The following is a 72,089-nucleotide window of genomic DNA, read 5'->3' on the forward strand; positions in this document are numbered from 1 at the left end:
TTATAGATTTATTTACCTGGCAATTCAGGTATATAAAGTTTATGAAGCAACAACTTTAGGAAGTGCCCTTATTTTACCTTAAGATGTTTGTTATAAAATTCTCTATTATATAGTATATGTGTTTTCACTTCTATAGGATAATCTCTGCAGCTTTACAGTGATACCAAACAGCTTTTGAATTGATCAGTTCAGCTACTAAGGTAAATCAGTTGAACAAAACCCATAAAATTTTAGATAGGGGTTTAATCTTTAGACTGCAGATGTGAATCTAGTCCTCATATATATTTTGGGATCACTGTCAGCAAAAGTAAAGATAGTTTCATTCATTTAAGAAATAATTATTTTAAGTAAAACATTATTTTAAAATATGTGAATTAATTATAAGCTATCACCGTGGTATAATAACTTTAGAGCATATTCATGAAAATGTTATAAGAAAATATTGCATTTAAAATATGAAAATAGTATCAGTCTTGCCTGAAAAATATGCATCAAAATATAAGATAGGATTCTACCAACTTATGATTCTATGTGGAACACTGAAGAAGTAAATGAGCATGACTCTTGACCTTTGAGAAATTCATATATAGTATAAAGCAATAAAAACTAAAGTGAATATTTAGTTGATATGTCAGATGCATAGTCTTTTTAACTAAAATACGCATCCTAATTGTATTTTTAATTTTTGTGTGTTAAGTGGTGTTGTCAAATAGATAATGAGAATCATTTTAATGAGTAAAAGAAGAAAACCACAGATTATTCTTATGATCAGGAGAAAAAAAAAAGAGAAAGATTAATATAATAGTAATTACCTGAGCAGATGGATTCCTAATCCTAGAAATAAACATGCTAATTAAGCTATACTACAGAATGACAAGATATTAAGGTCCTCTGAATCTGGAGACATTCTTTTTTATTTTTATTTTTTTTGCGGTACGCGGGCCTCTCACTGCTGTGGCCTCTCCCGTTGCGGAGCACAGGCTCCGGACGCGCAGCCTCAGCGGCCATGGCTCATGGGCCCAGCCGCTCCGTGGCATGTGGGATCCTCCCGGACCGGGGCACGAACCTGTGTCCCCTGCATCGGCAGGCGGACTCTCAACCACTGCACCACCAGGGAAGCCCTGGAGACATTCTTATTCTAATTTACTAGTGTAACTTAATTCTCATTATATTAAAAAGTGCTTAATCAACCAAATCTTTTTTAATTATCAAATTTACTTAGGCAGTTTTAATGTTTCTGTAAATTTCTTCCAAGTGTGAGCTAATATGGGGCAGTCTTTTTCATCAGTGTATTTGTGGTTTGTTCGATACTTGCATTTTTCACAGAGCAAGATTCAGTTTTTTGTATCACTAACAAGACACTCTTCTTTGCGCTTGTCGATGGTGTTTTAATTGGGGAATGAAATATCATAATGCTGACCATTTCCTAGCTACCCTATCCTGCCTTCCTTTAAAGACGAAAAAAAATCGTTACTGGTAATTGAGATTTACGGTCCCTTGGCTGATTTAAATGTTACAGATTTTGATACTTCTATAACCAAACATTTTGAAGGAAATTTACAGGAAGAATGGGAATAATGGATGGAAAACAAATGTCTGTGTGAATAAGTAAATGTGAGGCAGAAGCAAGGGAGACAGCACCATTATTTTCATACTTACATGTGCACGAGAAGCTTAAATTATCTAACCAGTAACTGATCAACACAAAGTAGATTTTAAAAGGTTACCTGGGGGCTTCCCTGGTGGCGCAGTGGTTGGGAGTCCGCCTGCCGATGCAGGGGACACGGGTTCGTGCCCCGGTCCGGGAGGATCCCACATGCCGCGGAGCAGCTGGGCCCGTGAGCCATGGCCGCTGAGCCTGCGCGTCCGGAGCCTGGATACAATGTATGTAATAACATAGACAGAATCAGCTATTCTGTTAAAAATCATCCAGATCTGGATAGATAAGATTATCTTTGAACAAACAGTATGCTAAAATCTGGTCTCCACATTATCATTGAAATTAAGCCAAATCCTGCAAGTAATGAAAGGGAAGTTTTGGTTAACTACTAATAATGAATAATTCATTGGTGAGATTATGAATAAGAACAATCGTCATGACTAAAATAATGTTCCTGAAACTGACATAGCATTTGAAATAGAGGAGTTTATAGATTCAGCTAAAGTAGAGTAGGTATATATTCTGTGCTGGTAAATTATTGAAATTCAAAGCTTCCTTCGGGAATAGGTGCATGGTTCTCTCAAATTAATAGTAAGGAGCTCTTAAAACTCAGAAATTCAAAGGCAGGGAGTCAAAGCACAGGCCAAGGAATTTACAATTTTCAATTCTTTTAGCTCCTGAGACCTGCCATTTGTTTGTGTTGTTATTTTAAAATACTCTTTATAAGGTATTTTCCCCCTCTAATTATAAAAGGAAAACATGCTTACTTATGTGGAAAATATTTTTGAGTATCGAAAAGATTTTGAAAACAAGAATTCCACCTACCTGAGCTATTTGGTTTTATAAAAATGCCTTTAGCTCTGATTTCATTGGCCCAGTGATTCTTGTTTGTTTTAAAATATTAGTCAGGCCTTACAGGGCTTCCATAAATCTGTTGCTCCTTGCATGGTAGTAACTGTATAACTCCCATGAAAGATAAAAGTCCCTGAAGTAAGAGCCCTTAGTGAATCAGGCCTGACAGGACCACTTCCTCATACAAAGACGCACATCCAATGTGAGACCACAAGATAGAATTTCCAAGATGTTTAGCCACTATTCTCTTATTTTTAAATTGTTAACTCAAAAAAACATCAAAGGCGGCTACCTCAGATATCATTTGGCAACTGTCGCCTGAGGAATCCAAACTTGATTATTGAAACTGAAATTGTTACCCAACTATTTTAGCAAATTCTATTAGCTATTTCATTATGCCAAAGTTGACTCGCCTTGTCATCAGGGTTGCATTTGATATGTGACTTAGTTGGCTAGGCCTCAATAAATTTTGTGGTATTGTAAATAAAACCCAAAAGAGAGAAGTTCTTGTTTTCATAGAGAAAAGATGATTTCCACTTGGGTTCATAAAGCATCTCTTTAGTATCATTTTTCTGATTTATTAAAAATCAACATCTTGGGAAGCCTTATGCAAAATAAAACATCTACGTTCACAAGTGTTTTCTGTACACACTAAACAATATTGGAGAATTATGGATATGCAAGGTAAGTGGAGAATTAAACTCGAGTGAAGGCTGCTAGTAAGTAATATAAATAATACTGGTACTAAAAACAGATAACTCAACTTTAGGAAAAGAATGCGGTAAAGTGCTGCATTTCCATTACTAAGCATGACAATAATTAGATAAAACCTACTGCCAAGTTTACTGAAAAGAGGAAATCTAAAAATATTTTGTGGTCAGTGTCTGCCTTAATCTAAAGAAAAAGCTTTAGAAAAGCCTACTTTCACTTGTTTAATTTTCTTACTACATATGTGATTGATGAATTCAGTTGTTCAACTGGTGGACAGAAAAGAATTAATGAGATAAAATAGTTTCCCTTCTTCTTGTACTACTATAAAGACAGTAATACTATTCATGTAGAAAGAGAACCAAAAGAATATGTCGCAAATATATATCCAGTGTTTTATTCCCTACAATTTTAGAATGATAAAACCCTTGAGTAGTCTTCTGGCCCAATTATCTGACCCACATAAAAATATTTTTATGCCCCCAGTTTATATATAAATATATATTTATATTATATATATATAATATATATATAATATATTATATATAAATATATATTTATATTATATATATAATAAATATATAATATATTATATATAAATATATATTTATATTATATATATAATAAATATATAATATATTATATATAAATATATATTTATATTATATAAGTATCATATATATATATATATATAACACATGGATCTCATATATATATATATATATAATATATATACACCTAAAGCAGCCCATCAATGTGATGTCAAAGGGGATTCCAACATAACTGCAACAGAAAAAAAAAAAAGGTCTTGTTCATTTTCAAAATATATATTATTGTTTTACTCACAAAGAAATACTTAAGTTTGGTCAAATCATATCTCCATAACAAAGAGAAATCTTACCCATATTCGTGAAATCAAGTAGCTCCAAAGTTGTACCTAAGTCATTGTCTAGAAAGGTCATTTGTTAAGTCAGGTATTTGAAACTCCTCTCCTAGGAATGAGGTCATGAATTGTCAGGTTCTCAGATCAGCTCACAAAGTCGACTTGAAGTAATATGCAGCAGGAATAATCCTAACACCGCCCTGAATCCTCAGTGCCTGGCTCTCTTTGGAGCTCTCAGCGACTTCACTCTGATATCAGATCTATTGAGCAATATTTGTTAAGCGTTTTCTATGTGCCAGGTGTTAGACAATCAACTTGTAACTTTTCTGGATCCAGAAAACCTACTGCCTATCTTGACTTTGAAGACTGAGCCATAGTAGGCTCCCAAACTGTTTTGCAAATATCCCATGGCTGTCTTCCAGGAATACTTAAGCCCCAAAGTAAAACAGAGAATTTGAGATGGGGTTAAATGGTTCTCCAAGCTACTAAAAGTGTTTGCATCTGAGGAAATTGATGCTAGGAGATTGATACACCAGCATTTTCTAATAGCATTGATGTTGAGACGTGGCAATTCATTTGAAAACCGTGTGTTCTTAAGTTGGAGACTCATTATACCCATCAATAGATCAAGGCACTGAAAATATGAGTGATATTTAAGTAGTTAATAAGTAATAACTTTGAATTATAACTTGTGCTTGATTACCACCTATAGTTTGACTAGTATTTTTTTTAATAATGGAATTCAGTAAGAGGGAAAAAGTTACAATAGAAGGGTAAATTTTGAATAAATGGATGAAGGAATGGATGAAACTACCTGTTAGTCAGTAATTTTTACAGGCTAGACACCGTGTCAGACACTTTCTCACTCTCACTGAAACTTCACTAGGTATGCCTCAGTTTGTAGAGGAGGTAACTAATGGAAGGGATGCTGTGCCTTGCCTTAGACTACACACCTGATAAAAAGTTAGGACTGCAATTTGAATCCATCTTATTCTGACTTCAAAGATCACAAGTAGAAACAAAAACGCTTTAGTCTTAGAACCTGATATTCTTGTTAAAATAGTTGTTGGGAAGTTTGCAAGCCTGTAAATACACGTTTCCTCAGGTCCCACGTCCCAGCCTTTGGCCAATTTCTGCTCAAGAAAGGATCTGGAGGGAAAGTATTCTAAAAGAGGCAAACCCTGTACAACTGATGATGAGTTGAATGAGAAAGGAGAATAGTAAACTGCTACATTTCAGTACACTTTTGAGTTGGAAGATGTAGCTAATTAAAACCTCTCTGAGGAAATGGTAGAAGAACTTGGTGGGGGAGAAGGAGTGAGGGGAGTAGGTGAAGAACTTTCATCTTTCGTTTTTATTATTTAGCCATCAGAGGACACTATGCATACAACAAACTTCTACTCTTATGAATCGATTTAGGTACAACATCCAGATTGAGTACATTTTGTTTCCTTTATTTTATTTTGCTTACCAGTTGAAGTGATGGCAACATGAAGAATAGTTACTGAAATACCATAATCCCAAACCCATTCTTCTACCACCAGAACAAAAAGCAATCCGCAAAGTAGGTGACCTCTGATGAGATTAAAAGAAGTGCAACAAAAGGAGAATAGAATTATTTGGGATTAGAGCAACTAATAATTCTGAATACAATTAATAACAGAACCACTACAACCTATTCTGCGAAAATATTTTCGTAAGAAATTTTTAATGTTCCATCTCTTAACACTCCTCATATTTGAATAAGAACTTTTAAAATATTCCATCTCTGAATAATTGTTGAACTTATAGAAAAATAACAGTACATAATTTCTGTTTTATATTCTTTATACTTAGCATTTTAGAAGGTAAAAGTTACAACGTAATCAATGCACACCGATCTGTAACTAGATTGCAAATCTCATTTGAAGATATATTAAAAACTAATGAAAAATTCAGCTCTGGGTTTTCAGAAAAAAATGTTAAAGAGTTTATTGAACAATAACGTTTCTTTGGTACCAGTTATTGCCTAACTTGGAAATGAGTTCCTTTGTGTCTTTGTAATAAAGTAGTATGTTCAGATAGTCATCTGGGAAACACAACGGATAACCATGGATGAAAGAACGTCTCATAAATGACTCATGTGAATGGAGGTACCCTTCTAAATCTACCAGTTGTTTCAGAGTGCTGTCCCTGAACATGTATAAAGAGTTAGTTATTTACAGGTCAGTGCCACAGATCTCTAAGAGCCTTGAACACGTGAAGAGTCATGTACTTTGATATGGATCTCTAAGACTATGGTGGTTCCAAAGATGAGATCCATCAAACTTTAAAATGACAAATATATGCGATATCCCACCAAGGTCCCTTTACAATGATATCACTTTCCATAAAAATTACCTTTCTTTCCTTTTAAAACACAGCAAATGATTGGTATGTTCATATAATTTAGGAATTGATCAGTCTAGGCAGGCAAACTCCATATTTTTCAAAGCAAAAAGTAAAACAGTCACATTATGTTTTATTGTGCATAAGTAATTTATTAATGGCATGCCAGCAATTGCCTAGTGGGTGAGTAAGACATGAAGCAAGTAAGCAAGTCTCAGGTGCCAGCCTTTTAAGAGACCTCACACTTATTCCTCTTCAATTCTATTTAATTCAACTCAACAGGTTTCAAAAGTTGAATGGAGAACTCATACTAGCTCCTTTTCTACCGTAAGGCAATACAATTTCAGTATGTCCACCCTCTAAAATCAAGGCTGTGGAAGGAATTATACGGCAGTATCATATCGACACCAGCTCTTCCCCTCACATTTCCACTCCTGCTTCCACCAGTGGTTCACAGAGCTTCCATGTTATTATAGGGAAATAGAGATGCCTCTTTTACCAGTATTTACAGATTTTATTGGTTAACTTGCAGCTGCTTAGAGATAGCGAACAAGTCTTGAACAATCTGTATTTGCATATATTGATAGAGAAGCATTATGCTTTGTCTATGATATGAGAGACAGCATGATTTAAAGGACGTAGTCCAAAATTTGAAGTCAGGATACCAGTGTTCTAGTCTCACCTTACAGCTTAAGAGTGATATGACCTTGAGCAGGATTTTAACCTTTGGGTTAGTCTGATTCTTCCTCTATAAATTGGGAAATGGAGTACTATCTCATCTACCTCAAAAAATTGTTGAGAGGATTTTATTTTAAGATGAAAGCAGTTTTTAATCTATTCTCTGTAATGCACGGGAAAGATATTAGTAGTCAAATGTCTTAACTGGACTCATACTTTCCAGTGTCCTTGCTAAGCCTGATCTCCTGGGTAACAAAATTGTTGAAACAGACAAGAGCCCTGACCCTCAATACATGCCCAAGGCTTTGAGATTACTCTTACATTTTATCTCCAAGATTAAACAAGTCTGGATTCTCAAAGTAATAACTTTGAAGAGTTATGGCACTTATCTCTTCAAGCCCAAAACTAAAGATCTAATAGGCTAAGGGTTTATTGATATCTTTGTACAAATGTTAGTTGTTTTGAGAGAGGAAAGAACGACATAAACTGCGCCAGGCATCCTGAGGATCTTCACTAATCTCCGCTATGTCAAAACACAGCTTTCTCCAATAAGCCTGTGTCATTGTCCTATCTTTCATTGACTGACTCAAAGGCAAGAGTTAAATAACAGTTGGATTTTAAATCTGTCCCCCTACCCCAAACACACACACAACCCATACTTAACTCTTTCCTGTGACTATTTCTTTATCATTTGTGAATAGGCTTGAAAGAAAAAAGTTAATTCAGTCTTCAATAGGGAAATGCATGAAGAGAAATTTAAGATAGTATGTTAGAACTCTTGTATCTCATTAGAATGAAAGTTTCTTGTCCTAACATACTCTTCCTCTATCCCAAATTGAATCAATACTGGCACAAAACAAGGTTACCCATTTGAGGAGGCTGTTCTGAAGCTTTTTATTTAAATTCAGTAGTTTTAGCTGTCACATTTGGCTTCAGGCAATTTTTGTATATTTGTTTGTTTGTTTGTTTTTGCGGTACAAGTCACATTTGGCTTCAGGCAATTTTTGTATATTTGTTTGTTTGTTTGTTTTTGCGGTACGCGGGCCTCTCACTGTTGTGGCCTCTCCCGTTGCGGAGCTCAGGCTCCGGACGCGCAGGCTCAGCGGCCATGGCTCACGGGCCCAGCCGCTCTGCGGCATGTGGGATCTTCCCGGACTGGGGCACGAACCCGTGTTCCCTGCATCGGCAGGCGGACTCCCAACCACTGCGCCAGCAGGGAAGCCCAATTTTTGTATATTTGTATATTTGTTCCAAAAAATGATGCCCAGTGCTTTTCTAAAGAATTGCACGGTTTGAAGAATCCACAATTCATTTTTAAAAAGGTGGGAAGAAATTTAACGTAATGTTAAGAATAATTATTTCTTCAACAAAAATGGTAAATTTAAAAGAGGTTAATTTTTTCCTAGTATATTCTTTCTTATTTTTCCTTTGCAACAAGTTTTATACTATTTTGGGGAAGGAAAAAAAATCAAACGAAGCAGAAATATACAAAGCAGAAAATGAAAGTCCTCTGTCATTCCAGCTGGGAGATAACAGTTTGTTGCATAATTCTCCAGATTTCTTACCACTGACATGATGTGTTTTACTCTACTCTACAAAAATGAATAATTACACTATACAAACTGTCTTGTAGTCTTCATTTTCCATTTCATATCTCACAAATATCTTTCTACATCAGTATATTAAGCCATTCTTCCTCCTTTCCTTTGAAAAATACTTAATGCACCAAAAATTTACCCATAATATCACCAAATAAAAATTCATATAGTAAAACTATCCACTTGTTTCATCCTGTCCCATCTTTTAGGAATAGTCACTTAAAACATCTTGATGGCACATTTCCACATGTTTGGAGTCAGATATAGGACACAGATGGCTGAGAAGAAGGCCTGATATTTTTAAAATTTTTATAAAACAAAAACTATTTTGATTTTTGGAGGCATTTAGTTCACTAACTAACAAAGATGGAAAACTAAAACCAATTACCTTTATAATTTGTGTTGAGCCATGAGGGATTTGTTTTGAAGTCAGACGGTGCCAGGACATCCAACACATACACCCTGAAGATGTTACAAATGAACATAGTTTACTCTGGAGGAGGCAGTCCATAACTTTGCACGTCAAGGTTTTGCACGTAGAGTCTTCCCACACAAGGGTAAGTCATCAGCTTTAATCACTTTGTGGCACATTTGAAAACTGGCCGACCTGAATGGCAGCCAAATGACCTCTTTATCCACATTGTCTTCTTTGTCCAATTAAGTCTACTTTGTTCTCCAAGTGGACTTCATTGTATTTGAGGTCTCAGCTGTAATCTTGGAGGGACCTTCTATCAAATGTGGGAGGTAAAAAACTAATACTGTGATGAGGGCATAGACTGGGAAGCAACAGGACCCGGGTTCTAATCCTGACAGTGCTGTTAACTATGAACTTGGGCAGTTTGCTTAACCTCTCTGGGCTTCAGTTTCTTATCTATAACTTGAAGCAATTGATCTCTGAGATCCCTTCCTGTTCTAAAATCTGAGTCTACACAGACATAGAAAACAAATTTATAGTTACCAAAGGGGAAAGTGTGGGGGAGGGATAAGTTAGGAGCTTGGGATTAGCAGATACACACACTATATATAAAATAAACAACAAGGACCTACTACTGTATAGCACAGGGAACTATATTCAATATCTTGTAATAACCTATATTGGAAAAGTATTTGAAAAAAATAGATACATCTGAATCACTTTGCGGTACACAAGAAGCTAACGCAACATTGTGAATCAACTTTATATACTTCAATAAAAAAATAAATAAAACGATTTAAGAATAGAGGAAAATGAAAATTAAATCTGAATCTGTAAACTACATATCTCATACCTTGCCTGAGTTTGTAGTTGCGTGCAGCTGGTCAGTCAGCTGCCTCCTGGAGCTTTAAGGCCCGATTACTTCAAATTTCTCACCTCTGATTCCCATTAACTACAAACCCTTGAAATCCCATGTTCAGAGAACCCTGAATATTCTCAGCTCCTCCCTGCTCCGGGTACTGTCTTCGCCATCTCCAGTCCCAGGCAATAGCTGAAACTGTGGGTGAAAACCAGACTCCTCAGTGGGTTTGCCTGCAAGCAAGCTTCATAACATTATTCCCATTGCGAAAGTCAGTATCATCATTTCCGGGCCCTAATTTGCACATTGAAATTGAAAGGCCCCAATTCCCTGCTTACACAATAAAATTCAATTGTATAAACAATCGACTTCTAGGCAACTCTTTGAAGCTACACATAATGTATTTCAAGGAAATCAACATATTGGCAAGCTAAATTTGTAAAATAAAATTCAACCATAGCAAGACAAGAAAAATTACCTGTAAACATGCCTCACACTTACATAAAAGTATCTTTAGAAATACATGTATTACTTTGTCCTCATGATAACCCTCTTTTGGATTATTACCTCCATTTGACAAATGAAGATAACTGAAGTAAGAGAAGCTCTCTGGCTTAGTCACGATAATCCAGGAAATTAGTGAGAACGTGGGCCGGAATGCAGATCTCTTGACTCGCAGTCCAAAGCTATTTCCAATATATATCAGAACATATTTAAATTGGATGTAGATTATCTCTAAATTCCCTTCTGGTTCAAACGTCCTCTGATTCAACATCAGCCCAGGGAGTAATAGCTTCACTTTCTTTCTATGATCATCCTCCAGAGGTAAGAGGAACAATCCTGCCTGGTTCTACTCACTCCATTTCATGATTGTTACTTTTACCATTTTCAAAGGTGACACATTTGCTTATTTTACTTTAAAAAAAATTAAGAAAATATACCATTAAAAAATTTTGCATCATTTATTCTATAAAGACATGTTGAGTATTCAGTATGAACTCCTTTCATATTGTATCTGAACTTTTGAATTGCTTGAAGGCGATGTGCTACTTACTTGAGCATCACCCAGTACCTGCCCAGAGCCACGTAGTACACAGTGTAGAAGAGGATGACACATATGAGAAGGTTCTGCGAAACAACCTGAAGAGAACACAGGGGTGAGCTCCAATAGCCTGGGCTTTTTCACATGGTTGTTGGTAATGAGTCTGACAAACAAAAGACGATGAATGACTGCTAGATAGCGTTGGCTAGGCTTGCTTTGCTTGGAGACCCACGGGGTGGGAAGAACTTCAAAGTACACAATGAAAGTATTGCTGATGGGAGAGGCTGGCATAGTACTTATTTGTAGCAAGGATTAATGCAGTACATAAACCCACACCACCTGCTCTCCATCTACCACAACCAAGTTCCTAAGTGCCAATACTTATATTTTTACTTGACCAAATGATTCCAAATCTCAGCTGCCATGATAGTAAAAATATGAGAACGGCTAGGAAATTTTGAAAAGTATAAACATAAAATTACACAGCAACAGTTAAACTCCTGTGCAAGAATTTACAGAGTAATTGGCTAGAACACAATAGATGGTCCTGAAATGGATCTTACCACATATGAGACTTAAGAAGGAGACCTCGCAGATGAATGGGGAACAGAGGAATTATTCAACAAATAGTGTTGTGAAAATTGTTTAACTTCTAGATAGAAAATCTCATTAGATTCCAGTCTTGCACGAGACACCAAAATAAACCTCAAATGAATTTAAGGCTTAAATGCCAAGAAACAGAACAGGAGAAAATATCTGCAACATATATCACAGGCAAAGGACTGATATCTATTCAATACAATATATAAACACATACGAACATAAAAGAGACAGAAAAACCAATGAAAAAAGTGACAAAGTATATAAACAGGCAGTTCATGCGAATAAACATTTTAAAAGCCAATGAGCAATTGAAAATGTGCTGGACCTCACTATTAATCTTTTAAAATACAGTCTTGTGAATATAATAAATATGTTAGCATTTCACATCGGAATTTTTCAGTTTATTCTTTTTCCTTTTGAATCTTTTAAAAAGTCATCTTGTTTAGTCAACACTTTACAATTATTCATTTTCTCTGAATAACCAATTCACCAACTTTACCAAGTCTTCTAATTGGCCGGGGTACAGATGGAGCCCTCCACTACAGGCCAGAAGAGAAGAAAGTTAGCACAGAGTACACCGCAACCAACTGGCTGAATGGACTAAATTTACAGCTTTACCAAGAACTCACTTCTTCCAACTATAAAAATGGGTTGTCTCTTAGGACTAAGAGGGCCATAAGAAACCCAGACTCCAGGGTTCTGAGACCTTCAGAACCCCACTCCCACTCTCCCCATCCCCGCGTCATTCTTAGCCCCTCCTACCCTTTGCTCAGCAAGTCCCTTCTCTCTCTGCCCATCATTCTCATCCTCCCTTTGCTCTTCAGTATTTCCCACTCCTTGTCCCTATTCCTTCCTCCCTCATGATCCTTAGTCTCCTCTTATCCTCATTCTTTCCTTTTAAAATTTATTTTACTATTATTTTTCTTGAAATATATTTGACATTTAACCGTGTGTACATTTAAGGTGTATACGTGTTGATTTGATACATTTACATACTGTAATGTGATTGCCATTGTAGTGATAATTAGCACCTCTATCATGTTAGATAATTATCAGTTCTGTGTGTGTAGCTGGAATAATTAATATCTGGTCTCTTTTCAAGTATGACAATTATAATACAATATGATTCTATATTCACTATCCTGCGCATTAGATCTCTAGGACTTATTTACTATTAGCTGTAAATGTGTACCCTTAAACAACACCCCATTTATTTTTTAAGACCTGTATAGCCTTGTGGTTTCATGATAGCTGACACAACGCTTTTTAAGGGAAGAAGTAAAAGAATGAGTGTAAAGGAGACCTTCTTCCCACAGCTCTCTGTCTTTCATGAGAGGATAAAAAATCTTTCCTAGAAGCCCCCATCAGATGTTCCATGATGTCTCAGTGACCTCCACTTCGTCACGTGCTCACTTCCTGAACTACCACAGGCAAAGGGAAAAGCAGTTTACCATGATAGGCTTCGAACATGGGAACTTTGCTCTCAGAGAGAGGCACCTACTGCCTTAATACAATAAAAATTAGTTCTTTTAGCAAAGAAGAAAGAAGAGAGGGGGCTGCTGTGGGGTGGGCAACTAACAGTGTCCTCCAGGCAGAGGAATCAAAATGGAAATAACAAAAAGCCCTCACTTGTAGAGAAGATGATTTAGAGGTCAAGAGAAAATATGAAAGCTTTACCTGAGTTGAAAGTCCAGATACTGTGCCCATATTTAAGTTGGATGAATTCCTGCCCAATTATTGAGGTGAGAATCTGCTGAAGGAATATGGTATTATGACAGGGAGCAACCTTGGGGCTTTTGCAGCCTTATAATTTGCTGGAGGGTCACACGTCTTTGGTTTGCTTACTCTTTATTCTGTACATTAACATCAATGTGTTTTTCTTTTAATTTGGGCATTTAATAGCCTCTAGTTGAAATATTTCTAGATGATTGCTTACTGCATTTCCATGCAAAATAAGATAAATAATACATAATCTCTATACTAATATATGGTCAAACAAACATGAAACTATTCTTATTTCTATGTTAATACTGAAATTTAAATAACATTTTAATTTTTAAATATACTCACTTGCTATAGAATTTTGCTTTCATAATCCAAGCAGAGGATTGTGCTACATACTTTGAAAACCCACAAATACTAAATCTGTGTAAGATATTTGGAACTATTTTTTTTAATGAAATCATAATTTGTGGGAGAATGTATTTATTGACAAATTCAACATATAGATATACCTACTTTTCCCAACAAATTTATAAAAGACTACATATAAATAGAATGATATAATAATGCATTTTAAAATTATTTTGAAAGGAATATTTTGAAAAACAAGGCACTCTTTTTGTAAATAATTATTTTTTCTGCCTGAATAATAAATCTAGATTTTCAAATCATAATTTTCCTATAAGCAAATTCAATTGCCTCTGGTTACTTCTGCCTATAATCTGTATTCTGCACAGCCTACAAAAGTAACTTTCTAAAAGGCAATCAGACCATGACATTCCCCTGCTGGCTATCCTTCGATGGCTTCACCCTGTCATCAGGATTCATTCATCCATTTTTTCATTTGACAAATAGTCACTGGACTGGGTGGCAATGTAAGATGAATTGGATGTGGTCTTAGGCATACATACCCAGTGTAGCAGTGTTTTTCAAATATATAAATATCAGACTCACCTTGAGGGCCTGTTAAAACAGATTTCTGGGCCCTAGCCCCAGAGTTTCTGAGTCAGTAGTTCTGGGGTGGGCTCCAGGAATTTGCATTTCTAACAACTTCCCAGGGGATGCTAGCACTGCTGCTTCTAAGATGAAGCTTTGAGGACCATTGATCTAGAGGCAAGAATGGTGAACAGCTAAAACACTGAGAGAAAAGTTGGGGGTGAGGAGTGTACAGAGTACTGTGGAAACCCCAGGGAGAGACTAGTATGTGTGGAGGCAGGGTGGCAAGGAATACTTCTCCAGGAGAAAATGTTCAGCAGTAACGTTCATTGAGGGCTTGCTATGTACCTGGCACCATCTATGCATTCTCATGAAATCCTCATAAAAATTCTGAAAGGCAAGTCTATTCATTTAGTTCAAGTCTATTATTATTTTTTTTTTAGAGAGAAGAATCATGAGGCTCAGAGAGGTCTAGTTACTTTTTCAAAGTTTGTCAGTAAATTGCAGAGCTGGGATTCAAAGCCTGCTCTCTAACTCTTCACAATTATGCTGGGATGACGGTGAGGGGTTTTGCTTGAGGCAGGAGAAGTACCTGCAAAGAGGTGGTGGTGGGGAGGGTAGGGAGAGAGTTTAAAGAGTTGGGGTCAGATCATGAAGGGAATTTTATGCTGTGATGAGGAACTTCCAATGTCTCTGAAGGCCAAGGAGAGACTGTGAAAGATTTAAGAAGGAGCAGTATAGACTGGAGAGGGGCCATTAAGCACTGAAAGAAATAACTTTGTGACATGATAGAGGTGTTAGCTAATGCTCCGGTGGTAATCATATTGCAGTATATAAATATATCAAATCAACTTGTTGTGCCCCTTAAACCAACACAGTGTTGTATGCCAATTATATCTCGATTAAAAATGCAAAACATAAAATAAAGTAAATGGGTTTGTAATACTCTAAGCCAGTGGTGGAGATGGAGAAGAAGACAAATGTGCGAGCTAGTGAGGAAACAGAATCAACAAGGTGTGGAGGTTAAGGGAGAGGGGCAGTCGATCTAGCCCCATTCTGTCCAACAGATTTCTATAAATAAATCATACCTATTCCATAAATAAATAGATATTTATAATGCAAGCCACATGTATGTCATTTAAATTTTTCTATTAGCCACTTTCATAAAAGTAAAAAAAAAAGGATGGAACTAATCTTAATAACATTTTATTTAACCCAATATATCCAACATATAATTTCAACATATTTTAAATATTAAAAGTTATTATTATTTGTTTGTTCACAGTACATCTTAGAATCCCGGAGTGGATTTTACTTACAACACATCTCAACTTGAACTAGTCACTTTTCAAGTGCTCCATAGCGATGTGTAGCCAGTCGGTACTGTATTAGACAATGTGGCTCTAACCATTGCCTTTCCTTCCAGCCTTATCCCCTCAACCCTGCCCCAAACACTTGAGAGTCTAACTACACTTACTATTTATTGTGGGATTATTATGTGCCAAGCACTGTACCCATATTTTCTCATTTTATCCACCCCTCCCCCTACCCCACCATTATGGATTTGGGTAACTATCATCTGTATTTCACAGATTTAGAAACTGAGGCAAAGAGAGGTTAAATTTATCCCAGCTCATGTAGCCTGTGTCAGGGCTCCAGTGCAGATTTGCTGGATATCAGAACTCTCTTCACCCTGGGCTGTCCTGCCTTCCACATGGTAGGCTTGAAATAAAAGCATGTTGAATAATCAATTCTAGTTCAACACTTTCTTTTTAAAATTATGGAAACTGAGACTTGGATAGGTTCAGTGAATGGCCCAAAGTCATACCATTATTTAGTGCCAGAGATGGGTTAGGAAAAAAATGGTATTGAATTACCAAAGGAAAGGCACTTAATAGTGCTGCCCAAATGACTGAACACATAACTTCATTCTGGTACAAATATTATTAGCGCACTTTAGGAAAATCCAATATATAAGAACCAGAATTTGTGGCAGTCTCAATATATAGCTAGTGCCAAAATTTTTATTTATTCTTTTTTTCTTTTGCGGTACACGGGCCTCTCACTGTTGTGGCCTCTCCCGTTGCGGAGCACAGGCTCCGAACGCGCAGGCTCAGCAGCCATGGCTCACGGGCCCAGCCGCTCCACGGCATGTGGAATCTTCCTGGACCGGGGCACGAACCCGTGTCCCCTGCATCGGCAGGCGGACTCTCAACCACTGCACCACCAGGGAAGCCCTATTCTTTTAAAATATATATTTGGATCCTGAATCAAACTATTAAAAATATATTTATGTGACTTTTGGCTATTTGAAGTTGACTGGCTATTTGATGTTAAAGAATTCTGGTTAATATTTTAAGGTGTTATCATGGTATTGTGATTTTTTTGGGGGGTCCTTATTTTTAGAGGTATATACAGAAATACTTGCAGATGAAATAATATGATTTCCGAGTTAGCCTCAAAGTAAAAGATGGGAGAATAGGTGGGGGTGTAGATGTAACGAGATTGAATTTGGTTGATAATTGTGAAGCTAGGTGATGGATAAATGGAATTCATTCTATTTTTACATTTGCATTAATACACTTATTTGTTCATAATAATTTTGTAAAAAGTTCTCAATAAATTTATTTAACCAGTGAACATCTATACAGACTTTAAAAATATTATTTTATTAATAAAAAAACTGAGGAACATCCCTATTCCCTAGGGGATGGTGTAGGGGGTCACCCTTGTTTAATATCTATATGTGCCAAGAGCCGAGCTAGCGGCTTTGCAAACCTCGTTTCCTTTAATCCTCACAACACTGCCCAATAGGAAGTCTTATCCATAATTTATGGTAAGAAAAAAAATGCTGGCGCTTTGCCTTGTGTGCCCCTCTGGGGTCAAGGACACCACGGTTTCAGGGGGTTTATGAGTATGTACTCTGGACCATTGAGACGTGGGGAAGAGAGTCACTGGGCAGTTCCACAGACTCAGCAAAGTCCCAGGGACTGGAGGGCATGTCGTTCTGTTGGATTCTCCAAGGCAATCAATCAGGAGGCATTTAGCTAAACGTTGTATCTTCCTTTTGGTTGCATTCCTGCTACAGCAAACCTAATTCTTCGGTTTCACACACACACACACACACACACACACACACACACACTCATTTCTCAATATTGTCTTGTACCTTTGTGAAGGTCACTCTTAGGTACTGCTGTTTCCTTTGTGTTCACCTCCTCTTTGGCACTCTAGCCATACTTAAGTATCGATACTTTCTGTTCCTAGGGAAGTCCAATGATATCCCCTTGTCTAAAATTAACTCCTCCTCTCTTTGGAAAGCTAACTCCCACTCATCTTGTCAGGTCTCAGCTGAGACCTCAGTTCCTCCAAAAAGCTTTCCCTGGCTTATTATTCTCTGTTGGGTGCTCTCTAACACTCTTTTGTCCCTAACATAGCCCTCATTAGTGTGAATATGGGTAGCAATTGACTGTAACTGGAGATTTAGCAGAGGAAAGTTGTATTCATTTGAGGTTTCAGAATCCTGCCAGACCAGGACCAGTGTCTTTGTAAGGACTAGACTGGGACCAGGCAGAGTATGAGTATGTGCAGGTGGCTCCCTGAGGACATCAGTGGAGCCTGAGCGCTCTAACTGCATAACTCACTCAACTGTCTTGCCAGATCCTATACTGGTTTGACTGGGAATAATTCAAAAAAGAAAACCTACTCATTCCATCCTTCCGACTGATAGCCACCTTTCACTCTTCTCTTCATTTGTCTCTTAAATTTCTCTTATTGTCCATTTGATAACACTCTGATGGGATGTCTTCCACATGCTGTTTTATGGAATTTCTTCAAGGAATTGCTAAAAGATACGATACCTAATTGCTCTACGATATCCCATTTCATCTAGGAGGGATTGGGAGGGAAGGGATGTGTCCATTATGCTCACTAATGTATTTTTAGTGTTTGCCATGGTTCCTGGCACATAGTAGGTACTCAAGGAAATGAATTGAATGACTCATTATGGTCTTAGGGTTAATAGAAGCACGGCTGACTTTCAGTCTGCACACGAGTTGTTTAAGGAGTATCCATTATTATTAGTCAGAGCCCAGACCGCAAAGAACACCGCCTCGTATAACAGCAATCTTTGAGTACAACGAGATAGTAATCAATCAGCAGATGATTATCAAGTGCTGATATTGTGCCCAAAGCTGTTTCAGACATTCTGGCATTACAAAGGAAGTGAGGCAGATAAGATTATCATAAACAATTAGAACAAGCAAGTATATCCAACATTTATATGACCATTTAAAGTATACTTGTACTGTATAGATTAGCTCACCCTTCAAAATAAACACATGAGGTAGGATTATAATCTTATAGATAAAGAGGGGTTCAGAGAAATTAAGGATATTCACAAAGCTGGTCACTGGTAGAGTTGCAATTTTATACCAAGTTTATTAACTCTGAGGCAGAAATTAAACTTTATGGTTATGATTATAAGGGCAAAACTACCTCACAGAAGAGAGATAACCTAGGTTTCATAAAGATATAGACTGTAAGAATCATAATGGTCCACACTCTTCATATTTAATATCAGCCTACCTGTCCTTTAAGTGGTCCTCAAATTTTATTGTTCTTAAGAAATACAAAGTGTTTGCATGTGAAAAGTACAAATTCCTCATACCCCATACCTTATATATTCGGATTCTGTAGATAGTGGATAGGACCCAGGTGCTTGCATTTTAACAAATCTCTCAGATGTTCCCAATGCAAAGATCTACTGAGGACATAGGAACGAGCTCAGGTGATAAACAGAAACCTAGCTTTCTCCTGTAGTTTCCTCCTGCGGCAGAATTTCTTAATGGGAATTGGATGGACAGCTAAGAAAACTGGATTCCTGAGGTAAATGGACAAGATGGACATGAGACAAATTTCCAATGGAAGTAAAAAAATAAAATCTTTTACTTCACTAATAATAAAGAAACGCACACTAAAACAATGAGACGATACTGAGCTCCTACCAAGTCAGCCAAAATAGTTTTCTTTTTTGAAAAAGAATAACTTGTTCTGGTGAATAAAATCTTCACTGTTCTAGACTGCTGATGTGAGTGGAATTTAGTGCAAGTCTATTAGAAAGCAATATATCAATATGTATTTTCAAAATACATACTGTGATTCTGAACCCAAATATATATTTCTGGTAAGAAATAAAAAGTCTGAATGGTGTTTGTCTTTACATGGTAAAAGCATTTCTTCTTTTATTACTGTATTTTTAAAGTTTTAATGAAAGAACGTAAGAAACCTAGTCTCTAGCAGTTACAGATTGCTAGATTGTGGCAAATTACTCAGAGTGATATTTTATCTGTAAAATTAAGTGGTGGTGTTTTTAACCCTTTTGCACTCATTATCTTGTTGAAGAGCTAATGTAAACTATGGACTATGCAGAAAAATAGATATGCTCACGTATACACAAAAAAAATGTGTGCAAATTCAATGTTGTTAAGAACCTCAGAAGCCCACTGTGGATCCCAGATTAAGAATTCCTAATCTTGAAGGATAATTCTAACTCTAACTATACAGGCGTCATTTAAGTGCATTTAAAATTCTGTAGGGGAGATATCATCCCCATCCCCATTGAAGAAGTAAAGAAAGCATCAACCTACTCATCATATCAACAACTATGGCAGATGCTGCAAGCTATATAAATATTATTTGTAGGATAGTATTTTAAATTATATTTCAAATTTCAATATGTTCATTACGCTCTTTCTCTAGTTGTAGGTAACAGAAAGAGCATGCCCTCTTAATGGTTATAATTGAAAAACTTTCAGAATCAATTGAGAAAACTTTTAGTAGCTGCTCAACTATACTTTGCCACCATTCAGGACCTACAGCAACTCAGAAGATAAGCACACAGTGGCACTGGAGACCCAATACATGCTTAGGACTAAACTCTTCTGGTCTCTGTTTCTCTCTGTGTTTTTCCTTTTAACGCTTCTCTCAACTAATCAACTCCCTCTCATGGAAATACAAAAAGAGAGAGAGAGAGAGAGAGAGAGTCAGGGAGGGAGGGAGGGAGGGAGAGAGAGAGAGAAAATCTGACTAGATAAACCAATCACTATCTGATATATGGCAGCCTGGTTGGATTGAGCGTTATCAGCAGGTGCTGATGGACAGTGGGTAGTTGGCTGGGCTGTGGATGGGGTTGTCTTTGAGTCAAATGAACTTCTCTAAAGCAAACAGGCATGTCCAATTATAGAGTTCACGTCATACGAAGCATGGCAACCTATGTAAAAGGTACCCCACAAATGGGGACAGTATCTAGAATACTTCCCAGAAATAGGCAGAGTAACCAGCAGGCCTCTCATGTATTTGCTGCTGTTACACTATTAGTAAGAGAAACATCTGGAAAACAAGGTTCGATATAGACTTTTAAAAAACTATATGATAGTGTTGGTTACCAAGATTGAGGTAGTTCTGGCAGGTAGGGGAAGATGAAGTAAATTCTCTTGTTTTCATGTACTGGTTAGCAGTTTTCAGTCAATTCAGGCCTTCACAATTTCTTTCCTAGCTTCTAAAGTTCAAAAGGTTCAAAAATACTAAAGAGGCCCCAGCTGCCTCTTTGATTTTCTAAATTCTAGCGATTATTTAAATAATATACATTCATTAATTCAGTCCCCAAAGTATTTGGTAAAAATATAAACAAATCTGACTGTCAACCTAAGAGTCATTGTGGAAAATTTGGAAAACAATAACATGAAGCAAAACAACAACAACAAAAAAAAAACAACCCCATAATTCATGATTCAAACAAATCTAGGTTAAATTGCTATTCAACAACAAATTGCTATCAATTCCTTTGGTCAACATCTGTAGCTTACAGTGATTGGAAGTCGGTGGAGGCTTTAGGCCTCTCTCCCATATCCTCAATTCAGTGTCTAAAAACTATAAATCTGATAGGAAACGTGAATGTCTTAATGGTGTTTGTCTTTAGATGTGGAAATCATGGGTATTCCTTTCTCCCTTTTCTGTATTTCATAAATTTCTAATGAAAGAAAAAACCAGATTTCTGTATGTTACAATAATAGCAAGTCCTTCTTAAAACTGTGCCAAATATACTGGCATTTATTAGCAAACAAACAAAAGATATTTATGCAACCTGTTTTGAAAACTTGGGGAAGTTCCACTCTCTGTCTCTTTGACAAACACCTTGGGTTTGTCGGGTTTACTCTGAGGCAGTCACAGTGACATCTTGAAGCCAGAATACCTCCCCTGGCCAGATCAGTTGACAGATTCCTCCAGGAAGTAGGGGTACAATACAAGAACATGGAGCTCTAGATCCTGGTGCTTCCCTGATGGTATTTAGGTTACTGAACTTCCCAGATTCCATAACCTTGTTCAGGTAAGGATAGCGAGGTGTGCTCAATTTTGCATATTTTGACAACACTCATTTCACCAGTGGAAAAAAATAACTTGTTCTTATGTTCATTAACAAAGTCTTTGGGATAGGTTTTAATAGTAATTTTTGAACTGCCTGATAACCTCTTCAAGTGCAGATTCCTGATAGGGATATTTCATATGCTAAACAATAGATACTGGGACGTAGCACAACATTCATCTATGCACACAGATCTCAAACTATATTATACCAACGTATTTTGTGTTTCACAAAAATATATTTTCAAAATAAATCTTTTTTTATATAAATATTCATATTTTCCCCTTTAAATGGCTCAAAACTTAACTACAGCCTTTGCAAAAAAGATGACTAGGTCTAATATGAGAGGGTAAAGTGAAATTGAAACATTTATTTCTCAATGGTAAAAAGTAAAAATAAAATTTTCAAAGAATTTAAGTATTTTTTTCCCAAACTCTCAGATGAGCAAGGACATTTCCTATATAGTCACAAAACTATTATCATACACAAGAAATTTTACATGGATACAAAATATGATTCATATAGAGTCCACACTGAACTTTCTCCAATTGTCCTCAAAATCTGAAGAACCTAGAATCAATTAAATTTTCACATGTTACATTTGGTTGCCATAGCTCTTTAGTGTCATATTCTGAATTTGTCTGATAGTTTCCTCATGATTAGAGTCTCCGGGGAAGAATTCTACACAGGTAACATTGTGTATTTCCCAAGTGTCCCATGAGGAGATACATAATATCACTTTGTCTCATTATTAGTGGTGGTCTATTTGATCACTTGGTAAAGGTGATGTCTGCCAGATCTCCCTATTTTAATTGTACAGTTAATCTTTTGCAGTTGATAAGTAATCTGTACGGCCGCACTTGAGACTATGTGAATGCCCTGCTTCTTCAAAACTTTTTAACCCATTAGTTTTTCACATCCATTGATAGACCTTGTCTGAATCAATTATTTACACTGGTGTTGTAAATGGTGATTTTCTCATTTTATTTTTTCCTCTACATATTAGTACACACTCGTCTATAATTTCCCTTCTTACCCTTGAACTTATGTATTTACTATTCATCTATTTTTGGTAACATGTTCTTTTTTATATTTTCAGTATGTTAAAATGCATTAATACCATGATTTTTGTTGATGCTAAAACTGTCCCAAATTTGACCACTTTGAGCACTTATATCTCCAGTGTTCATTTTACGTATCCCCATCATTTTATTTGTACTTCTTTGCTTTCCCTCACAATCTGACATTCCAATGAGATACTGCCTTTTTCATTACTATATTTCCATGTGATTTTTCATCTGCCTGTGAGCTTTCTATTCTTTCCCATTACTTTCTCTTTCTATCTATTCAAGGATCAGTAATCACAGTTTTTTTTTTTTTTTTTTTTTTCGGTACGCGGGCCTCTCACTGTCTTGGCCTCTCCCGTTGCGGAGCACAGGCTCCGGACGCGCAGGTTCAGCGGCCATGGCTCACGGGCCTAGCCGCTCCGCGGCATGTGGGATCTTCCCGGACCGGGGCACGAACCCCTGTCCCCTGCATCGGCAGGCGGACTCTCAACCACTGCACCACCAAGGAAGCCTCAATATCACAGTTTTAATTACAGAAGCTTATAGTATGTTTTAATAAAGCCATCCCTCATTGTTCATTTTTTAGGGTTCTCATGGCTATTTTTATGTTTATTTTTCCATATAAACTTCAAAAATCTATTTGAATAGCTACATAAAGTAATCTTTTGTTTTTCTGATTACGATCATGTTAGATTTATTAATAAGGTGGGAATAAATGATAGCTTTATAATGTTTACTCATGCTATCCAAAAACAAGAAAAATCCCCAAAGTTATGCAAATTCTTTTATATTTTTCAAAAGTATTTTAATTTTTCCTCACATAGATTTTACACATTTTCTATTAAGTTATCCTTAAATGAATTCTCTTTTTGCTACTAATGTAAACTGAAGTTTTATCTTCTGTTACATCACCTAATCAGCTACTGTTTGTGTATAAAAAGGCTTATATTTGTTTTTAGTTTAATATTCTGTTACTTTTACTGAATTTCTAAAAATTATATTAGTGTTTTCAGTCTTGTATTTTTCCAAATATACTGCAATATCATCTGTAAATAGAGATAGTTTCACTTCTTCTATTCTAATTCTCGTGGCTCTATTGTTTGAGTCTGATTGTATTGCCTAGTGCCTCTACTACACTTTTATTTATTATTATTTATTTACTGATATAAAATTTTAATGAATACAAAAAAATAGTAATTACAGGACTATAGTCCTAATTAATACAGGTGAAAAAATTCTTAACAAAATATATAGCAAATTAAATCCAGAAAAAAGTAAAAATAATAAAATATGCATCACTGAATTTTGTTAGAGGAAAAAATGGCTGAGTGGACACTAGGGAAACAATCAGCTCTCACTCCCACAGTCTGTTTTCCTCTCTGCAGCCAGAGAGAGCCTATAAAGACCTGAGCTGGGCCACCTCCCTCCTCAGTAAAAACCTTCTATGGCTCCCACCACCTTCAGAAGGCCCAGCTCCTCAGGTGACATTCCACAGCTGATGCCCGCCCACCTGCTCTCTGGTCCCAAGAGACACAGTTAGACTTGGCGGTTTCAAGAACTTTCTCAGTTCAGTGTCACATCCAAGCATAGGCACATGCTAGTTCTTGTGCCTGGAAGCCCTTCCTTACCTCATCCTACTGTACGGTTCCAGAAATTAGAAGCGCTCCACACAATCCCTGGTCTCGATTAAGGAGGACCAAGGGCCAAGAATGACTCACTTCTCGGTACCCCAAACTCTAGGGCAGAGAGAGCGGAAGGCGAAAAGTCCTAGGACGACAGCAACCTCTACATCCGGGTCCGGAGGCTAGTAGAACGAGGCTCCCAGTGGCTGGCAGCCCGAAGCCCACCCACTCACCAGCTTCCAGCTCACTGTAGCCCGCCCACCCAGTGAACTGGGAGGGACCTGGGCGGGGCCTTCAAGCTTAGTGGATCCCCCATTCGTTTGGCCCTGGTCGGGGCGTGACCTCGGCTGACCTACGCTCCGAGCCTCTGTTTACCGCGTGTAAAAGGCACGCGCCGCCTTCAGGTCCCTGGAGGAAGGAGGGTCGGTACGGAGCCGGGAGAGCAGCAGGCGGGAGTCGCGGCTCCTACAAAGGCGCAGAGGTTGGTCCTATTCTCTTCCTCCTCCTTTCCTGCTGCACGCCTACGAGCCGCCTGGGAAGCAGCCCCACCCAGGTCTCGGGTGTCCACCGAAGCGGTTCACTGATTCCCCGCCCCTGCCATACACACACACACCAGCCACTTCTAATATATTTTTAAATAGTAGTGGAGTTAGTGGTTATCCATGACTTGTTTTTGGCCTTAATGTGAATGCCTCTAGTCTTCGCTAGTAAGTAACATACTGACTTTAGGACTGCATTTTGTGTGTGTGTGTGTGTGTGTGTGTGTGTGTGTGTGTATGTGTGTGTGTAGTTATAATCATATATTAACACTAAAGAAGAAATTGTTCAGCTCCTGTTCAACATTTTATTCAATGTTTTGATAATGAGGAATGGTTGTTAATTTTTGTCAAAGGCCACTTTAACATCTGTGAAGATGATCATAAGATTTTCCTCTTAGATTTTTGGAATAATATCACCTGGTCATGCTATTTAATTTTTATGATGAATTCTTGGATTCTATTTGCTCATATGTTATTTAGATTTTTATTTCCATACTCATAAGTGAGATTGATCTATAGTTTATTTTTTGTGCTATCTTTATAAGGTTTAGATGACAATATAATTCTTGTTTCATAAAAGTATCTTGTGGCTTTTCTTCTTTTTCTATACTCAGAAATAATTTAAGTAAGTTGAGAGTATACTATCTTTGCAGATTTAGGGGGATTCCCTTGTGAAAACTGGGCCTAGTCCTTTTATAATAACCTTCCCCATTTATTCTATGAAAACTGGAAGACGTTATGTGATTCTGCAAAGCAGAATGTTCCAACCAACTAACAGCTTTACAGAGCAAATGTCTTATGTATTCTTCAAGATCTCGCTCATATATCATATTCACACTCCACCCTTCACTCAAGGACAGAATCAATCCCTCCTTATTTATTTATTTATTTTTTAAATTTTATTTATTTATTATTTTTGCCTGCGTTGGGTCTTCGTTGCTGCGCGCGGGCTTTCTCCAGTTGTGGTGAGCAGGGGCTACTCTTCGTTGCGGTGCGTGGGCTTCTCATTGCTGTGGCTTCTCTTGTTGGGGAGCATGGGCTCTAGGTGTACAGGCTTCAGTAGCTGCAGCACAGGAGCTCAGTAGTTGTGGCTTGCGGGCTCTAGAGTGCAGGCTCAGTAGCTGTGGCGCATGGGCTTAGTTGCTCCATGGTATGTGGGATCTTCCTGGACCAGGGATCAAACCCGTGCCCCTGCACTGGCAGGTGGGTTCTTAACCATGGTGCCATCAGGGAAGTCCCCTCCTATTTCTTTTACATTCATAGCATTATGCATATGTCTTACAGATTTGATCACGTGTTGTAGCATACTTATTTATGGAGGTGACCATGTCTCTAGACTCTCAAAGACAGAGACACCAATTTATTCATGTTTGATCCTTCAGCCACAAAATATTGCTTAGCTCTTGGTAAGTGTTCAAGAAATATATTTTGAATAATAATGAAGAAAAGGAAAAAAAAACAATGAAAGCCCACTTTAAAATATAGGTAAAATCTCATAGGGGTTTTGTATTCAGAACACAAGATTCCTAGCATTAAGTACTATATGTGCTCAACAGGTAATAACTTGTCCCCACGTGAAAGCCTGCTGCTTGGTTCTTTGGACAATTCCTAGAGAAATCATGAGATTTCTCTCTTGCCTGTAGTATCAAAGCACAGTATCCAGCCTACTGATGGTAGTTCACTATGAAAATGTCTGTAGGGATGAAATTCTCCAATTGGGGTCAGCAACGATAAGGAAATGCAGGCCATGTGTTGTGCCTCTGAGACTTTTTACATGCAACATTTGTTTTAGAATTATAGTTTCACATTAGCTGAATATAGTTTTGAAATGTGTCTTCCACTGGAGTTCTGAAAAACAATGTGTTGTATCCTGAACAACAACTTAGCAGTTCTCATACCTGGGCTTTCTTCCCAGTTCCTGTGCTATTTCCCCAGACAACAAATTAATTAAATGGCCTTTGGCCATAACTCTTTCCCTTGAGTCAGCTTTTCTCTCATTTAAAGTGTAGAGATAGGAGGGATTTAATTAGCCCAATGCTTGGCACATTGCACGCACTCCATAAATGTCTGTTGAGATTTGGAATTCTCTTTAGATGAAGGTCAGTTTTGCTATTACTATTAATTTATGAGCATATCAGTAATTCCTGTGCTGATAATATTGACGGTGAACAAGGACTTAAGAAAAGTTAACTCATAATTTACAGGAATCTATCATGAGAATTTGGATTTTCAACAACTCTCCCATTTTGAACGTATTCACTATTGGTTTAATGTTCTAAGGCTGTGATTCTACGTATAAAGCTCTGGGATTCTAAAAGAGTGAAGAACTGCAGCAATTACCTGGATATTTCCACTGGAAAGAGAGAGAGAGAGAGAGAGAGAGAGAGAGAGAGAGAGTGTGTGTGTGTGTGTGTGTGTGTGTGTGTGTAAGCCCAGACTAAATATAGAGTCTTCATTCTTTATGTAAGCTACTTAAGGGAAAGGATATTGTCTTAATTTTTATCTCTACAGCAAAGTTATTATTGCTAGTTCAAATCCAAAACTATGCATAAATTATGAACAGTTTAAAATCCTCTTAAAAATAAGTTTTTAAAAAAGACTTTGCCTAACATATTGTTTTTACTGACGTAGAAGATTTTTCTTAGCTGTTGCCACACTTAACATTTCTTACTGACGATCTATGTTATGATGATGGCAGTAAGCAGAAAAAGCTTAAGGAAATACACACAGCGCTGATATTTTACTGAAATGAGTGTAGCACTAATTCATAATCATAATTCAATTTTTAAGTAAAAATCAGACTTTCCAGAGTGTCATTCCCTTAAGGCTGAATGTTTATAGGCCCAAAGCCTATGTGAATTTACACAGCTGTTTTGAGGCTTTGCATATTTCCTTGCTTTAGGTGCTTTGATTTTTTTTTTAAAGGGGCATTTTTATACTGAAATAAAACACAACTGTTAACACCAGCCTCAAGGGAAAAAGAAACTAACAAACCTACAGCTTAAAATGTTTCAATATTTTGCCTTTAAAATCTTGTATCCTTTAGAAGTTGGAAAAGTAAAAGCCACCCCCTGCCAAAAAAAGACTGAGGACAAACTGTCATGATTTCAGAAAATGATAGCAGAAGTGCAAGTGTTAATACTAGAAAGTTTGCCTGTGAGTAAAATGGTACCTCCGTAACAGCCCCTATTTAAATGTTTTTGAATCTTTCCTTGGGCACGGGTGCCTCTATATTGCCACCATTACCACACAATGCGAGCAGTACTGCAGAATGTTTTCTGCATGGTACCCAGCCAAAAGGGAAACAAGTTGCCTACAGACAGAGAGGCCATTTATAGAACATATTTGCTCATACCAGTGCTAGGCAGTAACTCAAAGGCAATGCAAAGAAGTCATTTCTCTTTACCTTGCTGGGTGCCACTCTGACCTGGAGAGCCATGTACACATTCTATGTCAAAGAGGTGGTGAAAGCCACACTCCTTATATCGACATCTGGAAGAAGAGACAGTTGTCACGGTGAGCTTTGCAATTACTCCTGAAGACTGTGAGACTCAGTAGTTCAGGATGATTGGATTACACAAAAAATGAGACACACGCCATCTGTGAACCACGCATAAGCTACTGAGTGCCAAAATGAACATCTTTATTAGGTGACTGAGTTCTCATACCATTTGTAGTTTGGTCAAGTTTGAAAGGGGAGTTGATTGTTTTTAGACAGGGCTGCAAATAGGTAGGGACTTGAAATTCTCCCTGGCTGTGAGAGTAATTACTGTCTCATACTTAAATTAGAGACATGGCTTTTCACTTAGGAAGTCCTGAGGTTGACTCCAGAGGAGGCTGCTGCCATCCATGTTAAAGCATGACCTGTCCTCTCTGTTTCATTTGCAAAGATCAGAGACTGATGGAGAAAGACATCATTACTCCCTTTCACATCATGACAAAGCAGTATAAATATTCTCACTTTCTGTTGGGAGCGGAAGGATTTTTATGCTCCAAAATAATGGCTTTTTTTTTTTTTTTTTTTTGCGGTACGCGGGCCTCTCACTGTTGTGGCCTCTCCCATTGCGGAGCACAGGCTCCGGACGCGCAGGCCCAGCGGCCATGGCCCACGGGCCCAGCCACTCCGCGGCATGCGGAATCCTCCCGGACCGGGGCACGAACCCGTGTCCCCTGCATCGGCAGGCGGACTCTCAACCACTGCGCCACCAGGGAAACCCCAATAATGGCTTTTATACAGTCAGTGAAATGTTTTTAAGAACTGCCAAGATGCAGTCAGTACTGGAACTCCATGTCTCTCTGTGCCCCAAAGCTCCATAACCAGTCCTGCATTTACCACGTTTCATCCCCCCATCTTTTTTTTTTTTTTTTTTTTCGGTACGCGGGCCTCTCACTGTTGTGGCCTCTGCCGTTGCAGAGCACAGGCTCCGGACGCGCAGGCTCACCGGCCATGGCTCATGGGCCCAGCCGTTCTGCAGCATGTGGGATCTTCCCGGACCGGGGCACGAACCCGTGTCCCCTGCATCGGCAGGCAGACTCTCAACCACTGCGGCACCAGGGAAGCCCCACCCCCCCATCTTTTGATTGGCGCTCACTTGTAGATGGGAATTCAACTGTGTTCTGTAGTTTTTTTCCCATTACGGTATCTTCTTAACCTCTGTATAGATCACATAATGCAATACATATCCCCATACGTAGGAGTATGGCTCTGGTAAAGGTGAAAAGAGTATCTTTAGCAAGCCCAGTACTTGATATTTTTTTTCTGGAAATGTTTTGACTGTCATAATGTATATTAATAACACTATCAGTGCTCTCTTATTAATATGTCTTAGATAATTGCATTAATATGTGGCTGCCCTGAATCTCTACTTACATTGTGAGTTCTTGCAGAGAAAGGCTCTTATGCCTGCTGGTAGCTTTGGAACAGCTCCCAGTATCTGCTTCAGATTTTGACAAATGGTGGACCTTCAGTAAATGTTGATTCACTGTTTGAATCCAGAGCTTTGCCCTGTTTGTAACAGCAGCCGGCCAGCCTTTCTCCCTAAAGAGGGCAGAGAGTTATAACCCAGTGCAGAGCAAAGGCCCTGTGCTCACTTGCTCTACTCCCAACACATTCAGAGTGTTTTGTGTACAACTCAGACTCCATCGGAGTTATTTAGTTCAGTAGTATCCACCCCAAACCTATCCCCTCAGGAAGTTGGCACTATACATTGGGAGCCAATACTAATTTTATTATAACCATCCCACTGGATAAAATATTGAAAAGTACTAATTTTTTACAACTATACTAGAAAAATTAAGTGACCAATAGAGTACATTGTATGGAAAGTGTGTGTGTGTGTGTGTGTGTGTGGTTGCATTTGCAACAATATCTTTTATTTGAACTACTGATATGATCTGTTGTGAGAATATGGCATTATATAGACGCACATACACACACATTTAATAGCTCTAATTCTGTTTTTCAAGTTTGCCATTAGATTGATAAAATATATGCATGTGTACCTATTGTATGTGTATATGTATGTGTGTATATATGTACATGTGCATATGTATATTTCTTTTCATTCAGCACACCCATATGGAAGTTAAGAAATAAAATATGGAAAACTCTTTACACTCTTGGGTTCTAAATTGTGCCCCTTGACATTTGATCTTGTTTTAAAGTGTTTTTAGTCCCTTTGTATAACTTGTATCCAGAGTTCCTTGTTAAAACCTAATTTAGCTACTTCCTTCATAGCAGAGACCTTTAAAAAAACCCAAGTTATTAAAGAGATATTCTCAAGATAATAGTAAATAATTTAAAACTTCTTCCTGAGAAAATCAGAGGAGAAATTCAGAAGAGAAAATTAGTTCAGGTCTGCAATCAGCAATCCTAAGTCTCTGGGGCCAGATATGTTTCCAAATTTAGAAAAATTTGAATTTTAGGCAGATAATAGTATCCATATAATATATTACATCACACTCCCAAGAGGACTGGAACTTCACTCTGTATTCAAATGCATTGTTTGAGCAGCAAAATGTATGAATATTCACTTCAAGCGGGATAAATAAAAAGAGTAAATAATTTTATGTCAGTTCAGGTAAGGTTTTGCCACCAAATTAATTGAGGTCAGGTAATTTTCTACCACTGTAAGAGTTGGAAAAATAATTAGCTTTCAGAACTTTTTAGATTTTTGGATCTATAGCTAACAAACTACAGAGATGTACAAATTTAATCATAAGAATCTGAAGATTGGTGTTGATGATAGAACTCCAAATAAAATTTTAAATGATATGGTGAAGATAAAGGTGTGCTTTAACAAAGTCAAATGATCTGTAAGAAGTAAAAAGTAAAATTCTTTGCCTCTTGTGCCAGGGTTGAATGAAACCGGTTTCCCACTAATGCTTTCTGTTCCTCTTATTATAGTTGGCTTCGCTTTGGAAGCCCGGTGCTGTATATTTTTAGTTTTGACTGCTTCTTTTAACCCATTTCTCCCTTTCCTCGCCTTCTACCACATCTGTTGTTCACTGCCTTTTTGAAATTAAAATATAGTACTCTACAGGCTATCACTAAATCATAAAAAATATTAAGAACAAACAGGCTCTATTTTATTTCAGGAAGCCGTGGAAATACCCATCAAAACTGAGGTGAATTTTTTCTGTTTATAGTCTTAATGGAGTTTCCTTTAGGTTTGGGTCCATGTTGAAAAGAAAATATATGTCTACACATACAAGTACACACTGATTTCATTGTTTCAGATTTATGGAGTAATAAATCGTGTCTTGAAAGATAAAGTCACAATAAGGGACAGTACATCTAAACAGTAATGGCACAGAATCAAAGACAGTTGGCACGGCCAATTAGTTATGAATATTTAAACCCTTATTAGATGGTAACTTTCATGCTCCCTCCCATGAACCTAAGCCAGGGCTACTAATAACTACAAATGTGGACACTTGAGTTTTAGTATCTCACTTTACCTACTTTTACTCCAGTTAGCCATAGTTCTGGGCCTGAAATGGGCAGTACAGGGTGGATAAACATGAAGAGGTTATAGACAAGAGCTGAAGAGTATATACATCATATCAATTTGAAGCAATGCCTGGGAAAGAAACATAAAAGTTAGGGCAAATTTAATACAATGATCACAGAGTAAAAATAAATACTGAATGATAAAGTTAGACTCCTGTTTCAAAGAATGCGAATTGGATTTCCAATACGAACAGAACACAGAGTGGTGGGAAAGAGAGGAAGAGCATTCCAGATAAGAGAAATGTAAAGCACAAGGGAAGTGAGAACAAGCCAGTGAGATCTGCTTTGCTAGAAACTGAGGAATGAGACTAAGGTAGTGGAGGACCGCTTATTGGTGGAGGCCTCAAAAGACAGACAAGAGAATTGTATTTTGGTTCAAAATAAAACAGCTGTGTTCTTGAGCAGTGATGTGACAGATGAAATCATCATATGAGGAAAATTATTTTAATAGCAGGATAGAATAAAAGACCACAGAGAGAATGTTGGTTAGCTTGTTGGAGAAGGCTTGGGATTTGATTTTTGTGGGCCTAGAATAAGTGAGAAGGAATAGATTTTTAAAAACACCTTGGGTACAGAAGTGGGCCATCTTCATAATAGAGGACTAGAAAAGAAGGCAAAATGAAAAAGTAAAAGTGACTTAAAGATTTTGATGGCAACAAACTAAGGTGATTGTGATACTATTGATAAAAATGGCGAGGTTAAGAAAATAGGAAATGAGAAGCAAACTGTTGGATTCAACACATTAAGTTTCAGGGCCAGTTCAAACTTCAGCAAGCATCAGAATCACATGGAAGTCTTGCTAATAAAACACAGATTGCCGGGACCCACTCCCAGAGTTTCTGATTCCACAGGTTGGGGATGAACCCAGTGTTTGTGTTTCTGGGTACTGCACTTTGAGAGCCACTTATGTAAGTCATGTCCTCATAGACAATTAATGATGATGGAGGTAAGGGTGGAGGTCTGAGGCCAACAATATAAGTATGGGAATTATCCATACCCAGGTCATTGTTGAAACTATGTTGTGGAAATTTCTGATTTATAGCACTTTCCATCATTTTTATACCCTCTATCATCTGTTTCCTTAATTATATTGCTGACATTAAAGTGAAATAAATGTTGTCTCTGGCAGTTGGGGATAAGGGACTGATAGCTTAAGAAATAAAAACACTGATTCTGAAAATAGACAATGAGTGTGTAAGGGAAGATCACAGCAGGGCTTCTGAAGGATGCAACAGAAAGAGATGGAGGTGCAAATTGCCGTCAGGCATTATGTGGTGGTAGGAAAAAGGACCTCTAGGTACTTGACAGACTACTCTAGAAATTTCCTTCACTCTCCCCGAAGAAGCAAAAAGGTAGAAAGTTAAAAGGAAAAGTTAATAAGTCTACTTTGTATTTTAATTATTGTCAAGTACCCAGGTGCTTCAGTGAAGAGTTTCATGTACATATAAATTACTTCTGTGCCCTCGCATATTTGCAGAACTCTAAATGAGATATTGTTCCATTTAAAATTTAAATAACTCCCTTGAGAAAATGCCAACCAGATTGCTTCAACTAGAAGTCAATGCATAAACATGTATTTGTTATTTACTTGTTAATGTGTTCAGCATTTTGGTGTTTTTGCATGAAACCTAAAGTCCTCTGTAGTGTGATTTGATGACCCTAAAATGGTGTGCAAAAAAGTAAACAGGGCTTCCCTGGTGGCGCAGTGGTTGAGAGTCTGCCTGCCGATGCAGGGGACACGGCTTCGTGCCCCGGTCTGGGAAGATCCCACATGCCGCGGAGCGGCTGGGCCTGTGAGCCATGGCCGCTGAGCCTGCGCGTCTGGAGCCTGTGCTCCGCAACGGGAGAGGCCAAGACAGTGAGAGACCCGCGTACCGCAAAAAAAAAAAAAAAAAAAAAAAGTAAACAAACAATACTGTGGTAGATGCAGAGTACATGATTTATAAAAAGACCTTTTCCCCCTTCCAGAGATAATGGTTACCAACTGTGATACTCCATTGTTCCAATAAGGGTTCAGACGTGCCTAAGCTCGCACTTTTTACAAAATGGCAGGTTCAGATCCACAAGTGCAACTCTTTAAGGGGTGACTCAGCAGAGGGAAGTTTGCCTGAGACTTCAGGGGTGAACTTGGCTTTGTTCAGCAGGCTCTGGCTGATTGAGTCAGCCTCGGTTCTGGCAAGGCAGCTGCTGGCAGAAATGTGCAGTCATTTCACATTCTCCATATTCTGATTGCAACTTACCTCTTACAAGAATAATTTGAAGTTAAAATGGGGGGGTGGATGGAAGTTCAAGTTCAATACTTAATACTTGAAAATACACAACTTCCATGCTCCAATTGGGGAGACATTTGACTAAAAACAGATTATATATAAAAAAAAATGCCCCTAGAGTTTCTTGGACATAAAATTGTTTTTTGAAAACAACAATATGATGAGTTAAGAGTGAATGAATCAGAAACATACGGATTAAATTTTCCCTGAAATTTGCATGGATTTGGAAGTCATGGAGAAAAGGGCACTTGGCAAGATACATTTGAGATTTTATCCAACCAGAAACATTCGAGAAATAATCTGAGGTGCTTTGGTAGACACAAAACAGTGCCAAATTCTTTCATTTTTATAAACTGCACTACAATAAAAAAAAAAAAGAAAAGAAAAGAAAATGACCTAACTAATTTAACGAAGACATGGGATACTGCTTGTACAGCAACTAGCAAGCTCTGCAGATAAGCAGCAGCGTTTTAAGAGATCAGGCTATGGGTGTTTAAGCACAAATCTCAATCAAACAGGAGCAATAGTTCTGCAGACTACAAATGCTCTAGGCCCACAGATACAGCCAGAGCACGAGCTGAGGCTGGGGAGGGAATGCATTATTTGCTGGCCATTTTTCTCACTCACCTAAGGAACTTAAGATCAACAACAACAATGACTAAAATATTATTTTAAGAAAAACACACTGTAATGCCTGTTTGTGTGCATTACTCGCTTTTTGTTTATTTGTTTTTTTTGGCTTTTTTTTACACAGCATGTCGATAAACTGATACTCTGTGGCTGAGATCGCAGTTAAGAGCCTTCTGGCGCTTCTAATATCAGGTAAGACAGAGCCAGATTTATATAAACTTTGGCACTTTAACAAGTCAAAATAAGCTTCAAGTTGCTTTATAAGCATTTAAAGTCATCAACAAAATGATTTACGAGGAAAATACATTGAAAAAAATCTCAGTTCTGTTGTTTTCATTGTATTAAATATTTTTGAGCCTTATCAAAGTTCTTAGTGTAACATTTTTTTCCCCGTGCCTTTTTCTGGAGGATCAAATCCTAACATCCCATTCATACAGGACTCATATAAGATCCTATTCAATAACTACATTCATGTAATAGCTTAGGAAGTAACTACTATATAAAGACAGACATTTTCTAAATATTCAATGTTTAGTTGTAAAGAGAGGTAAAGAAGAGGAATAGAATGCATAGTGAGAGCTTTTATGCATATGGAGACCGGAAAGGATGATAATCTTTGTAGTATTTAATCCACAGACCTAAAATTTAAATTTACACTGTGGAAACAAGCAAGGACATTAGAAACCTTCACTTCCTCCAGATTTGCTCTTGACCCCGGGTAAGTACACTCACTTTTTCTTTCTTTGCAGATGGGTTCTAACTCCCCAGAAGGAAAGCTCCTGTGAGCATAATAAAATCTATCATAAGCTCTTCACTTTCTGACTAATAAGCTAGTAATAAGGGCAGCTTTTAAGTGGGATCCAACGTGAACTGGGGAGTCATTTACAGAGCAGATCCTGCTGGGTGTGTACATTATTACTTAGGGAAACTAAATTAGTTGTATAAATAACATTTGAAATATTTGAAAGTCAGTCCTGCTGGCTTCTTAACTCTAGTAATATCATATCATATGCAGGGAAGGGGAACTTGGAGATGACAAACAATGCAAAAGTAGGTAGATTCACTCAGAAGATGGAAGAGAGACCGAAGATGCAAATGCTGGGTTTCTATAAGTCTTTCTTTCTTTTTTTTTTTTTTTTTTTGCGATACGCGGGCCTCTCACTGTTGTGGCCTCTCCCGTTGCGGAGCACAGGCTCCGGACACGCAGGCTCAGCGGCCATGGCTCACGGGCCCAGCCGCTCCGCGGCGTGTGGGATCTTCCCGGACCGGGGCACGATCCCGCGTCCCCTGCATCGGCAGGCAGACTCTCAACCACTGCGCCACCAGGGAAGCCCTATAAGTCTTTCTTTAGAGGAAATATTATATCCAGTTGAAGGGCATAAAGGCCTTTTGGTTCCAAGGAGGAGAGCCTGAGCCCTCTGTGAATGTCAAAATTTGCAAATTCTACCATAATATACTATTTTCCCACAAAACAAAAGCAAACCCACAAGTGAACATCTATGTACCTTTTCAGACACGTAGCGATTTATCTCTCTCACTTGATAAGTACATTTTACTGTTTCTGGTACTTTCTGAATCTGTTTTACAGTCTGCTTTTATGTGTTTCCATGTAGAGCTCAACAGGGAACTCAGTTGCCTTGTAGAGCAGAGCCGTTGTGAACCCCAATATACCACTTTTCAATATAGCAGAGATTTCTCTGTCTTGGCTAAAAGCCATGAATTTCTTATACCAGTTTGCTTCATCTGCACCTCCATCTTTGGCCTTGACAATTGACTTTCTTTCCAGGGCCTGTTTTTAAAAATAAATACAAGTTTTGTCTCTTTACCATGTTAGAAGTGTCTAACATGAGACACATGTGCCATGTTAGGGGAAGAAAAGATGCTACATTGAGTTGTGGCTGCTGAATGAATGGCTGGGCTCATTCTTAGGGAGGTGACCAGTTCTTACTGATGAGAACTGAGGTTTCAGCCTGGAGGTCACCTCCTCTAGGGGGATTTTCCAATGCTGCCTCCTACCCCAAGTGGCCCACCTTCTTAGTTTGTGCTTCTACCTGTGTTCCTACGGCAACCTGAACATTGCCCATCATGGCTCTCGTCACTTTCTATTGTGATTGCCTGTTTACTTATTTTTATATACTATAGATTATAAGCCCCATGAAGGCAAGGACTGTGTTTGACCTCGTTTATTCATTTCTATAACTGAAGTACATAGAAAAGTGCCCAGAACAAGGCAGAAACTCAGGAAGTTTTAATACATGAATAAATGTATTTGGGTAGCAATCAATATATATAGTCTTTTACTAGGATGTGATATTTACGCAAGGGCTATATACATTTGAAAGCATGAAAACATGAATGCTATCAAGAATGTACAAATGTTGAGCAATAGACTTAAACATGATAGAGAGGTCAAAAAAGTACAAATATACCTCTTCTTTTGGAAACAGTTTTCAACAATACATTAATCCACTTCATACAGTCTTTAATTTTTTTGTATTCCTCAACGTTGAATACACTGTTGGCTGCTTTAGTTTTCATTGAGAAACCAGTGGAGTGTAAAACTTGTTACTGTCAGCATGCCTAATGATATCCATCTTGGTCTCGAGATATCACATTAAAAAGATGCATGCTCTTTATCACTAATAGCAACATTTTTCATTTTTTCCAATTTTTATTTTATAAAATAATAAGGGAAAGGTCAGTGAAGCTTTAAATGATTGTACAAACAGTGCTGTAGAGGCCAGAAAGGTGACGGTGCCAAAACAGCTGAGGTTTGGCAGGCAGCAATAGACCCCCACATGCAATCCATCAGCTAGTTCCTCGGAATCTTCTTCCAAAGCATGCCTCGCATAGATCAACTTCTTTTCCTCCGTGTTACAGCCTCTACGGTCAAGCCACCATCATCCCTCCTGATCCTGCTGTACGAGTCTCCTTACAACCCCTGCTTTGATTCCCCCCCCCACGCCCCACCGCAGAGTATCCCACTTACCACAGAGCAGCCAGAAGGATATTTTAGAAATATGTCATTGGCTTAAAAGTCCTCATTGGCTTTTCATTGTTTTTAGAAAAAAGATTCTGATTTCTTATTCTGTTGCACAAAGGCCTCCCTGACTGGGCCAGTATACCTCTCTGACCTCATCTTACACCATCCTTGTGCACTCTTCTCTTTCCTGTTGGTCTTCATTTTGTCCCCAGTATGCCAAGCTCTTTCCTACCTTGTGGCCTCAATGCTGTGCTCCTTCTGCCTGTAATGTTTTCTTTTCCTCTTTTTTTCTCGGAAAGAATTTTCAACAGTACATTAATCCATTTTATACAATCTTTAATTTTCTTGTATTCTCAATGTTGAATACACCGTTGACTTCTTTAGATTTCATTGAGAAACCACTGAGGCTAAAACTTGCTGCTTTCAGCATGCCTGATTATATCCATCTTTGTCTCGAGATATCACTTTAAAGAGATCCATGCTTTTTGTCACTGATGCCAACATTTTTCAAATCTTAGGATATCCGTCCTCTAACGCAGCCATCTCTCTTCTTTTGCATCTCAGCATGGAAGTCATTGCTTTGTACTAATTTTCCTTTTGGTTGTTCATTGTCAGTCTCCTCATAAGCATGAAGTTCTTTGAGAGAAGGAGCCTGTGTCTCTTGGGGAAGTGGAAGCTCTTGGTTAATGGGTAGTTCTCAGATTTTCTTTCCACAAACCAAAAGCTGATTACATCCTTAAAAAGAAAATCATGTCGGGGAGACTCTAAATGCTAACAAACTCCCTTTGTCCATGAGAGTCCTTTTTGTTCCCTGAATACATTGGATTATTGGAAAGGTAAAGTGCATGTGAAATACTGCAAAAATGACTGCACATGTACAAAAGGGTAATGGAAGTGGAAACATGGAACATAATATGTGAAACATTTAACACAGTACCTGACACATATTAGGAACCCAAATCTGCTCATTGATTTATATATTATCACCCATTATCCACTAATCCGTTTATTCATTCACTCAGTAGATGTAGTTCATCAAACCCAAGGGCGCCAATGCATATTGATGGAAAAAGGGGCATGTCTTCAGAGAGGGATAAGAAGTAAGTGCACCAAAGCAGTTAAAGGTTAGAAAAGCCCATCCAGGAATTAAATGGTCCAGAATTGAATACATTTCCTATAGAAACTTTTCTAAGAAGAGATATTCGATAGAAGATTGTTGGAAGATTAAAGTGTGTGCTTGATCTTGGAATTTCTTTCGATTTTCTATACTCTTAAAAGTGAGAATTAAATCTATAAATTTGCTGAATATGTGTACATTTAAATATTGTTCCAGTTACTATGACAGTATAACAGATTACCACAAAAGTTAATGGCATAAAATAATGATTTATTATGCTCACAGATTCTAGGTCAGTAATTCAAGAAAGGCACTGTTGGTTAGATCTCACTTAGAGCTCTTTTGTAACTGGAGTCAGATTGGGGCAACAGTCATCTGAAGGCTTGACTGTGGCTTGAGGACCTACTTCCAAGGTAGCTCCCTCACAGGTGTGACAAGTTGATCAGGTGCTTTAGTTCCTCTCCATATGGGCCTCTCCACAGGGCTGCTTTGGTGTCCTCATAATATGTGGCTAGCTTCCCCCAGAGTGAGTGATCCAAGAGATCAGACAACCTTGAGAGTTATACACTGTCACTTCTGAACTCTGTTGGTGATACAGGGCCAGCCTGGATTCATTGCAAGAGAAGATGACCCAAGGATGTGAATACCAGGGGATGTGGATGATTGTGGGCCATTTTGGAGGCTTGCTAATGCAAATATCATTAAATATTAGCATTTTGGGTAGATAATATGCTTAGAGGATGCCCAGGGACCAAAAAAATTTTTTTCCATGACTAAAGTTAAGGAAAATGAATCACTTGTAGCAATCAGTAATATAATTTGAAAAATATTTTGTATAATTTTTCAAAATTTTAAATAAAATTTTATTTTTAAAATGAAAATGTCTAATTATATACAAGAATACAAAATTGTACTAATCATAAAAAATTCCAAGTATCTTTTTAGACAAGATCATTCATTCATTTAGCCAAGCATTCATTTTACTAAAATTTCTTGAATAACTGCTATATACATAGTCCTGCAAAAGCAGCTGTGAAAAAATGATTTTTGTCATCCTCTTTTCAAAAGTAACTTAGGCCAGTAAAGGTATTGCTGCTTTGACCAAGAAATTACAGAAAGGAATGACTCTGCATAGATTGCTGCCTTAAAAAATAGTTCCAAAAAACTTTTGGAACATTTAGACCCATTTCCTGACAGTTTTCCACTGTTCCTTCCAGTGCAAACCCAGAGTTAGTAAGGGAGGTGGGATAGGAGCCTTAAAACTTGATTTGAATAATCACTAGTTTTAATGTATAGTTTGTTTTTGATTTAAAGACACATCCTAGCATGTACACACACACACACACACACACACACACACACACACACATGCGTATGCACAACCCTGTAAAGCACTAGGTTGACCATAAGTTGTGCAGCTGAACTTTGATCTCCAGGTTCTTCTATGAAAATCAAGTCCAGATGACTCTGAAACAAGCTGACGGTAGGAATGAGAGAACAGGTTTGACCAAATTTAGGCCCATTCAAAGCCTCATGGAATCTAAGTTTGGAATAAAGCAAATTTTCCAGATCTCTCCAGATTTTGCTTTGCCTAACACTGGGGAGAACATCTTTCCAGTAATTTGAAAGGAGAGGAGGAGAAACAGCAGCAGCAGTTTGAGAAATAAGTTCTGCAGCTTCTTAGAAATTAAATAGTGCAGATAAAACAACACCCTGATAACTTGATTACAGATTTAGCAAGTATCTGTAGAAGGGTTCAGTTACCCTTCGAGGTAAGAGTATTTCCAGATGGGTGGGAGTAGGGGATGTTTGGTGAAGTTCTTTTGAGTTTTACCAAATTTGAAGCATTTGAAAACTACCTGGAAATAAATGAGCCCAAACTACTACTGGATTTATAATAGATACTATCTTACAGAATTGAGCATATTCAAAATTTATGAAAAGAACCATTCAATAATACTGTTGGAGACAGCCACGTTGCAGACAGGTGTTCCATAAATAAGTCCACAAGTTCTGTATTTGCATTTCCAGCCTGGTGTTCTTGTGAAATTCAATCATAATAGCTCTTGAGCACTGTTGAATATATACAAATTTACATAGAAAGTTTTGTGCCAACACAGGACATTTATGTTTGCACATGGCAATGACATTCCTGGACGATCTGAAGTTCTGCATAAAAACCCCAGGTGTGATCAAGTCTGATATGTTAATTAAGTTAGGCTAGCTTGAACAAATTGCTATGATATAAACTGACATAGTTTTTTCATCATGGGTTAAAAAAATAACAATCTCTTACAGGAAGTGAAACCTGATTGCATGAAACTGAACCCATGCAAAACTGAAGCTATTCAGATAAACAGTTTCCTCCAAGAGAGCTCTCCTATACCCTTCTCTAAGACATTAAATGTTTAGTATATGTGAGACTTAAACTTATCAGTCAGAAACTTTACAAATGGACATTTGTCTTGTAAGAGGCTTTTTGTCCCTTCTTGCAATTACAAGGTCACCATTTGTTGTTTATGCTTGCTTAGTTTGGGTAGCACATTTATTATGTAAGAAGGAGACTTTGGAGAAAGTCATCGTATTATACACACCACTTTCTTTGTCAATGTTTATATAAATATTCATTCACAGGCCTGATCATCCCTGTGACATGATGTACTCTGACATACATAACATTAGTAATATTGATTGAGAAAGATTTCTCCTGTTTTCTGTTACTCCAAAGTTTTGCTTTGGATAAATTATTAATCACTTAACTCACAGTGGTGAGTAAGATGCTCAAGAATTACTGAAAGGGAAAAAGGTTTCAATCAGGCCTTCCCGTAGACGTTACCAAGAGAACATTGACAAAACAATGGCAACCAAAACCAAACCCAAACAAAACAGGCCAAACTGAGACCAGGAAAGAGTGATGGGTCACCATTACCTATGACAGATGTCATGGCAGTAGCACCTGGCCAGGATGGGAATCTAGACAAGAAATGAACCGAATTTAGTGGTAACTCAGTTAGTACTTAGAGATAAGAGTGGGAAATATGTCAAATTCATTTAGGAAAATTAAGGGAATATGGAAATTCACAAAGAAGGAAGTAAAATCTACCAATAATTTTACCCCTCAACTATAATCTTCATTAAATTTCAGAGTATTAATATAACTTTTTTAAAAATAGAGATGATATTTTGTGAACTATTTATTGCCGTTTTCATGTGCCAACAACTATATTTAAAATGACTATAAAATACTGCATAGTATGGAAGTATCATTTTACTTAAATCCTTTATTGCTAGACTTTTACCATATACAGATTTGGTTGGAATTGTTGCTCTTGTACTATTTTAAGTGGTGCTGTGATTTGAATTCTTTTATGATTGTGAATAAATCTTTGTATATGGTGACTTACTAAAAGTGGAATTGCTAGGCCTATGGGTTTGCACATTTAAATCTAGATCAGAATCATATAATCATAGAAAGATTATATGACTGACAACCAGCAATGTAGCAAGGTGGGTCCTTTTTCAAGGTCTCAGCCCCATTGTTTGTAATTGTGCCTCACTGGGTCTTAAAGGGACAGTACCCAAGGCCTAGAATTTGGGGTGGGAAGGGGAAAGACCAGCTAAACTTGTGTGCAATCATGCTTCCTCAGATTCTCTGCTTATCCCATATCATCGGATAAGGGGAACACATTACACACAGGAGAACTGTTGGGCAGTGCTAAGTGGCAGAAAGCAGGATGAAATTAAGCTTCATAATTTTTATGTTTAGACCGGGAGAGATTTATCGACTTTCTGAAGGTTATATAAACAACTCAAGCCATGATCTGAGAATAAAACACAAGCCAGTGACTATTCAGATAATTACCAAACCAATTTTTCTTTCTAATAAAAGCAACTCACTTTAATTTCTACGTTAATTTAAAATTAATAAAAGATGTCAGATGAATAGCTCAGAAGGCTCCTCCTACCTTCTTAATCTATGATCCAAACAATAACATACTTCTAATAAAATCAGTCACGAGTGAGCTGCAAGTGTGTCCGCTCCATGGCCATAACTCAGGACTGTGGCAGAATTACACATGTCTAAGAAATTCAATCATATCAGTATCTTGAGACTTTTAAAAATGCCCTGATGAATAGAAAACCAGGGTGCGGATTGGGGGGCGTGGGGCAGCACCCAGACAGCCAATGTAAATTGAAACGATTGATTCACTTTGGTGATGTTTAATTATTCTGTGGTCATTTTACAGATTATCTTTCTGAATTTACTTTCTTGTTTTCTTCACATATCATATAACTGGGAGGCAGCACAGTTTTGAGGAGCACACTGAACAGGGAAACCAGGACGCTTGGCTTTGCTACTAACTAATCAAAAGACTTGGGATGAAAAAAAAAAAAAAAAAAGACTTGGGATGATTCCCTTAACCTTTCTGGTCCACAGTTACTTAGTTTGTCATGTAGTAACTTATGTTTACAGCAAGCAAATACCACTAATTAGTATAGATAGGAGCCAGGTTAGCCTATATAGTGATTAAGATATTTGACGACGATGCCTGATTACAGGTTCAAATCCTGGCTGTATACCACTTAATAACCACATAACTTTGGGAAATTTGCTTAACCTCTCTGTACGTCAGTCTCCTCACCCGTAAAACATGAATATAATAGCATCTACCTCTGGGAGTTTACGTGAGAATTCAATGATATGGTTTTTGTGTGCCATCTGGCAAGCACCCACTAACCGTTAGCTGTCAATATATATACTCATCATAGAGTGGTAGAAATTTATTATATAAGACCCTTCAATTCATCTAGTTTAGGAATTATTTGGACTAATGTTTTTATTGCATCTATTTGAGTGCTATTTAGTCTAGCTTGGTATTTTTACTAGCAGTAATGATTTGTTTATGTCTTGTTAAATTTGCTTCATTTTCTAACTTTTTCTACTTAGAGAGGGCTTTAGTTCATCTTAGTTTTGTTTCAGAGCTGCTTTCAGAAAAACACTGAAAAAGTTGCTTGTATTAAAGATACAACTATTCAATTAGCTTTTAAAATGTGCTTCAAATTTCATGAGAGCCTAAAATTTGTACCTTAGTTTTAAAAAATTACTTTGATTCATATCAGACATTTTGTTAATAACAGTTTAGACCACACAGTCTACTACAGTGAAATTTAACATTATGTGACTACATTTGGGTCAGCCTCCAAGGGAGGTTAGTTGTCAGAAAGGCAGAGAAGCCTCATTACAACATGATTCACCCTGAAGGGGTCCCTCAGCTGTTCTCAGAGGGCACTTGGACTAAGAAGCAAGGCTGTAGTGTAAAAAGAAATTTTATTAATGTAAAAAGAATTTGTATTGGTATCCAAAATTTCATGCCACATCTTAAATTACTTCAGTTCTCATGTGATAAAAGTCAAATTAAATAACAAGCTGTCAATATACATTCAGATACGGCCCTGCACAGGTTATAGTATTTTGATGGTGGAATACTCTTCCACGTCAAGAGGAAATATGTTAAAACAATACAAGGCACTAACAAACCTAATAAGTATTTACTAGGTGTAGTACATTGTTGTAACTTTCTTTCTACATTTTAGAGAGCAGGTTAAAGACCTATTTGGAAAAAAAGAAAACCGTAATATAAGGCATTAAAAGGCTCCATTATTCGAGTTGATGAAAGAGTGGCAACTAATAAAATAGATACAGAAGAAATCTATTTTTCTTTCTTCCTTCTTTCTTTCTTTCTTTCTGTCTGTCTTTCTTTATGTCTTTCATCTTTCTTTCACCTCTATCTATCTATCTATCTATCTTCTATCATTATCTATCTAATTATACCAGAGATAAAAAGATAAATGTGTCACTCTCCCAAATTTGCGGTATTCTAGGAAGTTGTGGTTTTTCTTGGATTTATATCAAGGTAAAAACAATAAAACCATTCCTGGAAAAAAATCAATCCTCCCTGCCCCCACTTGGTTAGGGAAGAATAGATTTTTCTTCAAAATATTGTAATGTTCATTATTTAGGTGAGTTACCAAAGTAGTTGTAATTTATGATCATTAGCTTCAAACTGAAAGTAAAAAGGGGTGATTTTGTGTATTTTTAACTCCCTTCTTATCATATCTAAGTAAACTTGGGGATTATTTTAAATTTCAGATTTAAAACACACAATGTAGGGAAATCAGAGCAATAACTAAATTTTAACATCAAACATCTGATGAGGACAGCACCTCATCAATTTGAAGTGTTTACTAGATATGCAAAGTGATTAAAAGACATAAGTTAAAGGAACATTTCAATCCCAATTTTTGTTAGTAAAGCGTTTCTGAATTTCATGCAATACAAGGACCTTACCTGTAACATTTTCACATAAAGCTTTATGCGATTCAAACCGTCAAATTGATTCTATCAAAACTAAATTTAAAAATAAACTGTGTTTGAAATTCATATATCGACAGCTAAAGATGAAAAGGAATATATATATGATGCTGGATCAAAGCAGTTAGTGAGATATAAATTGCTGAATGTATTATGTGTGGTATAACAAAACAAAAATAGAAAATATAATTTTGTTCTCAAGATAATTCATACATATATGAAATTTATGGTTCAAGCCAATATCTCAAGAGTAGAAAGATGAAAACATTATGGTGAAGGAGTTGCAATATGCTAATTATGTGGGTTTCTCTGAAGGACAAGTAATGTCTCCATGTCACTATAGAGTCTCATTCTAATCATTTCTGACTATCCAAAAGCCATGTTCTTGGGCCATGCTATTTTATTGACTTACACAATTGTCTTAACTGGGTTTTGTTGTTACTTTGCTTTTCACTGAGAGACATTTCAAGAAATACTAGTATGAACTGCCATTTCTGAAAATAGTGACTGCTTTATCTCCTACTGCCTCTTCAACTGGGAAAAGTTCCCCAGGGAACTTTTTTTTTTCCTCCTCTAAAGACAATGAAATCTTTCTTTTTTCTTTTATTGCTCTGTCTTCCTGGAAGCTCAGAGCCAAAACTGTTCTCAAAATATAACAGCTCTGTTGGATCTTAGGACATACGTACATGTATTTTTCATTGTTTTCTCTTTTTTCCTCCCCTGGACCTGTTTTCGGTTTAGAATTTAATAAATGATTTGTAGACAAAGGTCATGGCTGGAGAGGCAGCTAGCTAGCTAGATATGATTGACAAATCTGAGGAACATGGTAGGAATCAGAGTTGATTGAGGTCAATAAACAAAGTCTACGGGAGGGAGAAGGTTATTAAAAGTAATATTTTATGCAGATGATAAAAGTATATGTTTATTCATTAATGAAAATGCAGACAAGTTAAAAAAAGAAAATGGAATTCCCACAATCCCAGTAGCCGGAGACACCTGCTGTTAACATTTTGGTGTCATTCTCCTTAATATCTTGTCTCCATGAAGAATATGCCTCAGATGGACCTCTTGGCCTCCCCTGCTGCTATCTGCCGTCCTTTACTGAGTACTCCCAAGGTACAGGCCCTGACCTGGGCAGTTCCCATACACTATCACATCATCTTCACACCTAGGGGTGGGAACTACCCTCCGCCCACCAACCATGAGTGAAGAAACTGAGACACGGAGAGACGATATAACTGGCCCAGAGCTAATAATATTTAAGCTCTTGTTTCAGTCTAGGCAGACTGACTTGAAAGTATGTGTCTTGCCACTGCTCTGTGCTACCATTGAGAACAAGTTTCACATTTATTAGAAACCCTTCTATGTTCAGTGTACTTAAACCTCTTTCAATGTACTTGATTAGTTGGAAGCTCAATCTTTTCCTGAGATGAACCTCTGACATAGCCCCTCTGGGAACTTCTGGGAGGGTTGGGCATGATGCCTTGCTGCACATATTCAGCTCTGCACTTTTACATGCTGGGGGCCACCATGACTTCTTCATTATGTGTTACTGCCCATCTTGATGCCGTGTTGCTGGAAGTGTTCAAACTACTAATTCCACAATGTTCACTTGGCTGACACTGATTTCCTCCAACCTGGGTAAATATATATGTACTATGTATGACAGACAAAGGCTAATAGCCTTCAAAAACAAAAAGCAGTTGATACTCAATAAGAAAAGAACTTACTGGAGAAATTGGCAAAGGATAAAATACATAAAAGGCAGTTCATAGAAAGAAAAATATTATCTGTTCAATAAACACACAGAATATGCCCAACTCACTTGTAATTTTTAAAATGCAAGTACAAACAGTGAGAAACCAATCTCAGCTTCCACCCTTCCTTGTTGATAAACTGGCAACCAGAGCATTTGGGTGTGAAGAAAATAAGCATTCTCATAGACTTTTTTCTTTTTAAATAAATTTATTTATTTATTTTTGGCTGTGTTGGGTCTTCGTTGCTGCACGTGGGCTTTCTCTAGTTGCGTCACGTGGGGACTACTCTTCGTTGCGGTGCGGTGGCTTCTCTTTGTTGCGGAGCACAGGCTCTAGGCAGGCGGGCTTCAGTAGTTGTGGCACACGGGCTGAGTAGTTGTGGCTCTCAAGCTCTAGAGCACAGGCTCAGTAGTTGTGGCGCACGGGCTTAGTTGCTCCACGGCACATGGGATCTTCCTGGACCAGGGCTCAAACCCGTGTCCCCTGCATTGGCAGGCGGATTCTTAACCACAGCGCCACCAGGGAAGTCCCTCATAGAGTGTTAATAAGAGAAAGATTGATAACAAATTTTTCTGAAATAATTTGGCATTATTTATCAAATGTTTAAACAATTTGCCTTTTGATTTTGCAACATCACTGCCAATGATTTATCCTGAGGCTATGTTGCACGTTTATACAGAGATAGATGATAAATGCAATGATTTTTTGGTAACACTTTTTATAATAATAAAAATCTGAAAACAATTCAAGTACTTATAAATAGGAGATTAGATTTGTAGATTGTGGCTGTTCATGCAATGAAACATCACCCAGTTGTTAAGAAGGATGACGCCTATATATACACCAAGATTTATATACACTGTGCATACCAAACAGAGGCTTAGCTTGGTGGTTAGAAATCGATTCTGGAGGCTCAGTGCAGACTCTGGAACCATACCTGGGTTTGAAACCTGGCCCCACCACTTACAGCCGAAGTTATCTATAGCAGGTGTCATAATCTCTATATGTCTCACTTTGCTTGTCTATGAAATGGACGCAAGAACAGTACCCATCTTATAGGTTGTTATGAGGGTTAAATGATTTAATGTTTGCAAAGTGCTTAGGTGATGGCTTGGCACATGGAAAGCATTACATAAATTTTTGTGAAATAAAACAAATACTGATATGAAAAATTAAAGTCCATGAGTCCATGGAGTAGAAAGTAAAATGATGCAGAGCAGTATAATTCCATATATCTAAAAAAAATGATAGGGGTGGGATCCATCCTTGCATGAGGATACATTTCTGGAAGTCACCCCAAGAAATGTTGAGTTTACCTCTGGGATATGGAAAGGAGGTAGATGGTCTCAGAGCCCTTTAATCTTCACCCATCTGTACAGTTTCGAGTTCTTTTATTTCTATTTCATCAGCAACAGCTCCTAGAAGATTTCATGACAGGCAGAAGACTGGTTTGCCCTGAACTCACAGAGGACTTCTGCCAGGTGGTGGTGGGTTGAACACTGCAAGCCAAGCTCACATTGTCTCATCTCTGACTCAGCCAAAATACTAACACACACACACACACACACACACACACACACACACACACACGTTCACATACACTCACATGCCCAGACACATATGTGCACACACATGCACATGTTACAAAATTACGAGCATGTGGTAAACACAATTTTTTGTTTCTATTCTTTTCAGTTAATGATATAATTAGGAGTGTTCTATCATTTCATTAAATTTTCTTTGAAAATATGATTTTAACAACTGCACAATGTTCTACCAAGTACACACACCACATCCTTTCCCGAAATGTTTTATGGGACTACACAGGCCTAGTTGAGCAGAGAATTAAGTCAGGGTGTCCTTTGAGGCAGACCTGTAAAATGTTTCCACAACCTTCCCTTTCATTTTTTACTGGCCTGTGGCACTCCTTTCTTGTCATTGTCACAATGCAGGCAAGGATCTGGCAAGCTAATTCACTTTAAGGCACAAATTACTGATACGGAGGGGAAAAAAAAAAGATACTGATGTGGGAAAAAATGTCTGCATTTTAACAAGGAGCTAACCATTAATCCAAAGTTTAAATTTCCAGTGGTAGATTTTCAGTAATCAGGAAGGAGAGTAAGGAGAGCATTGAGTAGAATGGAGGAAACAATGAGAGTTAACATTTGCTGTTTGGGCTCAGGAAGTGTTGGTTGAATTGAAATATTTGGAGGTTGGCACAGATAGGCCTTCAATTTATCTTCCCTGGATTGTTGCAAATCGCTACAGCATACAAACCATAGGAAGTCAAACAAGTCACAACAATAACAGGAAGCCACAGAGAGTTCTGGAATATAAAAAACTGGCTTTCCAGTTTTATCCACTCGTGCTTTCCAACGTTGTTATAACCTCGGGCAAGTTAACTTGACTTCTCTGTGCCTCGCTTTTGTCATCTACACAGTTTGATCTACCCCCAAAGATGTTGTGAGACGTCAAGCCTCAAAATGCTACTTGCTTTCATCCTCTCCTCGCCTCTCCTCACAGGGCAGGCTGAATGTCAGAGTATACAGCACAGAAGACCCTCGACAATAAACACAAATTCAAGTCTTGACTTCAACACAGACCATCTAATTGGGCAACCGATCTTAGCTTCACTTTGCTAATCAATAAAAATAGGCCAAAATATATAAATCCATGTGGTTTAACTTAATTGAATGTCAATGCCTAGTTCCTAACACTTTCATTGTCATTGAGAAGAAAAGCAGGAGGATAGAAATACCCCTAACGTTTGAGAGCGTAGCATGGTTCTTTGGTTGATTACCTGCTTTAATCCTCAAAATGGCTGTTTTAAGGTAGATACTTCACACAGAGAGAGATGAAAGCTTAGCACTTACCCAAATGCACATACTTCAGAAATAGCATAGCTGGAATTAAAATTATAAAGCCTCTATTTGCTGTTCCACACTGCCTAAGTGATTTTCAGAGGTCTGTAGAGGCACATACAAATTAAGCATTACTATTATCATATTACTCAAAAGGTTATAAAACCAAAGTAGCATGAGTCACCAATGTGGGAAATCTTCCCTCAAGATGGAAGGGACTAATTTATGATGAAGTGTTTCATAAAATAAAACCATGATATGTCAATGACTATAACTGTATATACTAGTTAGAACTAGATTTTTCTACACAGATGATTAAGCTTCTTAGAGGCCTATAAAGTATATTTTATATAGATGTTTACATATATATATATATTTTTTTTTTTTTTTTTTTTTTTTTTTTTTTGCGGTACGCGGGCCTCTCACTGTTGTGGCCTCTCCCGTTGCGGAGCACAGGCTCCGGACGCGCAGGCTCACCGGCCATGGTTCACGGGCCCAGCCGGTCCGCGGCATGTGGGATCTTCCCGGACCGGGGCACGAACCCGTGTCCCCTGCACCGGCAGGCAGACTCTCAACACCACTGCGCCACCAGGGAAGCCCTACATATAGATATTTATATATAGTTATTACATTTGTAAGATTATATGTATTTGTATGTGTATATGTGTACAAATGCATGTATGTATATGTATATATAAAGGGTATATGGTTGCACTTTTACTTTATACCTGACCTATTGATGGCTAACACTGAGTAAAACATTTGAAAATAGACAACTTCAGTTATTTTTCTTTCACTTTGTAAAGTGAGCTGCACACGTTCTAGCTGCTTTCCTGGAGAATCATCTTAGCATTATGTCCATTCCTATCATTCATTTTGCCTTTCCCATTCACGTCATTCCCATGGAAACCAAGGAAGCGCATCTCACACACCTGTTTCCCCTCCAGCCTTGAATGTGGCCAGGTGTCTTACCGTCCATTCAACAATCATTTCTGAGCCCCTGCCCTTGTGCCACTCACTGTGCCAAGCAGAGCAAGGTGAAGCACTGCACCTACGTGCAGAAAGTAGGTCGCTCTTTCCGCTCTCCAGGAACTCACGGTTAACGAGATGAAGATGCTTAGGGGCTGTCCCGATGGTGCCGCTGAGAGAGCTCCACGCGGTGGGGAGCTGGAGAAGGGAAAGTCCCCTCCTGAAGGTAGCAGGCTGGTGACTATTTTTTGCGGGAGGGTGAGAAAGCTGGTGAGGGAGTGTAGAGAAGACACTGGAAGAATGTGAGTTTAAAGAGTTTCAAGCCACATGGTTTTGTAACATTCTTCAGCTGGCTTTGGAAGGAAAGAGATTAGAAAACCACCTCTAGGCGCAGGAAAAGAGGCATCAGGCATTTTTCCCACCTTGATATTAATACCCCTCACCCGCATCTCGTGTGTGGTCCTGAGCGGTGGCTCCAGCCCCTCCCCACCAAGAAGGAGCAGTCAAAGCCTCTCTCCCCTGGTGTGTGTGCTAGCTACGCGGTAATAAGTGGGGTCCTGCCTGCTCAAGTCGGACAGACTCAGGAGTCACCTCTGCCTGCCATTTGCTAGCATCACGACCTCCACCAAATTGCTTGAATTTTCGAATCCTTGGTTTCCTCACAGGTATAATGGAGAAATTAATACCTATCTCACAAGATGTGGTTGAGGGGGGAGTGCTGAAGATTTAAGAAAAAATATATATGTAAAGCACCTAGCCTAGTACCTGGTATATTGCAAATATTCAAAAACTATATTTAATGTTGTTTTGCTTCTATACATGTATCATTTTCCTCCCTGGTCTACTCCTAATATCCATGGCTTCTCATTTCACTGCCTTTTTCACAGCTTTACCCTCCCCGCCTCTCCTGTTTAAAGCTGCCTCGTGACTCTCTCTCGCTGTCCAGGGCCACATGTCCCTTAGCCTGGTGCAGCTTTTGCCGGGTCCCTACCCTAAAGGGCTATCTGTGTGAGCTGGGTTTGCGCCGTTTCCCCGTCGTGGTACTAAAACCTGCCCTCGGGTCATTTACATCTCTACTCTGGAATATTCTGTGGCTGTTAAAAAAGCACAAAATACGTGGTGTGAATATACTGACAAGGATCTACTACTGAACGGAAAAAGGAAAATACAGCTCCGGATGTATGGTATGATCTCATTTTTGAGACAAAATCTACTTCTCTATTGTTTAACATTTTTCAATAAGCATGTACTTTTACCATTGTGTGTGTGTATTTTTAAGGAAACCGGTATAAGTTATAAGCATTACAAAGACTGGTGAAATGGAAAATACAGGTTAAAATGAAGGGATAGTGGTAGGGAGTTTGCTTAAGCTAGTGTTTTCCCAAGTGGCCATGAAAGGCACATTTGGCAGATGTTAATGGCTTTCTTTCGTAGAAACAAAGATGACTTAGTCAAGTAGGTCTGAGAAGCACTAAGTTAGGTGAAGTCAACAGGTTTATTTGTTTAACACAGGATATCTTTGCAGATGTGCTCCTGTTTCCTGCGAGTCTGCAAAGCAGAGAGTAAATGTAGTTCTGACAACACCATCTTTTTCTATAGAGCGAGCCCAACATTGGTTTTCCACTCGAGAGAGGACTCTCAAATTTTGAGAAATGCTGACCTAAACTCTTTCTCTCCTTAAATATCTCTATTTTTTATCTCTGTTCCCTTTTATTCTCTTCCCACTATACCCCACCAAGTGTTTGTATCAGACTGTTACCCTTAAGCTCAAAACTTTGTTCATGGGCTTCCCTGGTGATGCAGTGGTTGAGAGTCCGCCTGCCGATGCATGGGACATGGGTTCGTTCCCCAGTTCGGGAAGATCCCACATGCTGCAGAGCGGCTGGGCCCGTGAGCCATGGCCGCTGAGCCTGTGCGTCCGGAGCCTGTGCTCTGCAACGGGAGAGGCCACAACAGTGAGAGGCCCGTGTACCGCAAAAAAAAAAAAAAAAAAAGGTTCATTTAATAACTATATTCAAAATCTCACTGCCCAGTGAACTTAAAATATAAATAGCTTCAGGTGTCTACAGTTAACCCAAAACAAAAATCATCCAGCTAAAATAAAATTCATTTCTACCTGAGAGAAATATCTCCTTGGCTTTGAAGAGAAAATTTTGTTTTTTAAATTTGATCTTAAATTTGACACAAGCATCATTATTATTTTGACCTCATGTTCAGAGACTGAGTTGATCTTCATCATCACTGGTTCTCAGTTTAAGGCACATTATCATCACTGATCCCTGCAAGGCCCTTTCCTATTAGTTGAGTTATTAATTCATCCCTTCACTTGTTCCTTTTTATATCCATTTCCCAATTCCATCTTCTTTTCCCAACTATTCTATTCTACTTAAATAGATTAAATACAGTTCTCTGTGCTATATAGTAGGACCTTGTTGTTTATCTATTTTATATGTAGTAGTCTGTATCTGCTAATCCCAAACTCCTAATTTATCCCTCCTCCACCCCCTTTCCCCTTTGGTAACCATAAATTTGTTTTCTATGTCTGTGAGTATGTTCCTGTTTTGTGAATAAGTTCATTTGTATCATATTTTAGATTGCACATTTAAACGGTATCATACGGTATTAACTGTCTTTCTCTGTCTGACTTACTTCACTTAGTATGATAATCTTTAGGTCCATCCATGTTGCTGCAAATGGCATTAGTTCATTCTTTTTATGGCTAAGTAGTATTCCGTTGCATATATATGCCACATCATCTTCATCCATTCATCTGTCGATGGACATTTAGGTTGCTTCCATATCTTGGTTATTGTCAATAGTGCTGCTATGATCATTGGGGTGCATGTATCTTACTGAGTTAGAGTTTCCTCTGGATATATTCCCAGGAATGGGATTGCTGGATCACATGGTAACTCTATTTTTAGTTTTTTAAGGAGCCTCTATACTGTTTTCCATAGTGGCTGCATCAGTTTATATGTCTACCAACAGTGTAGGAGGATTCCCTTTGCTTCATATCCTCTCTGGCATTTATTGTTTGTAGACTTTTCAATGATGGCCATTTTGACCGGTATGAGGTAATACTTCACTGTAGTTTTGATTTGCATTTCTCTAATAATTAGTGATGTTGAGCATCTTTTCATGTGCTTATTGGCCATCTGGATGTCTGTTTTGGAGAAATGTCTATTTAGGTCTTCTGCCCATTTTTTGATTGGGTTGTTTTGTTATTGAGTTTATGAGCTGTTTGTATATTTTGGAAATCCCTTGTCAGTCACATTGTTTACAAACATTTTCTCGGGGTCTGTAGGGTTTTTTTTTCTTTTTGTTTATGATTTCCTTTGCTGTGCAAAAGCTAGAATAAACATATACTTAAGTGTTGTCATATTGCTGGCTTGAATGTCTGCACTCATCTACATTTCTACCAGCAATGCACAACATTTTTCACTAACCAGATACTAACTTTTGCTAGTCTGATTGATGTGAATTAATATCTTATTTTTATTTGCAGTTTTTTGAGAATTATTCTAACCCTGATGCCCCAGATTGTATGAGATTTTGACTGCATAAAAACTTTTAATAAAATATTAAAAGTTTAAACATGATCACCAGGAGCAATGATTAAATCCTTAGAGTTACATAGGCCAAAATGTGCATGTGATAAATCAATGAATTTTGCAACTGTGTGTGTATATTTTGCTAAGCAATGTTGAACGCAAAACAGAAAACCACCACATCCAAAGAACATCTTATTATTATTTATTAAAAATTGAAATGTTCATTTTATCATTCTCTACATTCTTCTTGCAACAGGAAATGACTTCTGAATACACTGCCTCATCTGTCATTGTCAAGGATTAAATATGAACCAAATTTGCAAGGTATTTTTTTAAGTTTGCTAGAGCAGAATAATGTCATTGTCAACATTTTTAAGCATTTTATGACTTTGGGATCTTTCCTTAAAAAAAAAAAGCACATTGCCAAACTAATTAAAATTGGTCGTGAATATTAATGTTTGAATTGAAAACAACTGCCACGAGGTGGCAAACAATCTACACATAGAATTATACAAAAGAGAAAATTATAAATACACTATATCATATATGCATATTACACTAGACAGTGCAAAATATCTGGTTAATACAATATCATCTATGTATTAAGGAAGCATAAGCCTAATGGTACAAAGAGTGACAAATGCACTTGGTGAGAAATTGAGCTTTCTTTCGTCTTAAGTGAAATCTTTTTTTTTTTTGAACAATGAAGATAGCAGATATTTGGTCTTAAAACCTAACATTTGTCATTGTTGTGGAATTGGAACATGGACATATACTGTACCTTATCTGTGCTCTCCAAGTAAGGCACTTCTCTATGGTTGAAGATACATTGATGATAAAACACTATAGCCCTGAGTGACCTTGAACTTGTCCTAGGGCTTCTTGTCTGGCTTCATGTATTCTATATGGTTATCAATTTCTAGAGCATGTTGAATATAGAAGGAGAAAAGTGCTCCTAGAGTTTTTATTTCTCCATTTGATTTGACCCTCTTAGAAATAAGAAATATGATGTTATGTTGAAGAATGCAGACTCTGGTGCTAGACTGCCAGGTTTGGATATTAGCACAACTAACTACAAGTTGTATAACTGTGGTAGATTGTATTATTCTTCCCAAATAATAATTTCCCCTTCCTGTAAGAGGATAATACATTCCTCACACTGTTGATCTCGGGATTGACCATGAATGTGAGGAAACATGATGTATACCATATCTAGCAAGCAGCTTTAAAAGCTGTTGTAGGTTTCCACCATTTCTCTTGATCTTTCCCTCTACCAAGAAAATGATGTGTCCTCAGTAAGAACTGGCTACTCCTTCAGCCTGGACTGAGAAGACTCATAAAAAGAGCTAAGGAAAATGGCTATATTCTGGCAGAATATAATATTAGTGAGATATAAGTAGGTATTGTTTAAGCTACTGAAATTTTGAGGTTGTTTGTTATCACAGCATTACCTAGTGAAGACCAACTATTACAATGACTTTGGGCCTCAGTCTCTTCACCTATAAGATGAGGCCAATAACATTACCCTTCTCATAGGGCTTGGGGAATTAAATGAGTTAATAAATTAAAGAATATAGGACAGTACTTTGCATCATAGTGGTTAGACATCATTATTTAAATAGTCTAAATGTATGTACACAAAGAGCTTTCATTTATTGAATGACTGCTATAGTCTAAGAAGGTTTTACTTATGATTTTATTTAATCATACAATATATTTCTAAAGTATTGAGGTTCGTATTTCATAGGAGAGGAGACTGAGGCTCAGAAAATCTCTTAATTCAGTGATTCTCAAATAATTTGTGGCTAAGGACCTTTTTCTTTGGTGTGCTTTTTCCCCCTAATGAGTCATGGGCTAATACTTTCAGGAAATACAATAAAAATGAATTATTACACTCAATAACAGAAAAACAAACAACCCAATCAAAAAATGGGCAGAAGACCTAAATAGACATTTCTCCAAATAATCCTTTACTCCATTTTTAATTTCTATTTCCCTTAAACACTGATATTTGTGAGGTCTTACCTGCATTACCACTAAGAGTAATTTAAAGTGCAGATATATTTGTAGCATTAAATGTTTTCAGCCTAGAATAATAGAGTAGATTTAAAGAACGTATTGATTGTCTTTTATTTCTAAGTCACAGAAATAAGCACATACTAAAATATAAACTGGATCTGAGTTACACTTTCTCGAAAAAATGGTTCCCTTGACCTTCCTATCTGTTTCCTCCAGAATTTGATACTTAGTATAAAGACAAGCAGAAACACTTCATTTTATTAACCGAAAGAGTTTTCGGATATTAAAAAGATGAGAACTGTATACAGCACCTAGTTTCAGTACCTGGAAAGCTTGACTTTTTCAAGGTGAAGCAAGGAACATGTCAGGAGGCATCCTTTACTCCAGGGACTTCAAAGATTTTGCTCATGGACGTCCTTAGCCGATTTTGAAAATATTTCTAGCCTCTCAAACACATTTATTTATTTATTTAGTCAATAAGTTTTTATTTAGTTTTCTTTTTAGCAGCTTTATGGAGATATAATTGTCATATAATAAACTGTGTATGCTTAAAGTATCCATTTTGACAAGTTTCCCCATATGCATATCCTGCTAAAAACCATAAACACTATCAAGAGAGTGAACATTTTCTCCCCCCTCTCTTTTTTTCAGTATTTCTTCTACTTTATTTTTATTTTCATTTTTAACTGAGATATAATTGACATACAACATTATGGTTTCAAGTGTACAACATAATGATTCAGTATTTGTATGTATGATAAAATGATCACCACAGTAAGTCTAGTTAACATCCATCGCCATACATTGTTAACAAGTTTTTTTTCTTGTGATGAGAACTTTTAAGATCTACTCTCTTAGCTACTTTCAAATGTACAAGACAGGGCTTCCCTGGTGGCTCAGTGGTTAAGAATCTGCCTGCCAATGCAGGGGACACGGGTTCGAGTCCGGGTCCGGGAAGATCCCACATGCCGCGGAGCAACTAAGCCCGTGTGCCACAACTGCTGAGCCTGTGCTATAGAGCCCGCGAGCCACAACTACTGAGCCTGCGTGCCTAGAGCCTGTGCTCTGCAACAAGCGAAGCCACCACAATAAGCCCGCGCACAGCAACGAAGGGTGGCCCCTGCTTGCCACAACTAGAGAAAGCCCGTGTGCAGCAACGAAGACCCAACGCAGCCAAAAATAAATAAAATAATTTTTTAAAAAAGTTTTTCAAAAGTGCAGAGGATATAGTATTCATATGAGATCACTGACCTTTTGCTTTGCTTTTAATTGGAATATTTTTTACCAAAGCAATTTTGTCTACCCATATAAATGTAAAAAAATACAAACAAAGTGTTCCTTAAATGTAAGAGATCTAGTTTTTTTCCTTTTTCTCTTCCAAAACATATTTCTAATTCCCTCATGAGAACTTTAACATATATATTTATGATGCATATTTATACTTGGAATTCTTTTATTAGTCTATAACACTTTATTTGTACAGTTTGCATTTAAAAATTTTGTGAACAGAAACTCTAAGTGTTAAAAATTCCATCTGGATTGAGTTATCATTCTGATTATTAGTGTTAAAATGATCAAAACAACATTTATTATAAATTTTGATAAATATGCATTAAACATTAAAAATTTCTCAGAAATACATCTTTTAATGAGATAAATGAGATCATATATATGTATGAATATTACTTATTATTAAAACAGTAAATTTATATTTCCAGTTTTCATTTTTATAGATGTAAGCACTGAGAAACACACTTCAGTTAAGTAAGTAGACAGAACTGGAAGGGAATTTGTTATGGCCCTGTTATTCAATTCTTTGAACTCGTGAGTTACATAACAAATACTGTATCCATAGTGATCTATCATCAAAAATTACTTTTTAATGATCTATTGATTAGGAACTCTGTTAGAGTCTCATTTAATTTTGATGAAAAAAATTTTTTAAGGAAACTCCTATTTAGACAGATTTGTTAACCAATCATTTGAGTTATTCACCTTTTCACCAATATTTGGAATTGTCCCTTCCTTTTCTATTGGTGAAGTTTTTCAGCCAAGAAAAATACAATAGAGCAAAATTCAATTCAGGAAAGGTTGAGTCCTTTACTTTTCTTTCAGAAAGTGTGAGAAGGGGATGATAAAAGGAGACATGGAAAATGGGAAAGCACAGAAGAGAGTTTTTGGAGAACATACATATGGAAGTTGAAGATCTGGAAACTGATTTCCTTAAAAATCACAGTTCTATTCCTGGGCCTTGGAAAGTTTCCAGGTGCTCCCAGGTGCACACAAACTCCAATTTGAAGATCAGTGGTCTATTGTCAGCAGAGTAACTCTTTTCTGAGATAGATGGAGGCGACTTTGCTTTACAAGTTTAGCAAAGTCCACTTTCCAGTCAATAGACCGAATAATATCATTATTTTACAAGTTGCTCTGTTGAGACAGGATGGACAACTCATTAGTTATTGTGTGTAAAAAGAAAGTTCTTGGCTAAATTAAGTAATATAAATGATTATGTTCTTGCCAAAGGACAAAACCATCTTTAGTTCTAAAATTACCTTTCCTGCTACCCAGTATAGTCAGAACAAACTCTTCTCTAGACTCCAGGGATGTTGACTGCAAAGGACCTAGTGGAAAGGTATTGAGAAATTCTTCCTTAAAACTCCAAGCTTGGCTAATTTCCCCTCTCCTGGGCATCCATAACTCTCTCTGCAGACCTTCATTGAACAAAAAGTTATTAAAATTATTTGCTTATCATCTGTCTTTCCCAACAAACTGTGAAGCCCTTGAAGTGAAACCGTCATTTTGTATTCATCTTTGAACCCCCAGTTCCTGCACAATACTTGTTATATAGAGGTGCTCAATAAATATGTATTGAAATTAACTTACTGAATGAGGTAGAAACAGTTATATTTGCATGACGTGATGTGAGAGATAGAGAATCTTTTCTGACGTGAATATTAACTCTACCAGTTATTCTTAATTCCTTTGGTAAAAGCTTTTGTTTCTCCTGGAATCCTAATATTAAAAGATGAAATATGATTAAGATTTAGCTGGGAAAATAATAACAGAGAGAACAGAAATGACTCCCTACAGTGGGAACAGCCTCTGCAGCCACACTGCAGATATTGCAGGAACATGGCAGGGAGCAGAGCTTGCCGGGGAGAGAATGTTCCAGGAGGAGAAGGAAGAACTTGACCCCACCATGATCACCAGGGTCTGGGGTGGGATTCGGGGTTTGAGCATAAACATAATAAGTAGCCATTAGAGACTATTAAGCAGAATATTGATATGATCTGATTTGGTTATTAAAAGATCACTCTGGCAGACTTCTCTTCCATAATTACACCAACTTTCCCACTAAAAACAGTCAAAACATCTAGAAAAAAAAATCTTTTAAAATCTCTTTAAAGCTGAAAGGACAATAACTGAGTACGAAACTTCCAGACCAAAACCAAATAAAAAATGGGAACCCTGAGAAGTAACTCAATAAATTCCAAGCAGGATAAATCAAAAGAAGCCCACAGTTAGATATAACACAGTGAAGCTGCAGAATACCGAAGACAAAGGAAAATAATTCTTAAAGCAATCATAAAAATAAAAGCATATTTTCTTAGGGCTGCCATAACACATTGACACAAACTGAGTGGCTTAAAACAACAAAAATGTATTCCATCACAGTTCCAAAAATTCTGGAGACCAGAAGTCTGAAATTAAGGTGTTGGCAGGGTTGACTTTTTTCTCGAAGCACCAAGAAAGAAGTTGTTTGGTGCCCTTCTCCTAGCTCCCCATGGTAGCTAGCAATTTGTGGCATTCCTTGGCTTGAGCTGCATCACTCCAATCTTTGCCTCCTGCTTCACATGGCATCTGCCTCTCTGTGGCTCTGTGTGTCCTCTCCTCTTCTTCTAAGGGCAAAAGTCACTAGATTTAGGGTCCACCCCAAATATAGGATGATTTTGTCTTGAGCTCCTGAATTTATTACAACTGCAAAACCGTCTTTCCAAATAAGGTCACATTTTGAGGCTCTGGATGAACATTTAAGGGACACCATTAAACCCAATACAGTTAGGTTATTTTCAAAAGATCAATGGTAGACTGATTTTTCAATAGTATTAACAGAAGCTGAAAAATAGTGAAATGATATTTTCAATATGCTGAAAGCAAGTGACTACCAACTTAAGGCCAATGAAAATAGATTTTTAAGAGCAAAGGCAAAATAAGTTCATTTTCAGACAAATGCAGTGCAAGCTTGCTACCAGTATACATTTGCTAAAGAAAATTCTAAAGGATGTACTTCAGCATAAGGAAAGTAGGCCTAGGTACTGAAAAGAATGAAAAATGTAGATTAATGGTAAATATGTGAATAAATCTACATGAACATTGAAAGTATAACTGTAATAATAATAATAATAGTGGAATTTCTAAAGGTAAATGTAAAAAAAAAGACAACTAAAATATGTGAATCAGGATGAAGTAAACTGAGTTTAAAATGTTCTAAGGATCTTATATTGTCTGTAAGGAAGGTAAAAGTAGTGATTAATTTTTTGTTGATTTTAAGTACACAGTTTAAAATTTCTGAGGTAACCACTAAAGGAAAAGAGTGAATAAATCTCAAGTTACAAAAAGTGTACAAAGTGATTTAAATACACATTCCCACACAATCAATTTCAAGAAAATAGAGAAAAGGAAAAGTAAACACAATATGTGAGACAAATAGAAAGTACAAAATAAGATGCTAAATTTACACCAGGTACATATCTACAGTAGTTATTTCAAATGTAAGTAGACTACATGAGCCATTTAAAGAACAGAGATTGTCAGAAAGAATAAAAAATACAACTGCATGATGTTGGTAAAAAACATAACTCATATGTATACAAAAGATTGAAAATGAAGGGATGCAAAAAGAAATACCATGGAAGCATTTATAATACAAATTTTAAAGCAAAATACATTACTAGAGAAAAGATCACTACTTCTTATTTATTAAGAGGTGTCACTTACCAGGATGATATAACAATTTTATATTTGTCTTCACCTAATAATAGTGCTTCAAACTCTATTATTCAAAAACAATAATTAAATGAAATAAAAAGGGAAATCAACAATTATACCACATGATTTTAACACACTTCTCTCAGCAATTGATAAAAAATACAAAAATGATTATATAAGATTTGGAAAATAAGATTAGTAAAATTGACCTAAGAAAAAATTCAACCATTGTTTAATACAGTCTTTTTAAGAACAAATGAAATATTTTCAAAAATTGACCATATATTGAGCAATAAATAAGTTTCATCGCATTTCAAAGGACAAATAATTAAAAGTACATTTTCTAATCACATCCAGTTAAACTAGGAATCATTTTTTAAAGAGTATTTGAAATATTCCCATGCTTATAAATTAAGAAATATGCTTCAAACAAACCCATGGGTCACTTCTAATTAATTCTTATAGAATGTAAAGTAGTTCTTAGAAGAAAATGTATAACATTAAATGTGTATATTAGAAAAATAGGGGCTGAAATTTAATGAGTTAGGAATCTATTACAAGAAGATAGAAAAAAACAGCAAAATAAATTCAAAAGAGGAAGAAAATAATAAAGATAAGAACAGAAATTAATTAAATAGAAAACACAATAAAGAGGACAAACTCTGCCAAAAGTTGTTTCTTCAAGAAGTTTAATTAAACTGTCAAAATTCTATTATCACTGAATGTGTGTGTGTGTGTGTGTGTGTGTGTGTGTGTGACAGAAAGAGAGTGGAAATTAAATTATTACTATCAGGAAGGAAGAGGGACATATTACTAGATGTATTAAAAAGTTAATAAGAAAATATAAACAATTTTATGCTGATAAATTTGAAATTTTAGACAAATTCCTAGAAAAAATGCATCTTATTAAAATTGACTAGAGAAGAAATAGAAAACTAAAATAGCTCTCATATAGTTCTTCTAGGGAATTTGAATCACTAAAGAATTTTCCACACCAAAAAATCCCCAGATCTGTATGACTCCCAATGTGAGTTCTATCAAATATTCGAAGAAGTCCTTATCTTCTTAAACATAATTTTATGTATGAAAATGATTCCCCAAATCATTTTAGTAGGCTAACATAACCTTCATAGAAAAACCTGACCAGCACACTACCAGAAAGGAAAATTAAAGGTCAATTCCACTCACGAACATAGTTACAAAATCTTTAAAAAGATAACAGATATCAATAAGTTAGGCTTAACCCCCTAAAGTTGGACTTGTTTAACACTAGGAAATAAATTAATGCAATTTATCACAAACAACAGATTGAAGGATAAAAAGCTCATGAGCATTTCAACAGATTAAAAATGTTTAATTAAATTCAACATCCATTTATAATTTAAAAGAATATATTGTCCTGACAAACTAGTAATAGAAGTGAAAATCACTAATCCAATAGAGGGTATCTACCAAACCCTACAGCAAAAATTCCTAGTCATGGAAGGTTAATATCTTTCTCTTTAATATTGGAAATCCGATGAGAATTCCTGCTAGCACTTCTTTTCAGCATTTTATTAGAGACCTTAACCAGTACAAGTAGACAAAAATGAAATTAAATATATAAGTATTAGAAAGAACATCACTGTCATTTTCAGAAAATATAGTTGGGTAAACAGAAAGTCAAAATAATCTGGATACAAATTATTAAAATTAATAATAGAATGTAGAATGATTGATGAATATATATGCAAAATTGTGTGCTATATAACTATATATCTGCAATAATCCTACCGAAGTGAAATTAAAATATATCACTTAAATAATACACACATGGAAGTATTTAGAATTAAATATATTAAAAGATGTATACACTCTCTCAAAGAAACTTATAGAACATTATTGAACACAATTGCTTTGTGAAGGAACACCTACTGGTTAAATTTTTGATAATTCGAGCACAAAATGAAAAATGACATAATGGACTATAATGGATGGCATTAAAAAAAAAAGAATCCATGAGTTCATGCTGATAGCAAAATCATTAAAAGGAGGGTGGGGAGAATGGAAAGCTCTTCACAAAAGAATGCCACCTAATAAAAAATGAATGATGGAATTTCAAATCACTGCTTTGCAACCTCTATAGTAATTAGTATGCTAAAATCATTAGGTGAAAGATTATAGGGAACAGGTTGTGCATACAATCTTATAATGTCATCCACTAGGTTATTTATTAATTTCGAAGGAAAAAGGTACCTTTTCAAAGGTGAAATCTGGCAGACATCACCTTAATGAGGCGATCAAACTTAACATCATCAATAATGAGACATCAGATCAAGTGTGTCCTGAGGTGAGCACTGAGCAGAGAACAGTACCTTTCATCCAGTACATCTGCCAAAAACTTTAACCAAAATCTACTCATGAGGAATGAATAACCTAACCAAGTTAAAGATTTACAAAACAATTGGCCCACATTCTTTAAAAATGTCAGTGTCATGAAAGACCAAAGAAAAAAAGAACTGGAGAACTGCTGCTTTAGACTGATGAGTCTAAAGATACTTGTCGGGACTTCCCTGGTGGTGCAGTGGTTAAGAATCCGCCTGCCAATTCAGGGGACACAAGTTTGATCCCTGGTCTGGGAAGATCCCACATGCCGCGGAGCAACTAAGCCCATGCACCACAACTACTGAGCCTGCGCTCTAGAGCCTGTAAGCCACAACTACTGAGCCCGCATGCCACAACTACTGAAGCCCGTGTGCCTGGAGCCCGTGCTCCACAACAAGAGAAGCCACCACAATGAGAAGCCTATGCACAGCAATGAAGACCCAACGCAGCCGTAAATAAATAATAAATAAAGATACATGTCAACTAAACACTTTGAATGATTGTTTCTGAATTTTTTAAAAATGCCCAAGTATATAGGGTATATGGTTCTAGGCTTGACCAGAGAATCAGAGCCACTCTGAGTGATTTATTATGGGGATTATGTCTTATGCAATTATGGGAGCTGGTAGAGCTCCCATAATTAAGGAAGAAATACTTAAAACTACTACAGTCCTTGTTTCTGCACCTGTCACATGGTCATGGCTGGTAGGTATAACTACCTTCTTCTGATACCCATTCTCTCTCCCTTTTGCCCTCAGCAAGCACCTCAGATGGGCATGGCTCCTTGCCTGGCGGAGTGACCCAAACCTTCATTCCTAAAGGGTCTGGGCCATCAGTAGCCCAGCCTGTATTGTGGTTCGATGTAGTTTTCCATTGACTTAATCACAGGATATGGAAGTACTAAGAGGCATCCCTGGAGGATCTCCTGCATTCTAGACATGCTCTTTGTTACATCTGTGGTGTAGCAGAGCAGTCCTTGATAGTCAGGATCAATCACCACAGCCATGTAGTAACCCCAAACCCTGAGATTAATGGGTGTCCTCTGCATTTGTGACATAAAGATGTTAGCAAGAACAGTATTGATCAATTTTATGGGTGAAAGCATTAAGGAGTGAGTGGTGGCAAAGGAAGTGGAAACTGTGGGTAAAGAAAACGTTTTTAAGAAGTTTGATGGGAAGGGGCAGAAAGAGATAGCCATAGCTGGAGAGAGATATAAAGCCAAGGGAAATTGGAGTGTGTGTTTATGTGACTGTGGAAAAGTTTTCTTCAGCTCTAGGGGTGGTAATGTTGCTGGTTCCTGGCTGCTCTAACTTCTGTCTTATGTCTCTTAACCTTGCTGAAATGTCTGTAATTGTTGTCATTAGAAGTCTCTTCATTAGAACCATTTGGAATATACCAGGTATCTTCTGCTTGTCCTTCAAGAATCACACTCCACCTTTTCCCACCATGTTTTGTGCTGGAAATAACAGCAGGAAATCAAGAGTAAGAGAAAAGGGAAATCATGATATTTATTCCCTGTCTCTAGCTACCAAGTTGTCTCAAGTTGCTAGCTACCAGGTTGTCTCAAACAAGTGCCTTTTTCCCCCCAAAGGAGTTAGGTCCTGTCAGGAAGTTCACACTTACGTCCAGAGTACTGTCTCCCCTTGTCCCTTTAGACCTGGAGTGTGGAAGGCTCCTGATTTCTTTAAGTTTCAGGCTGTTGTCCCATCCCTTCCTGTTTTTCCTAAACCTTGCCCACATCTTTGCCTATTGTCCCTTTATTAAACTCTCTGCAAATGACTCAGTGTGATTGTGCCATCTATTACCTGCCAGGACCCTGACTGGTAAATGATGTGAGGCTCCCCCATTACCACATCAGATGACGCCTCTCCAGTTGAGCTGTCTGTGCATGTTCATTTATTTCTGTGCAAAGGATTGTGCTTGTTATTCTCGTTCTTGTCTCTCTCACTAAGCAATCATGACTTGATCAAACTCAGAGAATGCATACCTATGGGAAGAAGGGGGAGACGGGGCAGCTCTGCCATGTGAGATTTCTCCTAATGCAGGTTGTGGTCCTTCATTATCCACTGGTCTGGATATGACTCTGTGTGACACCTTGGTTCTCTGCTCTGCTGTGCTGAAGGGAGGGTGTTCTAGACCTCAGGTCTGTGTTGGATGGCCATATCCTATTGCTGTGCTGACAGTTCTTCATCTCTTATCTACAACTGCTTGAGATTCACCCTTAACCTAGTCAACAGTTGGAGAATGAAGCCATGGTGTGTAGTGGTGGGAGCATGGGAGTCAGGTACACCTGGATGTGAGTTCTAACTCTCACTTACCACATAATTGTTCACAACAGCCTCACACCAACACTAATGCTAACTCTACTAACAGAAGGATGTCCCTCTGTAACAGGCGGGTCACAGTTTCCTTATATTCAGGAATGACTTCTTTCTTTGGGGGTTTTCTTTGAGCTATCTCTGTTCTGTTGTAGTCGGGGGGTGTTTATAGGCCAGTATAAATTTGGGGGGAAGAAGACAGCTTCCAGGTAGAATATTCCTTGAAAGTATGTCTTCCTGTTGGCAAAAATCACTGATTCTGTGTTACTTCCTGTGTTACACTGTGGAACACCATCCTCTGCCTGAAGCAACCCAAGTCGTGGCTGATTAACATTCACACACACAATCCAGGGCTGCATTGAAACCAAGACTCAGGGTGTTAAAGAATGTATGTCACATAGGGGCCTTTCTAATGTATGCTTTTCTACATTAAAAAAAAAGATCACAAATACAGTGGGTCCTGGATGACATTGCAGAAACACAGCCCACACACATATGAAAGGCTGCCTGGTGAAAAAGTAGAGCTAATGTTGCCTATTTCAAGTTTCATCTGAATTCTGACTCTGCCTCTTGTAAGCCATGGTTCAAAAAAGGATGTCTTCCATTGCATAATGTACCACATCTCCTTTATCCATTCATCTGTCGATGACATTTAGGTTGCTTCCATGTCCTGGCTATTGTGAATAGTGCTGCAATGAACATTGGGGTGCATGTGTCTTTTTGAATTATGGTTTTCTCTGGGTATATGCCCAGAAGTGGGATTGCTGGGTCATATGGTAGTTCTACTTTTAGTTTTCAAAGGAACCTCCATACTGTTCTCCATAGTGGCTGTATCGATTTACATTCCCACCAACAGTGCAAGAGGGTTTGCAGCCATAAAAAGGAACGAAATTGGGTCATTTGCAGAGATGTGAATGGACCTAGAGTCTGTCATACAGAGTGAAGTAAGTCAGAAAGAGAAAAACAAATATCGTATGTTAACGCATTTATGAGGAATCTAGAAAAATGATACTGATGAGCCAATGTGGAGGGCAGGAATAAACAAGCAGACCTGGAAAACAGATGTGTGGACACGGGAGGAGGGTGAACTGGGAGGTTAGGATTGACATATATACACTATCACGTGTAAAATAGATAGCTAGTGGGAACCTGCTGTATAGCACAGGGAGCTCAGGGCATCGATGCTCTGTGGTGACCTAGATGGGTAGGATGGGGGGTGTGGGAGGGAGGTCCAAGAGGGAGGGGATATATGTATACATATATTAGATTCACTTCGTTGTACAGCAGAAACTAACATAAAATTGTAAAGCAACTATGCCCCGCCCCCAAAAGGATGTCTTTCCCTCTGATCCTTGGAAATTCATGTGTATCAATTAGTATTTATTTGGCTGCAAAAAGCAGGACATTCTCGTGGTAACTTTCACATTCAGGAACTCAGTTTTCTCACCTAACAAGAAGGCTGGTCCAGGAAGGTGCAACTGCTTGATGAGGCTGACAGGGACCCAAACTTAAACTTTTTGTCCTGCCATACTTAGCTTGTAACTTTAATAAGCACAATTGCAGAATGATTGCTGTGACCAGGCAACATATCTGCATAGCCAGCAGGAAGAAGGAGGAAGGGGCAGAAAGCCAAGAGAGCAGGCCCACTGAGTCTCTCCAAATGACTTCTAATTACACTTCATTGTATAAAGTGGGACACATGGCCAGCCCTTGCTGCAAAGGAATCTAGGAAGGTATTTTTTAACACTACATTGCCATCATGACATAATTGGGGTTCTATCACTAGAGAAGAAAAGAGGTTGGGTAGGCAACTGGCAGTATCTGACACATAGTAAATTTTTTTCTTTCTTCTACTATATATTCCCTTGCATTTTCTGATGTAGTCACTCTCTCGCCCTAGAAGTACATTTTATATACCCAAACCTAAAGGGTTTATTCTCAGCTATGGTAGTATATGTAGGATATTTGTTTTGGGGTGGGGTGGGGTTGGACACTCAGTTATAACCTGAATCAAGGTATTTCTTTTTCTGACAATTTATTTTCTTTATTTCTGCCCCCAGCAAGTTTATTGTGTTTACCTTTATTGTCATTATAAAGTTATAAAAATATTACAAAACATTTAGGAAATAGAGAAAATAAAAGGATAATAACTAATAGTTTTACTACTCTAATATTTCCACTGTTAATATGCTTATATATTTCTTGCTGTTATTTTACTAGGCATTTTTTATCATAGTATTCATTAAATTTCATAACCCGATTTTACAATGATCAAATTATAAGTATTATTCTATGTTATTAGAACAATAATGTCATGATATCATAAATTATACATATATATATACATATATGTTTAGTAATACATACATATGACTAAATGGTAAAAACCAATACATTCCATCTTACAGGATTGTTGACATTCAAATAAGATCAAAATAATAGGTACCACTTAGTGAGGACTTACAGTATGCCAGGCATGGTCTGAGCACCACTTCAAATACATTATCTCATTTATTCCTTACAGCACCCTATGAACAAGGTGTTACTATCATCCCATGAACAAGTAAGGAAACTGAGGTTCAGAGATGGTTAAGTGACCTTTGAAGAATTACACAGCTAGTGTTCATTTTTTTATTGGAGTATAGTTGATTTACAAGGTTGTGTTACTTTCTGCTGTACAGCAAAGTGAATCAGTTATTCATATACATATATCCACTCTTTTTTAGATTCTTTTTGCATATAGGTCATTCCATTTCATTTTTTAAATAATAATATGGCTAATAATAATGTATAATCCTGAAAATATAACATTAATGCTATCTCCAGTCTAATGTCTCTGTTTCCCTGCTTCAATTTTATTATAGAAATCTTACTTTGGGGGGAAGCACGCGTGCGCACAGGCGGCGGCTGCGTTGGAGGGGTGGGGCCGGGGTACGAGTGCGCATGCTCGGTGGGAGCCCGAGAAATACCTGGAGGAGGTGGGGGGCGAGGTAGAAAGGAGTGAGGTTGAAAAGCGCTTGCGCGGGAGGTCGACCGTGCGGGGAGGGGGTCTCCGGAGCACAGGCGCGGAGACGGGACTTAAGGAGCTCTTGCGAGATCTTCAGGTTGCTATATATGTACGCAGGGAGCCCGCCTCCTTTCCCTGGTCTGATTCCGTCCTGCGTGACTGTACCTTCGAACGGTAGTCTTTTATCTCCGTCCACTTTCTCTGCCACCGAAGTGCGTGCCACCAACCCATGGAAGATTCGATGGACATGGACATGAGCCCCCTGAGGCCCCAGAACTATCTTTTCGGTAACTGCTGGGGAGTTGGAGCGAGGCCGAGCAGGGCCTGCAGGCTTTGGTGGGGGGGCGGGATCCCACTGAGGCCTGGGTTAGCGAGGAAAGCTAAGCAGGCTGGAGGCCTGAGGGAGTGGGAAGCGAGCAGACGGGGTCCTGCCGCCTGCAGGATGGGGACCCAGGAGGGGCGAGCCGGAAGCACGGAGGGAGTTGGGAAGGAGGGACGGCCTGAAGGCTGGGGCGGCAGCGGCCCGAGGCCCAGGGCCTGAGGTAACGTGGAACCGACCGGCTGAGGGTTCGGCGTTACGCGGGGCCCATGGTGGAGCCCCGGGCACAATTATTTTCTGGGGTTTTGTGAGTTGGTAGGCTTCTGATTCCAGGCGGGTGCCTGAGGCTGAGCTCCGCGGTTGGTGGTGCAGGAGGTTTTGTGGGTTCGGGGTGTGAGGAGGCTTGGGCCTCCTTTTTGGACGAGAGGATCGATTGATCATGGCGTTGTCCTCGGTCCTCAGGGTCAGGAGCTCTCGACCGAGCCTCGGCCCCAGTGCCTCGGCTGGTTGCTGGGGGCAAGGGAGGTGCGGCTCTGCCCAGCGTGAGGAGGCCATGACCGCTGGGGAGCACGTGGTTGCCACGTGGTTGGGTGAAGGAGGGGGGTGTGGGCACTGCATCCGGGGCTCACTGGTGTCTGTCACCCCCAAGCCTGGGGTCCTGGGGCTTGATTGAGGCTGGTGGGCTGGAAATGTTAGGTAAAGTGGTTGGTAGCTCCAGGGCTCTTGGAGGTCTTTTGTTAGGTGCTTAACATCTATGCTGGTAGTTCTCATTTAGAGAATCCTCTTTCTGTCTCACCGCGTCCGCCTCGCAGAAGAGGTACTGCCGCTCAGAGAACCGAAGTGTCTTAACGAAGGTGGCACTTGTAGGAAGAGACTACATCTAATCCCATGACCCTTGCCTCCAGAGCTGATGCATTACAAATGATTTGGGGTGGGGGGTGGCTAGGGAGGGAGACTGGTGGAGGTAGCCTTCTGTTAAACTTACAGTTCTATACCAGGGTTTTGGGATTTCCCCCTCGAGCACACCAAGTACCAAACTAAGGGGCCTGCGTTGGTTTTTCAGTCTCACTAAACTGAATTGTTGAAGCCTTTGTGTCAGGCTTTAAAGTAAGTGCAAATCCTGCCCCAAATTAATTTTGTTTCCTTATATACCGTGCTGAGATTTGTTAATTGAGCAATAACAGTTAAGCATCTATTCCAGTAACTATTAGATGACAACTAAATGGGACAAAAAAGAAATCTTACTTTGAAGCAGGACTCATAATTCTACTAGAAAAATCTTACCGTGAGAGGCAAAACATATCAATGTAGTCACATGTAAAATGTCAATTTGAAAATTATCCCATCAGGTTAATGAATTATGTCTGTTTTATCTGAACTATCTATTTTATTCAAATTGCTACTACTTTACTCTGATGCATAAACAAGCTTTTTAGAAACAAACTCTTATATATCTGACAATTCTCTGCATCTCAGCTTAATCATGTCACAGTTTCCTGCTTATTTTGTGGTATTTACTGAAATAATGATTATCCATATCAAAGTTTAACTAGTTTTGCCTTCTTTTAAGACATAACATAGGTATATTTGGAGTAGGGAAGCTTTGATGACCTACCACTCTTTTCAGAAAAGACAGAAAAGTGAGAAAAGTCAGAGTAGCTTAGAATTTTCTTAGATTCTTAATGCCATAAAGAAGCAAACTACTAAATGATTTTCATGGGAATTTATCAGTACATTGATTTAATACTTTTCTTTACCTTTTTCTTGTACCAGGAAAGCTCACCTAAGAAGATACCTCAATGTTCTTATTCAAAGTGATTAAACCAGAAAAAAATTAGGGGACTCTTCCTGATCTTGCATTGAACTAAAACAGTGAAACCAAAAATGTGTTTAGTTTTTATTTTTCATAGGTAATACATTCAAATGAGTTTTAAAAATGAAGAAAGAAAAGTTTAACAAAGTGTACACTGAGATTTTTTACCACCTTCTCATCATCTACCTCACACTCTACTCCCCAATGCCCCCCCCATGGTTAACTACTTGTATCAACTGCTGATATTATTTCTTCCATTTCTTATATAAAATGTGGCCTTCTTCTGCACCTTGAGTTTTACACTTAACAATACCTCCTGGATATCTTTCTTTACCAGTGCGTCTCCTGCTTCCTCACTGTTTTTTACAGATACCTAATATTCCATTGTGTGTATGTACCGTATGTACCATAGTTTAATTAACCATTCCTCTGCTGATAGATAACTTGGGTTGTTTCCAATCTTTTCCTTTTACAAACAAAGCAATATTGAATAACCTTGGACATAAATCATTTTGATGTGTGCAGATGTGTCAGTAAGATACATTCCCAGAAGTAAGATTGCTGGGTCAAAGGGTAAATACATTTGTAACTATTAAAAATACTGTCAAAATGTCCTTCATGGGGGTTGTATCTTTTGTCCTTCAGCTAGCAGTGTATGAAAATACCTATCACCCCATAGCCTAGGAAGCAGAATGTTGTTCAACTTTTTGATTATTGCCAAGCTGATAATTGAAAAAATGATGTTGGCTAGTATAGTCTGGTT

The 72,089-nt window shown here is 37.8% G+C and overlaps 1 protein-coding gene and 1 long non-coding RNA gene across 3 annotated transcripts; one reads left to right on the forward strand and one right to left on the reverse strand.

The window, feature by feature from the left end:
* Positions 1 to 1,918: 1,918 nt before the first annotated feature.
* TMEM244 (transmembrane protein 244) lies at positions 1,919 to 28,413 on the reverse strand (the record flags this gene model as incomplete). The annotated part of the gene is given in 9 exon segments (XM_079939128.1): positions 1,919 to 1,990; positions 1,992 to 2,014; positions 3,959 to 3,971; positions 3,975 to 4,003; positions 5,575 to 5,667; positions 5,670 to 5,696; positions 9,135 to 9,208; positions 11,075 to 11,160; positions 28,381 to 28,413. Coding segments are annotated over 9 exon segments (450 nt in total).
* LOC307195173 lies at positions 24,801 to 59,365 on the forward strand. 2 transcript variants are annotated; one of them, XR_013830738.1, is made up of 4 exons: positions 24,801 to 24,916; positions 35,011 to 35,078; positions 35,523 to 35,604; positions 58,632 to 59,365. It is a non-coding gene; the product is annotated as an uncharacterized lncRNA (long non-coding RNA). The 2 variants fall into 2 exon arrangements; XR_013830739.1 differs by lacking the exon at positions 58,632 to 59,365 and adding an exon at positions 49,557 to 49,884.
* Positions 59,366 to 72,089: the final 12,724 nt, after the last annotated feature.

This window comes from Stenella coeruleoalba (assembly GCF_951394435.1).
Source record: "Stenella coeruleoalba genome assembly, chromosome: 12".
In the NCBI taxonomy this organism is placed as follows: domain Eukaryota; kingdom Metazoa; phylum Chordata; class Mammalia; order Artiodactyla; family Delphinidae; genus Stenella; species Stenella coeruleoalba.